This window comes from Thamnophis elegans, chromosome Z (assembly GCF_009769535.1).
Source record: "Thamnophis elegans isolate rThaEle1 chromosome Z, rThaEle1.pri, whole genome shotgun sequence".
Classification (NCBI taxonomy): Eukaryota; Metazoa; Chordata; class Lepidosauria; order Squamata; family Colubridae; genus Thamnophis; species Thamnophis elegans.
The window spans coordinates 110,435,098-110,507,186 of record NC_045558.1 but is presented as its reverse complement, the minus strand read 5'-3'; the positions used below and the strand labels follow the sequence as shown (position 1 = coordinate 110,507,186).

Genomic DNA, 72,089 nt, shown 5'->3' with positions numbered 1-72,089 from the left:
TCTTTTTTATGCTATGTTTTATAGTCACTATCCTGGGAAATACAACTGTTATATTAGTGGTCAGGTCTGAGCTTCACCTTCAAACACCCACGTTCTTCTTTCTCAGCCATTTAGCTTTTGTTGACATCTGCTATTCTTCTGTCACTGTTCCCAAAATGCTGGCAAACCTCATAAAAAAGCAAAGAACCATTTTGCATTACAGCTTTAATTCGCTATATGAAGCCAAGTTTGGAATCATTCATGGATCTAGCAAAGTGATCTTTATTCAATATAGCATTTTAACACCCATGTTACATCCAATCATATACAGCCTGAAAAACAAAGAGATCGTTCTGGTGTAAAACAACTATTTGTAAACTATAGGCCCCTTTTAGTCATTAAAAAGTATTGGCTGCCCTTGACATAAAAGCCGAACAGCTCCGATAATGAAAAGAAATAATGAGATAGCAGGAATGACTGTTGCTACTTTCCCAAGGCCTCAACATTAGAGTTATGCTCTTATATGAGGGTGTGAGGATTTCTTGTTGCACCCTACTGTAATAGAAAGGCATAATGCGAAGGAAACAAAGTAGTGTCACACAGAAGAATGTTATGCTGGATTGGGTTACCCAATTTATTCCTCTAATGTACCTTTAACTGGATCAATCCCATTTGTACAAATCTTGACAAATCATGAATCTCCATAACAATATGGAGAAGCAGACCTCATATATGAAAATGATGTTAAAGAAATTCAAGAGTAAATTTCTCAAATAGTTTGGACTTTGCATCTCTGTGTGTATTCAAGTCAGTGTTGATATTTGGTGACTGCCTAGACTGATCCTTGCAGTTTTCTTGGTATTATTTCAAAAGTTATTTGAAATTTTCTTCTTCCTACTGCTGAGAATGATTGACTGTCCCTAAGCCTCTGCATATAATGAAATTGAGAAAGATAAGAAATGATGCTGCCTAAAAAATAATCAGGCAAAATGGGTAGGACCCCACAGTCATGTAATGGTTACAAAAAGACATTAAGAACCAACCCATCTCAATGGATCAAGCAATTAAAAGTGGCAGATAGGACTTTCAGACTTTCAGCCACAAAAAAAGTCAACCTATTCTCGAAAGCACCTAAAAGCAAAACACAAAGCAATGGTACAAACTAATCAAGGAAAGAAACAACCTAGAATTAAGGAGACATTACCTAACAGTACAATTTATCAGTGGAGTGACTTGCCTCCAAAAGTTGTGCATACTCCAACACAAGAATTTTTTCTTTTTACAAATTTTATTTTAAACACATATACACATAAACAATACAAAAACTTAGATTAGCACCAGAAGTTTTTAAGAAGACATTGGACAGCCATTTGTCTGAAATGGTATAAGGTTTCCTACCTAAGTTGCTTGGGCAAGAAGACCTCTAATGTCCCTTACAAATGTTATAAAATAACAGAGTTGGAAGGGAAATCCTACATCACTTGCAAGAGACTATTAATGTAGTCTTACAATAAAGTAAAATTTATTAATAAAACTTATCCAATCATGTTTCTTATCTGGTTTACCTGGGAGTACTGAAGTTAAACTGTTTTGCTACGGAAGGTAGAACTAGAACTCATGGTTTCCTAGTTTCTAATTGGGTGCCTTAATTGAGTGCCGGTGGTAGTATGAGGGTTGAATAATATGAACCCATTCCTGACTCATGCAGGACTTACTCAAAAGTATTATCAATTTTGGTATGACTAAATTATGATTATCCTTCACTATTTTTTGTGCCTTTGCTTTTGGGGAGATTGAAAGTAATTTGGTTTAATTCAGAAATATGCTTTACTTTCATTTACCATTCTTTTTAATGTGTAGATTTTAAAACAATAACAACAACAAATCAGTTATATTTTAAATGATTTTAAATTAAAAAAGAAAAAATAGCAAAGCAAAATATCTTTGATATATCTATCCTTCGGGCATTTTACCTGGGGATGATCAATCCCCAACTGGTTTCCTCTGCCCTGAATTCTAGAACAAATAATAGTACGAACACATCCATTTTTTTATTATCTTGCTCAAAGAAAGCCTTTTGTACATTTAGATGAGGCTGTAAAAGAGAGTATTTCTCCACTGCATCAGAACAACTACTTACAAGGTAAATGCATATCTAATATGGGATGTGAATTAAGAGAAAAAGAAACTAGTTTTATGAAGAAGTCAGTTCTCTAATATAAGTTGGGTCTTCTCTTACCGCTTAGAATTAAGGACAGATGACTCAGGGAAATATGGAAAATCTTTCTCAAAATATTCTTTCAATCAAACCTAATTTGAATTGCAATATTACATTTGAGTATTTGGCTGTTGTATATAGGTCATGACTGAACACAGATTTCTTTTAGAGGATTAGTAAGATTAATTCTGTTCAATTTTAATACTCAGTGTTTTTTAAACTTTGAGTTACATGTAAATTTATTCCGATTAAAAAGGGTTAATCTTAATTGTCACACAATCTCCCCTTTTACAAAAATCAAAGATGATGTAGATAGCATATAAATTTATGTAAGAGCCGAGGTGGCACAGTGGTTAAATGCAGCACTGCAGGCTACTGCTAGATCAGCAGTTCAGCGGTTCAAATCTCACCGGCTCAGGGTTGACTCAGCCTTCCATCCTTCCGAGGTGGGTAAAATGAGGACCCAGATTGTTGGGGGCAATATGCTGACTCTCTGTAAACCGCTTAGAGAGGGCTGAAAGCCCTATGAAGCGGTATATAAGTCTACTGCTATTGCTATTGCTATTGCTATAATCTCCAAATATTAATGTTTTCTTTTTCAATTTTTCACAGCAGATAACTTCTTTATATATATAGATTCAATAGTCCAAATTCTTACTGGTGTGGGAAGTCATAAAAACAAAAAGCCAAAATATGCAGGGCAGGGAGCCAAGTCTATCAAAATGAAAACTTTAACATTTCATGTTTCAGTATCTTGAAATCCCTGCAATCTGTACAGACATTTGTAGTAATATGTATCAATCTTTTCCTTAAAACCAAGTTTTTGTTGATATAATATATTTTATCTAATAAAAAATAATTCAAACAAAACATTTATCATGCAAAGAACTTAAGTTACAACGCAGTAATCAAGAAGAATGCCTTACATTATAAAAGCACATCTGGATATGCAAATGATACTAAGAACAAGTACATATTTTAAAATAATTAATGAATTAAAATTGCAGGAAAATAGCCAAAGATGCTAGAAAAATGAAAAAACAACACTTAAGTTGGCCTGCTTATGAAAGAAAGAAAAAATAGGAAACCCAGTATAATGAATTCCCATATAGCGTTCAATGTTCAGTAAACATTTTAATTTTTTGTTTCCTTTTCTAACAGATCACATGGTTTTCAATTCAACTCAACTAGAAAATCAAACTGCAATAATAGAGTTTATTTTGTTGGGACTCTCAGATGACCCACACATAGAGCATGTTCTTCTTTTTTTGATCATGATCATATTTGTAATCACTATCCTAGGAAATATAAGTGTTATATTAGTGATCAGGTCTGAGCTTCACCTTCAGACCCCCATGTTCTTCTTTCTCAGCCATTTAGCTTTTGTTGACATCTGCTATTCCTCAGTCACTGTCCCTAAGATGCTGGTAAATTTTATTACAAACCAGAAAACCATTTCTTGGGAAGGATGCATTGCACAGATTGCCTTCTTTTTCCAAATTGCTTGCACTGAAATCTTCATCCTCTCAGCAATGGGTTATGACCGATATGTTGCTATATGTGACCCCCTGAATTACAGCAGATTCTTGACAAAAGATATATGCATTAAAATTGTGGGTGGAGTTTGGCTTCTTGGATTATTTTGTGCTATACTGAATGTACTACCCTTGCTAAATCTCCATTTTTGTGGCAACAATATAATCAGACATTATACTTGTGAGCTTCCTTCCATCTTGGCATTGTCTTGTGGAAATACTTTCACAAATTATATTATTCTACTAGCATCTGTGATGGTATTTACTTTTGGTTCATTTCTCATCACACTTGTTTCTTATATTTACATCATTTTAACTATTCTGAAAATTAAATCAGCAGAAGGCAGGCAGAAAGCTTTTTCCACATGCAGTTCCCATCTTATTGTTCTGGGCTTATTTTACATTTCAGGTTTGATTCGCTATGTGAAGCCAAGTACAGAATCATTTATGGATCTGGACAAAATAATCTCTATTCAATATAGCATTTTAACTCCTATGTTAAACCCTATCATCTACAGCCTGAAAAACAAAGAGATCAGATCTGGTCTAGAGAAACTATTTGGAAAGATTAGGCCCATTCTTTACCGAAAAAACAATATTCATAATTTTTGATTTAAAATCTTCACAATATCACCAATGAGATAAAAATAATTAATGATACAGTAAGGATGTGAGATGCTATTTCTACCAAATCTTCAACTGTAACAGTGAAATTATGCTCTGATATGAGGGGATAACAACATCATTGAGTCTTCTATAATTGTGGGAAAGAATTCAAAGTAAGCAAGGTATTCTTACTCTAGTATCCTTCTGAGCTGTGTTGGGATGGAAGTATTCCTTGATATTTGTTTCTACTTACAGTATGCCTCTTTGTCTCTTATTATCTGTAACTTTGAAGCATGTAATGTAAATGTATTTTCCAAAATAATATGCATTTCTAAAGTCATCTTATGTAATTGTATAAGAATTAAGCTACAAGGTTAAAAGTTCCAATACATTCTACACCATGGTATGATTAGTACATTTATCTGGAAAATTGGGATCTATTACTTCATATTAGAATTTAGGATAAGTAAAAGATGGCTTCAAGGTCTGACAACATGCTGTTTAGAAAACCCATCCATTTTGTATATCCCCATGGTTGTCACTGAAAACATTCTTAGCAATTATATTATGTATATTCATCATGCAGCTGTTTTTCAGCAGTTTTAATTCAATTCCATATAATTTGATTCACATGGATAGCAGTCATGTTAGTAGTTTTATGTGCTTTATAGGTTACTTTAATTTTATTAAATATATTTTAAAGGTATATTCTTTGTCATTTTTTGATAAATACAAGACTACTACACAATTTTCCAATTCTAAAAATGTAATAAAATTGTTTTTTATTGTATCCTAAAACATTAAACTGCACACATTTTTGGTGGATGAATCATGGTTAGAAATGAGGCATTATATCCAGACCAATAATCATTAAGAAATAATAGATGTACATTGTGTACATCTCTAATGAATAAATAAATTAATGATTACTTTTAAGCAATTAAATGAAATTGATCCATAACATGTACAATCACACTTTCTATATAATACTTGTGTAACAAAAAGTATGTGTCCTGGTATGTATCTTTTGGCGATAATCAGATAGTAAGTGAATTCCACTGAATATTTGACGGTGCTTGCATAAATGCAAAACACAGTAATTTTTTTTAGTAAATATCCTATCGGCAATTACATCAGTTTTCTATACCCTGAACATTAGAGAAGGGACTGTCAATAATCAATAATTAGAGAACAATGGTTGTCAAAATGATATCACCAGTTGTCTTGCCAAACGTAAGCCTTCTATTGCAGGGCATCTATGCAATCTAAACCGAAATTAATATAAATGGTTCATTGTCAGAGCCTGCTTTGTTCCCCGCCCATCTGTTCTACTGGTAAGAAGCAGAGGTGGGTTGCCAATTTCTTTACTACTGTTTCGGGCATGCTTGCTCACATTCAGAACCCCTCCATGCATGGGCAGAAGCGGGTGGAGCCTCCTGCTGCTGCTACAATTAGTTCAACCTATCCATCCTGAACTATCAGCAACCCACCTCTAGTGAGAAAATTTCATGGGACTTTTATTTGCGAAGGTTTTGTACTTTTGGATTCAAAAAGTTAGATCTTTATAAGATATCCTTTTTATAATATCCCAAGACATGATGTGATCTTTCCAATCATCTCTAAACTTGAGGTTCACATTGATAAATTTTATTCTTATTATTTTTAAGGGATACTAACATTACACTCATATATCAGATTGCTAAACATGTTATATGCAATAATATTTTGGAGTTTGTGGTCTTTGACTCTGGATGGGGTGGCATTCTGATGGCATTGCCCCAGACAGAGCCAATCCACAACTTGGAGGGCTTCCTAAACTTGTGACTCCTGCTCAAGGGACAGGTGACAGCATGACTAGGAAACCCTTTACATAACTTTGTGTTGTGCACCAGTTGTGGCCTCTCCTGGATTAGGATCCCCTGCACTCATCATTCAGTGCCTAGTCATCTCAGAGATGGACTATTTCTATGCTCTCTACGTGGGTCTACCATTGAAAATCATTTGGAGGCTATAGCTAGTGCAAAGACAGTTTTGTGGTCCCAAAAGAATGTCCCCATAACACCATTGCTCTATGGGCGGCATTGGTTGCCAGATTGCTTCTGGGTGCAATGCAAGGTGTTGGAGATCACCTTTAAAGCTCTTCACAGCATGGATCCAGGTTGCTTGAGGGACAGTCTCAGCTGGCTGGAATTAGCCTGTCTCACCCATGATGGCCAAGAAGAGCCTGTTATTCTGATTATTTCAGCTAATGGGGTCCAGGAGGAACATTGTTGTTCCTGTCCTCTGAAACATCTTTCCCCCAGATGTGAGGTTGGCCCCAATCCTCTCCCCATTTTGTAGGTGCCTAAAGTCCTTGACTCTGCAAGTTGGCTTGGGGGAACAATACAGTGGAAGTAGTTGATCAGGTAACAACAGGTCCCACCTCACCCTATTCCACCCCATCTTCCACACATGTCCTTGATTTTAATCTTGATTCTAATTTATTCTTGTTTTAATGCTAAGGATTACCTTATAAGGAGGACAGTCAATAAATATCAAAAATAAATTTATATAACTTTGCAAAAACTAAATTGTTGTATCAAACTATTTCTTTTATTTTTTTACTGTAAAAGTTGGTCAAAAACCATAACACGAGCATTTGATTTGAAAATTGTAAAAGAAAAAAAAATATTTCCAGGATTGAACTAATTCAAATGAACAAGCTTTCAATAGTTTAAATATCAATCAATAAAATAAATAACCATCACTCAATCTAAAGTTTCAATGGTGCAAGGTTTAAACATTTCATATATTTACACGTCTCCATTTTTCAAATTGCCTCCTAAGATCAGATCTCTGATTGAATAGGAGAGGTCTTACATGCTGCATTCATACAAGAAAAATAAAGGTTATTTATCAACATGTCTGATTCTTAGGGGCAGTGCTCATGTATGTTTCTTAGTTGAAGGGGCCAATGTTGCATTCAAGTAGGGTTTTTTTGTGTATTAATAATTATTGCCTTTACAATGAGCAGAAGAAAAGCTCTTTTGATTTGCCATATTTGCCAATACATTATGTTATTTTTGCCCATGTATTTTTGCCCATGTTATTAAAGTTCATCTTTACATGGGGTTGTCTTGTCTCACAATATGAAAAACAAATTAGATACTGTAGATGTTATTATGGTAGAGAAAAGGGGGGAAGCAAAATATCATTTTTACTTATTTAACAATATGTATACTTGGTTGGGGAATATGTACTCCCAGATAGTATTAATTGCATCCATGAAATTCCAGATGAAATGAAGGATCAGCTCTATTACTATCTTGTACCAAAGTGGAATCAGATACTCTTAGCATGAAAATTGAAAAGACTAATGCAAAGCATTAGTAATCCAGAAGACAACTCTTTCCTTCAAGGTAAGTGCTCATTTAAAACTTCTTATTTTTTTATAAGAAAGTACGTAATCTCATGGACAAAGTAGTTTTGTTTGTCTGTTTTGCTATCTTTTCACAAAGGTTTTTTTTTTTCAGAATTAGTGATAAGAATAATGATGAAACCAGTGGTGGGATTTACTTCCCTTCCCTACCAGTTTGCAAACGTGAACACATGGAGAAGGTCATGCATTACATCGGACTGGATGGCCAGAGCCTCCCATAGTCGCTGCTACTGGTTCACCCAAACCAGAGAGGACCGGCTAAATACTAACTCTGGATGAAACTGATTGAAAGCCTTTCTTCAAATAATGGTTCAATAAAATCTAATCTTCTTCCTTCTCCTTCTTCCTTTTGTTGAAGTTGATATCAGGTACATACAGAGAAAAATAAGAAATAGGAGTCAACATTGGTAGTCTGCTGAAAACATTTTAATCCTATCAAAATTTCTTTTATGAAGTCATCATTCAGGTTTCGAAAAAAAATTGAAATTTTGAAAGGTATTTGAAATTTTTAATTCTTCATTTTATTATAGTTTATGCCACTATCTAATCTTGCTAGTCTCAGAATCACATACCACATCATATTAGCATTTAGAGAGAGGGGAACAAAACCCAAGAACTTGGAAGTGAATGTAATAACAAAATATTCTTGAAAAAGAAAGTAATAAATCCATTCTTTACTATCACCAAAAGGAAAAAAAAAATGAACAACTATTGTGTCTATAAAGTCACATTGGATTATGGAAAGTAACCATTCTTAATTCAAGATTGTAGAAGTAAAGTACATAACAGCCATTCATATTTCACTAGCTGGCTCACAAAAATACATAAAATCATCTTTAAAATCCCAACATTTCAAAAATAATAAAACTAATTAAACATAGAACTAAAAAACAGGAAATAGAAAAATAGAAGAGAAGTAGAGCCAAATTAAACAGAAAGGATTGCCCAAATTTTAATTCCCTGTGCTTGAACTTTCTTAAATCTTTCCATTCTGACATTCTGAGGAAATTAATATATAGGATAATATATTTCAATATTTTCCTTAAGAAAAGTTTCTCTAGACATGATATATACATTTAACTCACTTAACAAATGCATAGATGAGGATACAAATAGTATTCCCAGCAAACTATTAATCATTGAATTGAAACATAGCAATCAACAAAATGCATTGTTAAAATGAGAAAGGCAATATAGGAAGAATTACATTGGGTGAAACATATGAAAAATGGAACACACAGTGTCATACATTATAATACAATTTTCAATATAGATAAAGAGAAATTTTAATCCTTAAATTAATATGTATCTCTAAGTGAAGTCTGTCTTTATCTTGGTTTACTACATAGTTAACTATGTTTGATATTTTTGACAGATTCTATGTTTTCTGAATCCTCTGGACTGGAAAATCAAACTGGAATAACAGACTTTATCCTTCTGGGACTCTCCAATAATCCACGGATACAGGATTTTCTCCTCTTTGTGTTCATGATCATTTTATTGGTGACCATCCTAGGCAATATTGCTGTTATATTAGTGATCAGTTCTGAACATCACCTTCAGAGACCCTTGTTCCTCTTTCTTAGATATTTAGCTTTTGTTGACATCTGCTTTATCTCAGTCACTGTTCAAAAGATGTTGGCAAACTTCATAACAAAGCAGAAAAACATATCCCGGGAAGGATATATTGCACACATCTTCTTTCTTTTGCAAATAGCTTGTATGGAAATATTTATTCTCTCAGCAATGGGTTACAACCGATATGTGGCTATATGTGACCCCTTGCCTTATAGCAGATACTTGACCAAAGAGATATGCAATAAAATGGTGGGTATAGCTTTGCTCCTGAGATTATTTTTTTCTATAGTGAATGTACTACCTTTGCTAAATCTCCATTTTTGCAGCAACAATATAATACAACACTATTCTTGTGAGATTCATTCTTTCTTGACCTTGTCTTGCACAGATACTCTTATGAATTACATCATTCTTCTTATATCAGTTTTGGTAGTCAGTCTTATCTCCTTTTTATCACTCTTTCTCTTACATTTATATTATTTCTACCATCCTGAAAATTAATTCAGCAGAAGGCAGGCAAAAAGCTTTCTCTACATGCAGTTCCCATCTCATTGTGCTGTGCTTATATTATTTTACAGGTTTGATTTGTTACATGAAGCCAAGTCCAAAATCCTCATTGATCTGGATAATATTATGTCTATTTAGTATAGTGTTTTAACTTCTATGTTAAACCCCATCATATATAGCCTAAAAAACAAAAAAGATCTTATCTGTTGCAGAAAAACTGTTCAGAAAGCACAGGCCCAGATTTTAACCATGAAACATTACAGTTAATGCCAAAATGCTCCTTCTCCCAAATTCCCACACTATGTGTCTTGCTCTAAGCTCCATCGGAACAGGGTTTTTAAAAAAATAAACAATAAGATATTTAAGTTTGTGGTTTCTTTCCTCTCCTTTTATTTCTCTCTTTACGTCTCTGCAGCATAGCATGAAATTTAAATTTATTATTCACTCCAAAATATTTATTTCCAAACACATTTTGATTTAGTTATATAAGAATTGAGTTACACGATTAAAACTAATAAATGTGTGAATATATTCTACACCATGATAGAATCAGGACATTTATCTTGGAAGGTGGAACATATCATTTATTATCAGAATTTGGAAAGAATACATTCTGGATAGGAAGCTCACTTTTAAATTTTTATTTTTTTATTATTATTATGTGGTTAATCTTTGGTGAGATTCACAGCCTTTGGGGCTGGTTGATAGCTTAACAGCTCGAGTTTTAACCAAGGACCTAGGAACTGTTAAGGTAGTGTTGGAGAATATAAGCTGTTCCAAGTAGGGTGGTTTTTTGTAGAATCAGAATGTTCAAGTCTGATAAATTTAAAATTTCCAAATAGCGAGATAGTCCTTTAGGTATTGCTCCAAGGGCTCCAATTAAAATTGGGACAACACTCGATTTCTTTTTCCACAGTTGCTCAACTTCAATTTCCAAGTCCCAGTACTTTGTGATTTTTTCTTGCTGTTTATCTTCAATTTGTGCATCTCCAGATACTGCAATGTCAATGAATCATACTTTTTTCTTTTCAACTGTTGTTATGTCAGGTGTGTTGTGGGCCAAGTGCCTGCAGGCTGAATTCTGAAGTCCCACAAGATTTGGACTTTCTCATTCTCTAAAACCTTCTGAACCTGATGTTCCCAGTGATTTTTGCTGTACTCAAATCCAAACATTGGGCACAATTTCCAGTGAATGGTCTTAGCAACGTGGTTATGGCATTGTAGATAGTCAGTTTGTGAAATTTTGCTGCACCCACTGTTCAAGTGGTCGACTGTCTCGTCTTTCTCATTACAGAGGCAATATTTGCTGTTGGTGATAATATGTTGAATTTTTGCTTTCGTCCAGTTTGTGGCTAAGGCTTGTTCTTGAGCTGCCAAAATAAAGTCTTCTGTTTCTTTTTTCAGTGCTCCTGATCTTAAACAGTTTCAAGTTAGTTTTTGGTCAGCTTTGCCTTCAATACTTTTCAAGTGTTGGCTATGCATAGCTTTGTTTTTCTAATTTTCAGCTAGCTTCTCAATTACTTCTTTCTTATATTCAGCTTTTGACTTAGTTGACTTTAAAAGGCCTCCTTTATTTACTTCCTTAATCATTGGTTCTTCACTTTTCTGGATGTAATCATTCAGGCTGTGTTTTTCTTCTTCCACAGTCTGTTTTACTTGTAGGAGTCCTCAACCACCCTCTGCTCTTTGATAGATATAATCGGTCAACATCACTTTTAGGGTGCAAAGCATGATTCATTGTCATCAGCTTCCTTGTTTTTCTGTCCAAATTGTCCAACTCCATCTGAGTCCAGTCAATTATTCCTGCAGAGTATCGAATCACAGGTATAGCCTATGTATTTATGGTTTTTATGATGGTTCCTCCATTTGTATGTTGCTGCTGATGCCAAAGATTTTCAAACATTTCTTGATCCAGCTATGGGGAACTGAATCAAATGCTTTCTTATAGTCTATCCAAGCCATGAACAGGTTTGTTCATCTTTTCTTTGAATTTTTTAGGATTAGCTTGTCAATCAGCAGTTAGTTTTTGTTCCTCTTGAATTTTTGAAGCATCCTTTCTGTTCTATGGGAAGCAAGTTATTTCTTTCCAAGTATCCATAACTTAGGTTTGCAATGATACCAGTAAGGAGCTTGTAAGTTGTTTGCAATCAGGTGATTGGCCTATAGTTTCCAAAATCCTTTCCTTTTTCTTTATCTTTTTGGATCAAAAATGTCCTTTCAATTGTCATCCATTTATCATTTTCAGGTGTTTTAAAGATCTGGTTCATTTGGGTTGCCAATCTTTTGTGCACACTTGTAAGTGCCTTTAACCAGAAGCCATGTAATTCATCTGATCCAGGTGCACTCCAGTTCTTCACTTTTCTTGATTGTCTTTGCACCATTTCTTTATTATTTTCACAGCTTCCATTTTATGCACTTTAATATAATCCTCAATCTGTTTGGTCCATTTTGCATTTGTGTTGTGCTTCTTGTTGTTTTCCCAGAAATTCTTCCAGAATTTCAGAGCTTTCTCTTTATCAGGCTTTTCATTTGTTGTTACTCCATCTCCACTTTCTAAGCTCTTATAAAACTGGTGCTGATTTGCTCTGAACTGTGAGTTTTCCTTGAATTGAGTTACTTGGTTTTCATATCTTTTAATCTTTTCAGCAACGGCAACAACCCTCTGCTTCAGCTCTTCAATTACTATCACAATCTCTTTATTCTCCAAATCGTATCTTGCTTCCAGGCTGCTTTTGAACTGCTTGTTCTTTAGCTGACCTGGCCTTGGGTTCTTCAAGTTGTTCAAGTCTCCACAAATTTTTTTAATCTTTAACTGAATTTTCCATTTAGGCTTCATCTTCTTGCCTCTTTGGAAACCCAATTCTCTGGTGGTTATGAAGGCTGCTGCATACATCAGCTGGTTTGTTTCAGCTAATGTGGTAGTTGAATGGTTTGCACAGCCTCATTGACCTTTTTTAGTAACTTTCTCAATTCTTTCTGGTTCACTTGTTTCAGCTTTGGCAAACGTGTTCTTTCAACATCTTCCATTTGATGCTTTATTTTCAAAGCTAATTGAGCAATATCTGTTGGTGTTTGTTCTTCAATGCTTCCTTGTTCTTTATCTTCATTCATTTCAATATCCTCTTCCTCCCTTTCTTCCTCAGTTTGCTTTTGAGTCTGCAAATCATTCTTGACGTTACTCTTCTTTGTTGGTATACTCAAACCATTAGTTGCTTTCTCTTCAATTCCTATTAATTCTGCTGTAGTGAAAAATTTGTGGCTTAGAATTACATGTCATTGGTCCATTAGCGTTTGTTCACTCATATCACAATCCATGTGGTTCACCTTCCAAATCTGATACATTCGTTTTTGAAATCCACATTTTGCTGGCTCAGACTGATGTTTTCTTCCCTAGTCCAGATTTTTCACTTTTTCACTTTTCCTTCCTGTAGCTTGTCAGTTCTATGCCCTGGTTGCCTAGCAGAGGGAACTGAGCCCTGTAGCTCATTTTGCGCAGAATGCCCAGGAGCCATAGTATCCAACGGAACCCTTGTTAATCTGGGCAACGGTTCAGCCGGCGTAAATTTCATTTTTTTCATATTCACCATATTTGTATGGGTTGTGGAACAAATTTTGTCTTTCACCTAAGACCTGTCTGATATGGTTGTACCTGTTCAGCATATCCCTTAGGATCATTAGAGCGTGCAAGCCCCTCCACTATGAAAAGATAAAGTTCCTTGGAGGGGTTGTTGTTGTTGTTGTTGTTATTTCCACATGCTATATTTTTTAAAAGATATATTTCTCATGCATTTCTTTCTATTTTTCAGTTTTTATTGCTGTGTTAATAATACTACCGATAATCCGTATAAATTCATTTAAATGAATATATTTGCACATTGAAGAATTGCAATTTCTATGTATTTTTGAGAAATTATAATTTTATTACAAATATTGTAGAGATATATTCTTTGAAATTTGTTGATAAATGAAGTCCTAGCGAACAATCACCATGTTTCTTTTCTAATAATTTCATGAAAACTGATTTGCTACCTAAAACTAAAACCTGGAAAAAAAATGCTTTAGAGACTGAATCATCATTCAAATTTAGTTATTAATATGTATCAGAATATTTGAGAGACCAGAACAAAATAATGTATTATTCTGATCTTGGTTATATGCAGGGTGTGATGACTCAAGGGTTAAGGACAGTGAACTTGTCAACTGGAGTACTGACAGCCTAGGTTTAAGATCAGAGCAGCATGCAATTGGATGAGTTCCCATCCTTGCTCCAGTTGGTGCCCACCTAGCAATTCAAAAGCATTCAAATGCAAGTAGATAAACAGTCATGTTGGTCACATGACCATGAAAGTGTTTTGGAGCAACATTGACTCCTTCAGTTAAGAAACGTACATGAGCACAGCCCCCTAGAGTAGGAAATGAATGGACATGAAAAACCTTTACCTTTCCTCTATGAAAGCACCATGTAAGACCTCTCCTTTGTACTGATTGAACTGGATATGAGGACCTGATCTTAGGATATGATTTGAAAAATGGATAGGTATAAATATATGAAATGTTCAAATCTTACACTGTTGAAACTGGGTGATGGTTGTTTACTTTATTGATTGGTACTTGAACTATAGAAATATTGTTTATTTGAATTAGCTCAATTCTTGAAACTTTTTTTTTACAATTTTCAAATTAAATAGTTGTGTTACGGTTTTTGATTAATTTTTACAGTAAAAAAGAGAAATAGTTTCATACAACAGTTTAGTTTTTTGCAAGTGACATATCTAATTAAATGTTTGTACATTTGTTTGACTTGGTAAAGATATTTATTTAATAATTTATTTATGGCATATATTGACTGCCCTTCTTACCATAAGGTAACCTTGGGTGTTAAAACAAGAGTAAATGAAAACAAGATTAAAATTAAGGATGTGGGGAAGGTAAGGCTAGACTAGGGGAAGGTTAGTCAACCAACCACCTCCACTGTACTGTTCTCTCAAGCCAACTTGCAGAGTCACTGTCTTTAGGCACCTACAAAAGAGTCAGAGGGTTGGAGCCAACAGCACATTAGGGGGAAAGATGTTTCAGAGGGCAGGAACAACAACAGAGAAGGTACTCCTCTTCTGCCCTACCAGCTGAATTAATCAGAATAACAGGATCCACTATATACCTCCTCTGCATGGGTGGAGTGAGCCAATCACAGTGGGCTGAGAGGGTCCTTTAAGCAACCTGTCATGAAGGGCTTTAAAGGTAATCTCCAACACCTTGCATTGCACCCAGAAACAGATTGGCAAACAATGCAGCTCACAGAGCAGTGGTGTTATGAGGCCATTATTTTGGGAGTCCCAAAACTGTCTGTGCTGCCACACTGTGCACCAGCTTTAGCCTCCAAATTCTCTTCAAAATTAGCCCAGTGTAGAGAGCATAGCAATAGTACAACTGTGAGATAACTAGGGACTGAATGATCTGTCAGGAATCCTAATCCAGGAAAGGCCACAACTGGTACACAACAAAAATTGTGCACAGTGTCTCCTAGTCACTGCTGCCCACTGCTCCTTGAACAGGAGTAATGAGTCCTGGAGAACCTCCAAGTTGAGGACTGGATCTGCCTGGGGCAATACCACCAGAGTTCCTCCCCATCCTGAGTCAAAGATGACAAACTCTCAGAAATCACTGCATACAGCATATTTGGCCACTTGAGTATGAGGCTAGGATCCTTAAAAAAATAATAAAATAATACAAATAAAACTTATCACTGTGTCCCTCAAATTTGCAGATGATTGCAGAAATCACAACATCTTTAGGATATCATAAAAAAAATACCCTATGAGGATTTATATCTTTGGATCCAAAAAGTCAAAGAGTCATTAGTAGACTCTTGATATCTTGATGGGATGGTATCATAGTAGACTTTGGCAAAGGGGCATTTATATTTACTAAGCTTTCATTTTTATAGATGTCCTGCAGTACAGGGTTTAATATTCAGCAATAAAATTCAGGGTCTCTGGTTTTATCAGTTTGACAATCAAAATTCCCAATTCTCTCTTTAATTTTTAATTTATTCTTCTTCATGGTTAATTTGCCTGACTTTTTAGGAGAAAGCTTGACTGCAAACTGAAAAATTCTTCTGTACAGATATCATAACACTTAATTGATAGCTATCTGACAAAAGCGCAGAACAGGTCTGTAGGGTCAGATAAGATTCTAAATCCTGAGATTAAAGTCTTTGTCCAAGGCTGAGCTGTTAATAGTTTCAAGCCTTAAAATGCATTGAGAGAGTATTTTGGGTTACCAAAGTCTTAAGGAATTTTTTGAAATTTTCAGCATTCTGTTTTCTTAGATTATTTGTATGTATTTTTCCAAGCCACTTGGTGAAATTAGAGTGAGTGTAATGAATTAAGAAATGTTTACTTTTAAACAAGATTTCTATATGTATTCTTAATGATCATCCTTTCCATAATACATGCAATAACAATATTGATTCATTCTACTTGTTTCTAATATAAAATCACTGTAAATATTATACTGTTATTATCCACAATGATCCCATTATTTAAATGTGAAGTATATATACAAAGGAAAAATTCTGATTTATTGAATTTCCAGAAGACCTTCTCACATCCTCTCCAATGGGCTCAAAAAGATAAAAAGACCAAAATAAGAGGATCACAACATCTCAATTCATCCTGTAGTTGTTTCTCACTGAAAAGTGTTTTCCCCCCAGAATCCGGACACTCTAAATAAAACTGTCTTGCTAATTCCTACCCACTTCTCTCTGTAATTTATTAATTTAGTTATTAAACAAATTTATACAAACTAACACATGATGTTTAAAGGCAGTTCAAATCATTAAAATTCAGAGAGAGAAAGGAGGAATATGTAATGAGCTCAGTGGAAGTAGTGGTAAGTGCTGCTTGCAGGAGAATATAGTACTACCTGCTTTCTAGGATGTACTTTTGTGCCCCATTCTCAAAGGGTGTTATGCCTGAACATAATTGGTTGGACCACTTTTCTCCCACTTTCCTGTGAGTAGCACTCAGCTATGAAGGACCCTGGAAGAAGTGCTTTAGCTGGCTCCTTTTTGATTTGGGTTCAGGTCAAAAAATAGCACTGAGATGACATTTCTTGTTAAGATTCCAGAAATGGTTTGCTATTTTCTTCTTCCCAAGACTGAGAAAGTGACTGCTCAAAGTCACTAGGCTGACTGTGCATAGAATTCCCATTCTCCTGGTTTCTAGCCTGTTGTGTTATCCCTGACATCAACTTGTGTGTTAGGTTGGATTTGAGGTTATTCAGAAGTGTTCTCAACTTCTCCCTAGTTTTTATTTATGTTTGTGTGTGGGCGTGCGGTGGTGTGTGTCTGTGTGTGTTATTTATGTATTGACAGGAAATATAATATAATTTGGTTTAATTCAAAATAAGCATTCCTTTCATATAAGATACAATTTTGTATGTGGATTTAAAAATAGTAGAAACAACAATTCAAATATATACTTGAAACTATGAATTTAAATGAAAAAAGATAGGAAAACCAAGGCAAAATATATTTGAGCTATTTACACTGCATGTATTTTAATCTGGGGATCATATATTCCCTATTGGTTTCTTCTGATCTGAATTCCAGACAGAATAATGGTGTCTTTTAATGATCTTGCTGGAAGCCTTCCAGTCATTAACAAAATGGTGGCAAAGATACAGAGTGTTTCTTGACTGCAGCAGAACTACTTCATAAAAGGCAATCATATGTCTCACCTGAATTAGTGGTCAGAGGAAAGAGTATTTTAAAGAGAAAGACATTTCTTTAATACAGGTTGGTTCTTATTTCATACTCTAGTACCACATTCAAGACAATGAATGAAAAGTGACTGAGGGAAACAGAGAGAAAGGCTTTCTCATAATAATCTAATTTGAATTATGATATTTCAGTTGTGTTATTTGGCATTACATATAGATTGTTATTGCAAAGAACTTTGCTTTAGGTCATCAGTAAGAATAATTCTGCTCATTCATAAAGTTCAGTGTTATTCCATTCAGTTGCATGTAACTACATTATCTATAAACTGGTATTCAGAGCAAAATTAATAGGCTGTATCTGCAGTGGTTTCTGGGGAAAGAAGTTAATTTTATTAATTTTTTAATACAACCTCCCTTACTTAAAAGAATCAAAGGTGGAGTATGTATGATATCTATTTCAAAATCTACAATTATCTAATGTTTGCTTTTTCAAATTACTCATAGCAAATACCTCCATTTAGCTATACATGGCTAAAGTTAAAAAATATATAGACATAATTCAATATTCCTAATAGATGGGAGGTCAGAAAAATTCAGGATGGGAAAAGGAATTGAAGGGAGCCAATTTTTGCCTAATTGAAAAGGACTGCTGAGGCAATGGTTCTTATTTGTTTCATGTTTGAATGGCCTGAATTCTTTGCACTCTACACAAATATAAATTTATAATTAAAATCTCTATGAGACTAATTTTTCTCGACATGAAAGCATGATTTCATGATTATCATAAAGAGTAATTTAATTCAGATGCATGTATTTTTTTATTCTTATGAAATAAACTTTAACTTCCAAGCTTGTACTTGGTGTATGTCACTTCATCAATGAACAGATATATAAATTGACTTTAAGTACAAGTATACAAATACCTTTTAGAATGATTAATGAATGCAAATGTCATGAAAACAGCTAAACAAATCATGAAAATGAAAAATAATCCTTACATTTTGACTCTGATGAAAGAAATAGGAATGAAATGTAGAACTCTCAACATAACACATTCACATGTAACTTTCAACTTTAATTTGAAGTTTCATTATTTTTGTTTCCTGTTCTGACAGATGTTATGGTTCCTAAGTCATTCGAGTGGCAAAATCAGACTATAATAAAGGAGTTTATTCTACTGGGACTCTCCAATGATCCAAAAATACAGGATTTTCTTCTTTTCTTCTTCATGATCATATTTTTAATCACTGTCTTGGGGAATATGGTCATTATATTGGTGATCAAGTCTGAGCTTCACCTTCAGACCCCCATGTTCTTCTTTCTTAGTCATTTAGCTTTTGTTGACATCTGCTATTCTTCAGTCACTGTTCCCAAGATGCTGGCAAATTTTATTACAAAGCAGAAAACCATTTCTTGGGAAGGATGCATCGCACAGATTTTCTTTTTTCTACAAACTTGTTGTACAGAAGTGTTCATCCTCTTAGCAATGAGTTACGATCGTTATGTGGCCATATGTAATCCTCTTCATTACAACAGATATTTGACAAAAGAGATATGCAATAAAATGATGGGCGGAGCATGGTTCCTGGGTTTCTTGGATGCCATAGCGAATGTCCTACCTTTGCTAAATCTCCATTTTTGTAGCAACAATATTATCAGACATTATAATTGTGAGCTTCCTTCACTTTTACCCTTGTCTTGTGCAGATACCCTCACTAATTATATTGTTCTTCTAGTATTTGTGTTGGCATTTGGGTTCAGCTCATTTCTTTTCACCTTCATCTCTTACATTCATATCATTTCCTCCATCCTCAAAATAAAATCATCAGCAGGCAGGCAGAAAGCTTTTTCCACATGCAGCTCCCATCTCATTGTTGTGGGCTTATTTTACATTACAGCTTTTGTTCGCTATATGAAGCCAAATTCAGAATCACTTAAGGATCTGGACAAAGTGATATCCATTCAATATAGCGTTTTAACTCCTATGTTAAACCCCATTATCTACAGTCTGAAAAACAAACAGATCCTATCTGGTGTGGAAAAACTCTTTGGAAAATGTAAGGTCATTCTTTTCTCATGAAACAATACTCACAACCCCTCAATATGCCTACAACTGCAACAAATATAGGGAAAAAGAGAGAGAAGCAGGAGAGAATATTGCTACTTCCCGCATGTTCTCTACATTGAGAGTGGAGTTATACTCTGCTATAAGATTATTTAAAAATTCTTCAGACTACACATTATTGAAATATGCTGTGTGTGTATGTATGTATGTATGTATGTATGTATGTATGTGTGTGTGTGTATGTATGTATGTATGTATGTGTATGTGTATGTATATGTATATGTATGTATGTGTGTATGTGTATGTGTATGTGTATGTGTATGTATATGTATGTATGTATGTATGTATGTATGTATGTATGTGTATATACATACATATATATATATTTATATATATATAAATTTTCTTCCCTAGTATACATCTCTTTTCTCTTTTTTCCTTTAATTATGCAGTGCACATGAATATTTCAAAACAATATATTTTAAAAACAATATACATTTATATAAACATTTTATATAGTTATATAGTAGCTGTAAGATTAAACAAACAGGATATGCAATATGTTCTACATCATGATACACTCATCACTTATCTGGGAAATTGGAACCTATTATTTAATATCAGAATTTAAAAATATTATAATGTATTTTGTTTAGCAAAATAATATTGGTTTTATATCTTCCTATAGTTCTACTGAAAGCAGATATGCTACATATATTTATCAGAAAGCTATTTTTCAATTGCTTTTGCTATCTTGACAGGCTTTCTAGTCAAATTCTATATAATATGATTCATATCTATAGACTTTCTGAGGAAGGATCAAATCTACGTTTTCTGTGCATTTATGTCAATTTTAAATGTACTGAAAATAGTATAAATAGATATTCTTCATCATTTTTCATAAATAAATATCTGAACAACTTTCTATTTTTATTTCTTAATAGTTTAATGTGTGTAATTTTGTTTTCAAAACTATATTCTTAAAAAAAAAACACCTCAATGAATCATACCATAAACTCCATAGGTGAAGGCAGTAGTGGGATTCAAATAATTTAATAACTGGTTCCCTGCCCTAATGTCTGGCTTTGTGGTCATGTGACTGGGATATCACGGTTGTCAAGGGCCGAAGCATACAGTTTATTGATATTGCTGTGAAGAGTCAAACAAAAAAAATCTGGGGAAAAATCATGAAATATCACAACCTGACCTTCAAAACTGCACGGTTATGGATGAAGCATGTAACAGTGATACCCATTGTAATTGGGGCATTTGGCACCATGTCCAAGAATTTTATAAGATACATCAACAAATTGCAGCTTCCTGCAATAACACCAGCAGAACTGCAACAAACTATGCTAATCAGAATATCACAGGTCTTAAGAAGGTAGTTGGTTGATACCTAGGACATTGGCAGCAACTTGTATCAACCATTAGCACCAGTCGTTGGTATTTGTGATGTTTATTGAATGTTAGTTGACTGAGTTTCATGCTTAATGAATAAAGTATATAATGCTAATAATAAAGTATATAATGCTAATGCTAATAGCATATTAAAGAAAGAGACCAAGGGATTAATTCTGGCTGCACAAAACCAAGGACAAAAGTATACAAAGCCAGAATTGATAAGACAGCAACTGACAGTAAGTGCCACATATGCAAAGAAGCTGAAGAAACAGTGGACCACCTGGTAAGCTGCTTCAAGAAGATTGCACAAACTGATTTCAAGTAGCAGCATGACAACGTAGCAATAATGGTGCATTGGAAGATTTGCAAGAAATATCATTTGCTTGTAAGCAAGAACTGGTGGGACGATAAAATAGAGAAAGTCGGAGAAAGGGGCTGATGTCATGATGGCACGATGTGCGATCTTGATGCTTCAAGATTGCAGGCAATATGTCTGCCACTGGATGGTCCATTCGGACTAAATCGTCCCACAGAGACGGTGATTGAGAAGGCCACCTCCTATTGATCTCAGGGACATCACAAAATCCCTGAAAGATCCAGGAATAGCCTTTTTTTCCGGCAACAGAAATGCAGTCAATGAAGCTGCTGAAGTTGGGACAGCCCCGGAATGGGAAGAAAGTGAAAAGAGAAAGTGTGTCAAATTGGTGAGGAAATTTTATTATTAGAAAAATAGACTACCCCCCCCCCAAAAAAAATAAGTTAAATTAAAATTGAAGCTAGAAGGCTGTCGAAATTAAACTACATTAAACTTAGTGTGCTATCCTGTTTCTATTTTTTTTCATGGATGGAATTTTTGCAAAGGCTCCCTATTTTTTAAACTGAATGGATTAATTGTTTCTTCTTTTTTCACTTTTGCTTACACTCATGGATTAAATTTTTCTTTCTTTTTATAATGCTTGATTGGATTGATTGGATTGTTTTTGATCTCCATTTAAGGGTTTTTTCTTTCTTAAGCTTGGAATATAAATGAGATAATAAGAAGGATTACAAAAGAGGGTTGTAACAACAGGAGGAAAAGCAGTTACACTGCCACTTAGAGGCTGGAGGCTGGATACATTGTTTTTTCTTCTTTCTCTTTGATCACTTGAGAGTCAAGGTTCTTTCAGTTTGTTTACTGACAGTGATAGTAGAAAGAGCACAAGTTGTTTATACATGTGCTTTTTGGGAGTTCTATCACTAGCTATTGGAGGGAAGACAACATTTGGACTTGAAAGATAATAAATGAACCTGTTTGACGTTTATTAAAACAGCCTTGAATCCTATGGTGGCAGTGCCTGCAAAATTGGAAGAATGGTGCAGCAGGAAAAAGAAACTGTAACATTGCAAATGATTATGTTTGAAATTCAAAATCTTTTAGTTATGACAGAGAGAATTGAAAAGAGATTGGAGAATATGAAATACAAAACAGAAAAATTTGATGGAAAAACTGAGGATGTTTATCAAATGAAGAATGTGGAGGACAGAGTTCAAAAAATGAAAGAAAAAAATGAGCAAAGAGATAAGAAAATTGTGGATACTGGCAAGAAAGTGACTGTGGTTGGTAATGGCAAGAGCGAAATATGGAAAGGAGAGATAGATGGATTGGAACTCTACCCCAGACTTCAAAGCACAGAAGGAGAAAAGAGAAAAGAAAAATTGACGGAGATAAGGAGAGAAATCTTGACAGAAGCACCAATGATAACCAAAGATAAGCTGATGGAAAGAGCAGATGCTGGGTTTCTAGCTTTTTATGAGATACAAAAGGAACAACATGTTGTGAAGAGAAGTCCATACAAGATTTATTAAGAAAGTAACTAGAATATTAATGCTACAAATGGCAAGAGATATAAGACTGCACTATTACTGGAAAGATACAGGTTGATGCAATGAAAATGTATAATAAAAACTAAGCTAAATTTTGTTTACTAGTAGTATATATAAAATGAAGAGACAATAGCTATAGTTAAATAATAATTAATAATGATAACAATACAAATAGATATATTAGTTTGATAATATGAAATTTTATATAAACAACACATGGAGAATATGAAAGGAGGTTTAAAAGCTTTATCTAGAATATGTTATAAAGATGTATTGCGATTGGACGATTTTAGGATGATTTAATAGAATATTATCATATAATCCTATTCTAGATTTTGAATATTATATATAAAAGGATGTAAAAAAATTATAATCAAATTAATGTTGAGATATAATCATCATGATATACATGAATATATGTGAATTTAAAATATGCAATTTGATATGAAAAGCAGGTGATGACTATGGAAGAGATGCATGGAAATACTATAACCAACTGACACACTTTCTACAATTTTTTTTTAATGTTTGTTTGTCTTTGTTCAAAAAATAAATAAAAATTGTTTAAAAAAATAGAGAAAGTCATAGAAAATGAAGAAGTTAAATTGCTCTAGGACTTCAGAATCTGGACAGACAGGCACCTGCCACATTATACCCCAGACTTAACAATTGTCAATAAGAAAGACAAAAAGGTCTGGATAGTGGATGTGGCAATGCCTGGAGATAGCAGAATAGAAGAGAAAGAACTGGAGATGATAACAAAATACAGAGACCTACAAATAGAAATAGAATTACTATGGCAAAGGCAAGCAAGGGTAGTACCAATAGTAATAGGTGCCTTGGGGTCAGTCTAAAACAAGTGGAGCACCACTTGAAGAACATAGGCATTGACAAATTTTCCATCAGTCAATTGCAGAAGGCAGGTTTACATGGAACTGCTTCCATCTCCGATGATATCTGCAACCCCATCAAACATCCAAATTAGCCTATCCCAGGTCCTTGGTAAGGACTCTAACAACAACAACAACAACCCCTCTGAGGAGCTTTATCTTGTCATGGTGGAGGGGCTTGTGTGCTCTAATGATCCTAAGGGATATGCTGAACAGGTGCAACCCTATCAGACAGGTCTCAGGTAAAGGACCAGATAAAATTTGCTCCACAAACCAAATGTGGTGAATACAACAAAAATGAAATTTATGCCAGCTGAACTGTCACCCGGATTAACTGTTGGATGTGGGCATTCTGCACAAAATGAGCTACAGGGCTCAGCTCCCTCTGCTAGGTAACCAGGGCATGGAGCTGACAAACCACTGGAAGAAAAAGCGAAAAGGTGAAAAATCTGGACTAGGGAAGAAAACATCTCTATTATCAAAGCTTACTATCAGTCTGAGACAGCAAAACGTGGATTGCAAAAACTCGTGTATCAGATTTGGAAGGTGAACCACACGAATTGTGATATCAGTGAACAACAGCTAATGGACCAATGACATGTAATTCTAAGCCACATTTTTTTCATTACAGCAGAATTAATAGGAATCGAAGAGAAAGCAACTAATGGTCTGAGTATATCAACAAAGAAGAGTAACATCAAGAATGATCTGCAAACTCAAAAACAAACTGAGGAGGAAAGGGAGGAAGAGGTGCTGAAATGGATGAAGATAAAAAACACTGAAACACTAAAGAACAAACATCAAAAGATATTGTTCAATTAGCTTTGAAAATAAAGCATCAAATGGAAGATGCCGAAAGAACACGTTTGCCAAAGCTGAACCACATGAACCAGAAAGAATTGAGAAAGGTATTTAAAAAGGTCAATGAGGCTGTGCAAACCATTCAAATCACTACATTAGCTGAAACAAACCAGCTGATGTATGCAGCAGCCTTCATAACCACCAAAGAATTGGGTTTGAAAATACAAAAGAACCAAAGAGGCAAGAAGAGGAAGCCTAAATGGAAAATTCGGTTGGAATTGAAGATTAAAAAATTTTGTGGAGATGTGAGCAACTTGAAGAACCTAAGGCAAGGTCAGCTCTCTCTCTCTCTCTCTCTCTCTCTCTCTCTCTCTCTCTCTCTCTCTCTCTCTCTCTCTCTCTCCCTCCCTCCCTCCCTCCCTCCCTCCCTCCCTCCCTCCCTCCCTCCCTCCCTCCTCCCTCCCTCCCCCTTCCCCCCTCTCTCTCTCATCTGCACAAATGTATGTTCATGAATGTGTATGCATGTATATCTTTAAATCAAACCAAAAATTCATTCATTTTGTATCTAGATTTAAAACCAATAAAAAACAGTAATTCAAATTTATTTTTAAAATATGTTTTTTTTTATGAAAAAGGGAAACATTGCAATTTCTTGGACAATATCTACCCTGGATATATTTTAACCTGGGAACAATAGATTCCCAGTTGGCTTCCTCTGACCTGAATTCCAGAAAGAATAATCAACTCATGCCTTTTTTATTATCTCATCCCAATAAAAGCTCCCAATCATTTAGATGAGAGTGGCAAAGAGACTAACTGTTTTTCTGCTGCAGCACAATTGTTTCCTAAAGGGTAAGTTCATGTCTCCCTGAAGTGTTAATTACAGGAAAGACAACATTTTTTATTAAGAAGGCAGCTCTCAAATACAGCTTGGTTCATAATTAACTAAAAGTGGCTGAGAAATTGAGGGAAAGGCTTTCTCAGTATAATCTAACTTGAACTGCAACATTTCAGTTGGGTTATTTGACTGTTACATAAAATAGTTATTGCAAAGAGATTTGTTTTAGGTCACTAGTAATGTTTGTTTGTTTTTAATTGTTAGAACAAATACATTCATTTAGCCAGATGTGGTAAAGGTAAAGGAAAACAAAAACAAAAATCAATAGTCCTACTTATTACTAGATGGGAGGTCAGAAAAACTCAGGTTAGGGAAGGGAAGAGAAGAAGCAAATTCTGTCTGAAAAGAACTGCTAGGGCTATAATTTAACATTTCATGGTTGAATATCCTGAAACCGTTGTACTCTACGCTAATGGAAATTTGTAGCTATTGTATCAATCTTTTCCATCTTTTTCTTGACATGATACATTTATATAGCATCTAATAGAGAGGATATTAATTCAAATGTGTTTTTTATTCATGTACAACAAACTTTGATTTCTAATCATTAAATTTGGAGGATCTTACTTCATAAAAGCACAGGTGGTAAATACAAAGACAGTAAATATTTGGTGAGTATCACTTCATCAATGCACAGATATATAAATTAATACTAAGTCCAAACACTTTTTAGAACAATTAATGAAATAAAATGTCAGAAAAATGCCAAACAGATCATGGGAAAAAACAACAACATTTACATTTGCTTTTTGAGGAAAGAAATTAAATGTAGAAAAATCAACATAATGTACTCTCATATAGTTTTCAACATTAATTTGAAGTTTCATTATTTTTGTTTCCTGTTCTGACAGATCTTATGGTTCCTAAGTCATTCGAGTGGCAAAATCAGACTATAACAAAGGAGTTTATTCTACTGGGACTCTCCAATGATCCAAAAATACAGGATTTTCTTCTTTTCTTCTTCATGATCATATTTTTAATCACTGTCTTGGGGAATATGGTAATTATATTGGTGATCAAGTCTGAGCTTCATCTTCAGACCCCCATGTTCTTCTTTCTTAGTCATTTAGCTTTTGTTGACATCTGCTATTCTTCAGTCACTGTTCCCAAGATGCTGGCAAATTTTATTACAAAGCAGAAAACCATTTCTTGGGAAGGATGCATCGCACAGATTTTCTTTTTTCTACAAACCTCTTGTACAGAAGTGTTCATCCTCTCAGCAATGGGTTACGATCGTTATGTGGCCATATGTAATCCTCTTCATTACAACAGATATTTGACAAAAGAGAAGTGCAATAAAATGATGGGCGGAGCATGGTTCCTGGGTTTCTTGGATGCCATAGGGAATGTCCTGCCTTTGCTAAATCTCCATTTTTGTAGCAACAATATTATCAGACATTATAATTGTGAGCTTCCTTCACTTTTACCCTTGTCTTGTGCAGATACCCTCACTAATTATATTGTTCTTCTAGTATTTGTGTTGGCATTTGGGTTCAGTTCATTTCTTTTCACCCTGATCTCTTACATTCATATTATTTCCTCCATCCTCAAAATAAAATCATCAGCAGGCAGGCAGAAAGCTTTTTCCACATGCAGCTCCCATCTCATTGTTGTGGGGTTATTTTATATTACAGCTTTTGTTCGCTATATGAAGCCAAATTCAGAATCACTTATGGATCTGGACAAAGTGATCTCCATTCAGTATAGCATTTTAACTCCTATGTTAAACCCCATTATCTACAGTCTGAAAAACAAACAGATCCTATCTGGTGTGGAAAAACTCTTTGGAAAATGTAGGGCCATTCTTTTCTCATGAAACAATACTCACAACCCCTCAATATGCCTACAACTTCCACAACTTCCACAATTAGAGAATTGTGGATTAGGCAAAGAATTAATACAGATCGTGCTGTATTACAACAATGTAATTAGTGACCATTCAAAGTTAGAATGTCACTGAAAAAAGTGACTTATAGCCATTTTTCACATTTATAACCATTGCAGCATCCCCATGACCATATGGTCAAAATTCAGATACTTAGCCACTGACTCATATTTATGACAGTTGCAATGTCCAGGGGTCATACAATTGCTTTTTATTACCCTCTGACAAATAAATTCAGTGAGGAAGCTAGATTCACTTAACAACCCTGTTACTAACTTAATAGCTGCAATGATTCACTACAACTGTGACAAGAAAGATTGTAAAATGTAACTCACTTAACAATTATTTTAGCAACAGAAATTTTGGACTCAGTTGTGGTCATAAATTGAGGACTACCTGTAACTCAGCAGGAGTGAGGGTTGCAACTTACCATATGTCCTCTGCATTGGGAGTTATGATATAATATGAGAGTATCAGAACTTCTTCTTGAGCTCTGCTATAATAGTGTGGTCTAATATAAAAGAAGAAAAGTAATCTTGCTCTAATTTTCATCTAATTTTTCTTAAAGAATCTGAATGAAAATATTCACTAATACATGTAATATTTTTAATTTGTTTTTTGCCCACAGTATACATCTCTTCTATATCTATTTGAGCTTGATGTATGTAATGTAAACACATTTTCCAAAACAATATGAATTTCTGAGTAGATTTTATGTAGTTATGTAATAACCAAGTTGCAAGAGCAAACAAACAGAAGATGCTGTATACTCCGCTCCATAATGCAATCAGCATACTTCTCTGGAAATTGGTATCTTTAATTTTATACCAGTACATATGTATGTATAATGCATTCTATCTACAAAACCCATCCATTTATATCTCCCTGTGATTGACACTGAAAACTCTCTTAGCTATGAACATTACCTATGTTCATCTCATTGCTATTTTTCAGTTGCTGCTGCTGCTTCATAACCTTTCTATACAAAATCCATATCATTTTGTTCCTATGGACAGACTTGCAGACCCAAAGATTAACTGGTCATTTCTGTGTTTTGTTGGCAATTATACATTTATTACAAATACTATAAAATGATACTCTTTCTCATTTGTTGATAAATAAAACTATTATTATGGAAAGTTTATGTGACAGCTTTATTTTGTGCTATGAAGCCAAATTCAGAGTTTCTCATTAATCTGAGCAAATGGTCTCCATTCAATACAATATGTTTATTGTCTTTTTAAACTCAATCATATATAGTCTGAACAATAAAGACATCAAGCATATCCTGGTGAAAATGTTTGGAAAAAATAATCCACATCTATTTATATTATATTCATATAGCTATAAATATGGGAGCTCACTACCAAAGGGTTTAATAATACAGTAGGAATGAAAGGTACTGGCACTCTCTTCCCCAAAGCATCTCACATCCGAAATGGAATCTTCTTCCAATGTAAGGATATTTCAGTCTCAAACTATCCTTCTTCAGACACTTCATGCAACAATATAGCTCTCTAGGGAAGATTATAATTCTGTAAAACTTGGAGGGAAAGAATTAATGAGGACAACCAGCAGTTAGATGGATTGACTCCCTTACACTGGCCATGGGTTCACAATTTGAAGATCTAAAGGTGGCCATGGCTGATTGGTCATAGGACTGGGTGGGCATGGCCAACTCGACATCCCTTATGTATACACATACACACACACATACACAGAGAGAGGGGAAGGTGGAGAGAGAGAGAGAGAGAGAGAGAGAGAGAGAGAGAGAGAGAGAGAGACAGAGAGAGAGAGAGAGAGAGAGAGAGAGAGAGAGAGAGAGAGAGAGAGAGAGAGAGATCTTATAAAACTATATACATTCAACCTCACTTACTGCATTTTGGAAAACATACCCAGAGTCCACTTTCTGCCACACATTTAACTATAACTTCTGTACATTAGAACATTATATACACCTTCAGATGTTCTTCCCTAGCTTGGACATGACTGTTAGAGCCAGGAGATGTCATGGATTGAGTAAAGTGTGGTGAAACTCATTTAACAACACTCTTGCTTAGCAACCAATGACTACTTGTGGTCCTATGTCAAGGACTATCACTGCCTTTCTCTGCATGGCAGCTTTGTTCTAGTAAACTCCTTTGCCTTTCTGGCAATTTTCCTCTCTGTTAGAGGCACGAAAATAATCCAGATGATATAACAATCTCCTGCTGGAGCAGGGAGTTGGAGTAGATGGCCTCCAAGTTCCCTTCTAACCCTGCTTTTCTATGATTCGGTAAAGATCCCCTGCTGGAGCAAGGGTTGGACTAGATTACCTACAAGATCCCTTCCAGCCCTGGATTGCTGTGCTGTTTCAAAATGTCTTCTGAAGTCATATCTAGGGCTGAGTTTGTGGTCCTTCATTCCCTTCTCATTCTCTCTCTCTCTCTCTGTCTCTCCCTCTCTCCCCTTCCTTCCCCTTCCTTCCCCTTCCTTCCCCTTTCTTCCTCTTTCTTTCTTTCTTTCTTTCTTTCTTTTTTGTCTTTCTCCCTTCCTTCCTCTTTCTTTCTTTTCCTTTTCTTTCTTTCCTTTTCTTTCTTTCCTTCCTTCTTTTTTTCTTTCTTTCTTTTTTTCTTATCTCTCTCTCTTTTCTTTTTCTTTCTTTCTCCCACTTCCATCCCTTCCTTCCTTCCATCCATCCTTCCTTCCTTTCTCTCTTTCTTTTTCCTAGTTTCTTCAGGGTGACTTTGGCCCTATAGGGTCTTCTGGCAAGTAGATATTGGCTAGGTTTTGTGGTGCTCATGGAACTCCACTATCCCATAACCATCCTGCTGCAACGCCAACTAGTCTACCTATTTCTTTAGTTTTTAAATTGGCAAGTTCTTCTAGTGTTTGAGTGAGGTGTGGGTGAGTGACAATTTAGCATTCCATTTTGTTGATTTTAGAAAACTTAAAACTTGTTATTAAAAAAACTACTTATGCAAAAACAATATTAATGTATGATTGATATGAATTTTTCTAAGCCACCTATCTAAACAAATGATTAATGAATTTAAATGTAAATAAACAAATAAATATTTTTGTATTTAACATATTCATTCATCCTTTCAATCATACTCAAGATAGTAACACTGATTCATCCCACAGATTTCTTGCAAAAAGAATTAAATTAGAAAATATTTGATTTCTTTTGAAAATTTGGATATGATTTGAATAAATGTGAAAAAGCTTAAATTATTTGTGTCTCTATCTTCTCTACAATTGTCTCCCTTCTTTAACCAACAAAACTAAACTAAACTAAACATTAACTAAAACTATAAAAAGGATTTTATTTATACATGATTTTCTGAAGACATTGTAGATTGAGGAGTAAAGCCAAAAAAACTATTGATAGTTGGTGTTTCTTTTTGAAGGCATCAACAAATGTAATGATTTCAGCATTACTATTACAGTAAAGTCACTATGTTATACTGTTACTTTAAATGAAATAAAAGATTGGAAAAGCAAAGCAAAATATTTTTATCATAGCCACTGTTTATATATTTTAATTTGTGAGCAATATATTCCCAATTGGTTTCATGTGCCCTGGATTCCAGAAGGAATATTGGATGACCTCATGCCTTTTTTATTATCTTGTTCCAAGAAAAGCTCCCAGGTATTTAGACAAGGAGGCAACGATACAGAGTATTTCTCTGTTGCAAAAGAACTACTTCCTGCAAGGTAAATGCATGTCTAGTGTGGATACTGGTGTATAGAAGAAGAAAGTGGTTGGGTTTTACAGGTTGAGTCTTTTTCACATTTTAGTGCAACACTCAGCAAAATTACTAATAAAATGATTGAAAAACAAATGGAAGTTAAAACTAAAATACTCCTTTAATCAAATCTAATTTGAATTGCAATACTTCAATTGGGCTACATATAGATCATTATTGCTGACAACTATGTTTCATGGGATTAGCAGGGCTAATTCTGTCCATTCTTAGGTTTCAGTACATTTTTTTGCTTGAGTTACACGTCAATAAATTTTGTATAAGCAAATCTTCAGAGTGAAAATAGAGGGCTGAATCAACAGTACTTACAGAAGAAAAGAGTAATCTTATCAAAAGCAATGGACATTTTTCCACTTTTAAAAGAAACAATAATGTATATATCACACCTATTTAGATATTTTCCAAAATATTCAAGCTGCTTTTTCCAATTTTTCACAGTAGCCACCTTCATATGTCATTTGGTGACATATGAATTAAGGTAAAGAAAATATTAGCAGGATTAATAGTTACCAGTTGTCACTTGGGTCAGAAGGAAGGAAAGGGAAAGGAAGGGAAAGGAAGGGAAAGGAGCCAGTCCTGCCAAAATATTGCTAGAACTATAATTTAACATAGTTAGGTTTGAAGGTCTGAAAATCTGTGCATTATGAACATTTGAAATATGTAGTTATTTATAGTTATCTTTTCCTTATGACTATTTTTTTACACAATGCCTTTCTAGCAGATAAAGAGGACTTTATTTCAAATACAATGTCTTATTCATGTGTAATAGCCTTTATTTTTATGCGGTAAAATTGGAGCACATCACACTTCATAAATGCACACATTGATGTCCAAATAAAATTAAGAAAAACTATATTTTGGAATAATTAATGAATTAAAATGTAATGAAAATATCTAAGCTCATCATGAAATTGAAAGAGCAACCCTTAAATTCAGTCAGCATAATACATTTTAATTTAATTTTCAACATTATTTCAACAATGTTTGAAGGTTCATAATTTTTTCCTTTCTTTTCTCATAGATCCTATGATTCTTAAAACATCTGATCTAAAAAATCAATCTATGATAACAGATTTTATTCTGTTGGGTCTCTCCAATGATCCACTGGTACAGAATGTTCTTCTTCTCTTGTTCATGATCATTTATTTATTCACAATTTTGGGCAATATGGTTATTATACTGCTTATTTTTACGTTTTGACGGAGGAACGACGCGCAGCCAGGTTTCAACTAACAGAACTATTTATTCAGGTTGACGGCGATTCAAAGAACGAAAACTCGCGCCCAGGTATTTATACTCTTTTTAAACCAATCACTGGCCGGGGACGAGACAGCAACTGCTGACGTCAGTCCCTCGGCCAATCAACAGTAACGTTAAGCCGGCAACACCCTCTAGAGCTCTCAGCCAATCAGAGAGCTAGAGGGTGTTACTGGCAGCAAGAATATTTACTAATATCTAACACCCCTTTCCCCCAGTTCTGCGCATGCCCGTAACGGAGCATGCGTAGTCCTTAAGGTACGTTGGGCGGCGCCGGACCCGCCCAGATCTTCTCAGTTCAGGGGAAGTCGTCGGCGGAGGAGGACCTCCTCGTGGTAGCTCCTCCCCGAAGGGAGTGCAGCTCCGAGGCACGCCTTTTCGGGAAGGCCCAGAAGGCGGGCTCAACGGTAACTGTAAGTATAGCCGTGGGGGCGCGTCACTGGTCGTAGGAGGGACCCTCTGGGTAACGTCCTCGGATTGAGTTGTCAGGCCGGCGTCTCTGTGGTTGACACTTGGGTAAGCAGGGCCTGGTGTGGCGAAGGCCCTTGTTTGCGGTCTTCCTGTTTGAGAATGTTGTGGTTGATACAGGAGGGGGCCTGGTGTGGCGAAGGCCCTTAGTTGCGGTCTCTCGGATTGAGGACTTTGTGATTGTGGCAGGTTGAGGCCTGGAGTGGCGAAGGCTTCACATTGCAACCCCGGTGCTGCGGTGTTGTCACTCAGGGGTTCGCGGCCACCGGCCTGCGACGGGAGACGCCTCCTCAATTGATCCAGGTGGCGTCTCCATTGGGATCCATCGGCCAATTGGATCCTAAAAGAACATGGGCCGGTCAGGGCAACGATAGAGCCAGGCACCCATTTTGGTTCCCCCGCAAAGGACCGAGCCCACACCAGATCCCCTAGCTTAAAGGACCGGGGAGGGAGAACCCCCAGATTGCTCGGCTGATCCCCTGAATAGAGCGGGTGAAGCCTATCCAGGGAAGTCCGCAGGCGCCGGCCCATCAAGAGCTCCGCGGGGCTTTTGTTGGTCGTTGGACAGGGGGTGGAATGTTGGCTTAGCAGGTAAGCCGCCACCCTTGCCTGCCAGTCGCCCCGGTCCATACGGCTCAGCGCCTCCTTTGCTGAGCGGACCGCCCGTTCTGCCCGGCCATTGCTGGCCGGGTGGTACGGGGCTATGGGCGCATGCCGGATCCCTTGCTCGGCCAAGAACTCCTGGAAAGCGGTGGATGTGAACTGGGGCCCATTGTCCAAGACCACCACGTCCGGCAACCCATGGGTCGCGAACAGTCTCCGTAGGGCCCTGACCGTACTCTCGGCTGTGGTAGAGCCCATGAGGACTAGCTCCACCCACCGAGAGTAGGCATCCACCACAACCAGGAAATTCTGGCCGTGGAAGGGACCAGCGAAATCGATGTGGAGGCGCGACCATGGGCCTCTCGGAGCCTCCCACTCACGAGCAGGCCCGGCTGGGGGGTTGGGCCTGGATAATTGACAGGTCGTGCAGCGGCCTACATGGGCCGCTATCTCTGTGTCCAGCAAGGGCCACCAGACATAGCTACGGGCCAATGCCTTCATTCGTGCTATGCCCGGGTGGTCTTTGTGGAGCAGATCCAGAACTAGTGGCCGGAGCGCGGTGGGGATCAGCACCCGATCCCCCCAGATGAGACACCCCCCGTGGAGGGAGATCTCGGCCTGGCGATTTTTAAAGGGCTGGAAGCCCTCTGCCACTTTGTCTGCTGGCCATCCTCGTAACACCCAGGAAGAGACCTGGGACAGGACCGGATCGGCCTTCGTGTGGGCCGCCACGTCCGCGGCAGAGAGTGGGAAACCGGAGGCGGCAATGGAGAGGACAGAGAGAGAGGGGACGGGGGCGGTGTCCGTCTCCGGTAGTGGGCAACGGCTGAGGGCATCTGCATGCCCTAGCTGTTTGCCCGGACGGTAAAGCAACGTATAAGAATACGCTGCGAGGAACTCCGTCCAGCGAGTCATGCGGGGGGATAGAATGGAGGGAGTCGGCTTGTCCCCCGCCAAAAGCCCAAGGAGTGGCTTATGGTCGGTGACAAGGGTAAAGTGCCGACCGTAGAGGTAATCGTGGAACCTCTTAATCCCGGACACTGCAGCCAGAGCCTCCTTGTCGATCTGACTGTAGTTGCGCTCCGCCGAGGAGAGTGTCCGGGAATAAAAGGCCACAGGGGCTTCTGAGCCATTAGGGAGGATATGGCTCAGAACCGCCCCTACACCAAATGGGGAGGCGTCACACGCCAACGTCAGAGGCATCCCATCATTATATTGAATGAGAACTGCCGATGACGTCAGTGTGTCTTTGACAGCCGCGAACGCATGCGCTTCGCGGCTGCCCCAGCGCCAGGCCGCGGATCGGTCGAGCAACCGATGCAGCGGCTCGGCTAGTGACGCCTTGTGAGGTATGAAGGGGGCGTAAAAATTGAGCAGCCCTAAGAACGCCTGTAGCTCCGCCCTGGAGGTGGGAGCAGGGGCGTTCTTAATGGCGGCAATTTTAGATGGTGTAGGATGAATGCCTTGGGCATCTATTAAGAAGCCCAAGAATTCTACCCTAGGGACAGCAAATGAGCATTTGCTGCTTTTCAATTTTAATCCCGCGCCCCTGAAACGACAGAGGACCTTCCTTAATATTTCGATGAGTTCTGAGCGGCTCGTTGCAGCGATCAGAACATCATCGAAATATGGAACTACCCCCGGAAGTCCGTGGAGCAAACGCTCCATGAGACTTTGGAAGATCCCCGGGGCCACGGACACACCGAATTGTAGGCGGCGACAACGAAAAGCCCCACGATGGGTGACGATGGTCTGGGCAGCCGCCGCATCGTCATCCACCGGGAGCTGTTGATAGGCTTGCGCCATATCCAGTTTGGCAAATATGCAACCCTGCCCCAAGGAATGGAGCAGGTGTTGCACAACAGGGACTGGATAGGGGTTTGCCTGAAGGGCCAAGTTGATCGTCGACTTGTAGTCGGCGCAGATTCTCACCGAGCCATCCGGTTTGATCGGGAGGACTATGGGTGTCTCCCATGGAGCATGATCAACTGGCTCGATGACCCCCTGAGCCAATAATTTGTCAAGTTCGGCGTCAACCTTGGCCCTTAAGGCAAAAGGCACCCTGCGGGCTTTCAGCCTAATAGGAGCAATCTGAGGATCCAAACTAAGGGAGATGGGGGTTCCTTTGTAACACCCTAGCTGTCCATCAAACACATCAGAGAACTCCTGTAGGACGTCCTCAATAGTAGAAGCATTTACCCGGTGCACCCCCCCCGATGGACAGTCCCAGTGCCGGAAACCAGTCAAGGCCAAGAAGGGCCGGCAAGTTATTCCTTACAATTATAATTGGCAGCTCTCCCTCAAATTTGCCATACTTAACATGAATAGGAAAGGATCCCAGAACAGGAATCAACTTTCCTTGGTAGTCCCTTAAGAGTACCCGGGATGGGGCTAACTTAGTTTGGGAGACGGTCGGGCAAAGGTGTGAGAACATGTCCCATGACAATAAGGACCGGGAGGAACCAGAGTCCACCTCCATTTGGCAAGGCTGACCTGCCAGGTGGACATTGGCTGTGATTTTGCGATTTCCCGAGGAGGCCTGATTGATGGAACTTTCAGCTTCCTGCGGCTCGGACACGTTGTGGCAGTCGTCCCCTCTGCGAGTTGGTCTCGGTGGCTGGCGGCGCTGCTGCGGCTTGGGTTTCTCGTTAGCCCGGAAGAAAACAGGAGCTGGCAAAGAGGCTCGGCAGACTTGGGCGATGTGTCCTTGCCTCTGACAGCGGCGGCAGATTGCGTTTTTAAATTGACAAGTTTGGCGGTCGTGGCGGCCTCCGCAACTAAGGCAAGGCACCTTGGGGTTTTGCGGTGTGGCTGTGGATGGTGCAGGTTGCTTCCGCCGCGGTTGGGCACGGACTTGGCCGACGTTGTCGGGCTCCAGGTCCTCAGTAAGTGAAAAATCATCATAGTCAATTTCATGTACTTGTGAGGCCATTGGAGGGAAGGAGGCTTGCCCTGTCGTTTGAGATGACAGCTGCAGCCGCTCCAAATCAGCTGTTGATTGCTCAGAGAGCTCAGCTGCTCTGGCGATCTCTACTGCCTGGAGAAGTGTAATGTCGTGATGGCGGAACATGCGGCTTCTTAAATGCACATCCCGCACTCCGCACACGAACTGCTCGACTAAATTTTCTTCGAGGTTCGAAAAATCGCACTGGGCCGCCACAGTGCGTAGGGCTTCCAAAAATTGACTGATCGTCTCCCCCGGCTTCTGTACTCGTCTCCTGAACGCGAAGCTGCGGGCAATTTTGGACGGCGTTGGGGCATAGTGCCCCTTCAATTTCGCCATCAAGTTGTCCCAGCCTAATTTGTATGCGGGTCTGGGAGCAGCCATAGCTCTGGCTGAGGCAAACATTGAGGGTTCGCAGCATGATAAGAAAAAGCTGCACTTCTCCTCATCTGTTTGAGCCTGGTTTTTTGTAGCGATCAAATAAGTTTCAAAACGCTCCATGAATCCTTCCCAGGATTCGCCGGCGGAGCCGAAAGGAGCGAAAGGCGGCAATGAATTCATTTTAAATCAGAGTTCAGTAGGCTGACGTGTGAGGAGCGGAGTGACGGAGGTCGTGACAGGAAAATTTTTCCTCAGCGTTCGGTGCCGGCGCGGATAGCGACTTACAGCAGCTAGCTGAAATAACCTCTCTGTACTCTAACCTAGGCTTGCGTGGAATCGCCGGATCCCATCCTCGTCGCCAGTTTTACGTTTTGACGGAGGAACGACGCGCAGCCAGGTTTCAACTAACAGAACTATTTATTCAGGTTGACGGCGATTCAAAGAACGAAAACTCGCGCCCAGGTATTTATACTCTTTTTAAACCAATCACTGGCCGGGGACGAGACAGCAACTGCTGACGTCAGTCCCTCGGCCAATCAACAGTAACGTTAAGCCGGCAACACCCTCTAGAGCTCTCAGCCAATCAGAGAGCTAGAGGGTGTTACTGGCAGCAAGAATATTTACTAATATCTAACACTTATCAAGTCTGATCTTCATCTTCAGGCCCCCATGTTCTTCTTTATCAGCCATTTAGCTTTTGTTGACATCTGCTATTCTTCAGTCATTGTTCCCAAGATGCTGGCAAACTTTCTAGTGAAGCAGAAAACAATTTCCTGGGAAGGATGCATTGCACAGATTTCTTTATTTTTCCAAATTGCTTGTGCAGAAGTATGTATCCTCGCAGCAATGGGTTATGACCGATATGTAGCTATATGCGACCCCCTGCATTACAGCAGATATTTGACAAGAGAGATATGTAATAAAATTGTGGGCGTAGCTTGGCTCTTGGGTTCCTTTTATTCTATGGTGAATGTAGTACCATTGCAAAATCTTCGTTTTTGTGGCAACAATATAATCAGACACTATACTTGTGAACTTCCTACACTTTTGGCCTTGTCATGTGCAAACACCTTTACTAATTACATTATTCTTTTTATATCTGTGTTGCTGTTTGGTTTCAGTTCATTTCTTACAACACTTGTCTCTTATATTTACATCATTTTAACAATCCTGAAAATTAAATCAGCAAGAGGCAGGAAGAAAGCTTTTTCCACATGCAGCTCCCATCTCATTGTTCTGGGTTTATTTTACAGTTCTGGTTTGATTCGCTATATGAAGCCCAGTTCAGAATCACTTGTAGAACTGGACAAAGTGATCTCTATTCAGTATAGGATTTTAACTCCAATGTTAAACCCAATTGTATACAGCCTGAAGAACAAAGAGATCAGATCTGTTCTATTTAAAATGTTTGGAAAATGTAGGCCTAATCCATGAACTTGCAGCAATATGCAAAGCTGTTAATATTTATGCAAATCCACCACTGAGTAAGAAAAAAAAAGATTAACATTATAGCAGGTCAGAATGCATTGGCCTGATAGTTAAGAAACTGGGCTTGTTGACTGGAAGATCAACAATTTGAGACCCAAGTGATAGAATGAGTATCCATCCCCTGACAATCTAATAATTCTAAAGCATTCAAATGCAAATAAATAAATAGGTACCACTTCACTTGGAAGTTAACAGCATTCCATGAACTTCAGTATATACTCATCCTAGCCACATCACTACAGAAGCATCCTTGAATAAAACTGGCTCCTGCAGCTAGGAAATCGAGATTAGCACTGCCCTGTAGAGTAAAACACAATTGGACAGGTATAATCTTTACCTTTACCAGGTATAGTCTCCCAGTATTGTATTGTTGAATTAATGTGCAATGATCCAATCAAAACAAAGTAGGCATTTGTGTGTGTGTGTTTGTGTGTGTGTGTGTGTGTGTGTACACGTGCATTTTATTTATCAGTGAAAAATGCTATTAAAGCATATATTCCTAATAAAATATCATTTAAAAAACTCATATATCTCAAAATATATTTATGCTATAGCATATATTTTAAATGTTATTCAAAATATTTATTCATAAGCAGCTGCTAGTGTGTTTATACAAACTGCTGCATATTTAAAGTAAATAAGAATGCAATATATTCTGCACCATATTATGATATGATTTTTTAACATTGAAAACCATCATTTTGTATCGAAAGTTAAAAGTATACCTGATATTTGTGAATGTATATTTAAAGGTGATGATTAAAAGTGATTCAATGAACAGTGTATCTTTTGTTATTGTTGCCATTTAAAGTTTTTGAAGATAAGATGGAAAGCTGAAGAGATATACCTGAACATTTTAATGATTCAGATTTAAATAAAATGCTATACATATTCTTCATACTGCCATTTTTAATTTCTTCTGTTGTTTTACTGGATTTCTAGCCGTAAACCATGTAATTTGGTTCAAATGAAGTGACTTTGTGGATTTTAAAGGATATGTTATGAACCAACAAAGTGATATTCCTTCTCATATGATAAAACAGACCCAATTAAGAAAGTATTTTTTTTAAAAAAGAAATGACAGTGAGACTAGACGAATGGATGTATAACGAGATAATGCATTTTAGCCAAGATGAGCTTAATCTCAAATTAAAAGAAGAACTGGAATCAGAAGGACGTCCTTGCCATTGGTTTGCCTAAGGAAAAATATAATTTAAACAAGAAAAATGATGGGTTTGAATTTGTAAAAAAAATTATTATGATGTACTAATTGTTGTTATGATGTACTAATGATTAATATATTATTGCTAAGGATCATAAAATTTTGTTGAAATTAAATTTGAAAAATAAATATGTTAACTGTGTATGATTCACTGCGCAGCGAATTTTGGATAGCATATAATGCTTGAGTAATGGGAAAATATGGGGATGAATGGTTTAAAATTTACATTGAAATACAGGTTGACAGGTTGCTTATATATAAAATCATTTGTGCTTAACATCTGATAAATTGTATTGGTTGAATAAAGATTTCTCAAATGTATGTTGGAGGTATAATTTTTAGAAGTTAATATATCTACTTAATATTCAAGTTAATATATCTACCTAACATGAAAGGGACATGATGACTCAGTGGCTAAGATGCTGAGCTTATCAAAGAGAAAGTCGGCAGCTCAGCGGTTTGAATCCCTAGCACTGCCTAACAGAGTGAGTTCCCTTTACTTGTCCCAGCTTCTGCCAACCTAGCAGTTCGAAAGCACACAAAAATGCAAGTAGAAAAATAGGGGCCACCTTTGGTGGGAAGGTAACAGTGTTTCATGCAACTTTACCATTTAGTTATGCCAGCCACATGACCGGCTGGCTCTCCGGCTTTGAAATGAAGATGAGCACTGCACCCTAGAGTCGGGAATAACTAGGACATATGTGTGAGGGGAACCTTTAACTTTAAAGTATGTAAGTAGCCTAACTGTAATAACAATGTTTATTCTATTGGGACTCTCCAATAACCCACACATACAGGATTTCTTTCTTTTCTTGTTCTTGATCATTTTTTGGTCACCATCATAGGAAATATTTTAATTACATAACACTTCCACAGTGCCACAGGCTGATAGCTTCCATGTCACACTACATTGAGGCAGTAATTGCTGCAAAACGGGCCCAAACCAAGTACTGAGTACATATGCATGCTTATACTTTTCAGAGGTCCGATATTGTTCTATGTCCAATCCGTGTTTTATTGATTGCATGTAATATTCTAATTTTCTGAGATTGTGGATTTGGGGTTTTCATGAGCTGTAAGCCATAATCATCACAATTATGACAAATCACGGCTTGAACTATCTTGCTTTCCATGTAATGAGTCTATCTCATATATTACTTTCATTTTTTTTAAGTTGCATTACTGAAATAAATGATATTTGCATGATATTCTAATTTTTTGAGTTTCACTTGTATAATGAATTCTGTTCAGAAGTGCCATCAGTTTTATACCTCACCATGATGTCCCTGAAAACATTATTAGAGAATATTTATATATATTCATCACACAGGTATTATTTAGTTTTTTCTGCTATCTTGTTACCTTTTCTAGTCAATTTCAATTATAATTTGATTCATGGGGATAGACTTGCAGAGAAAAGAATTTATTGACCAATTCTACATGTTTTATGGGCAATTTTAGATTTATTACAAATTATATAAAAACCCATACTTTGTCATTTGTTGATAAATAAAGAGCTACGGAACAACATTCCAAGTAAAATGTCTTTTCTCTGTATTTATATATGAAGAAGCCAGTTCTTCACAATAAACCATTTTGTTGTCTTTTCACATTTAGCCCTTCACATTCATGACAAGAATGATGAGATAGCTAATGGAAAACCTTTCTTAAAATAACATTACAGGAAAAACTAAGTAGAGTATCCTTATCTTTGTCCTTGTCTTTGTCCTTCCCCTTCTCCTTCTCCTTCTGGTTTAATTCCATACCAGGTATATGTTAAAAAGAATTAAGAGTAATAATATAGGATTCAAAGCTGAGAATGTAACATTTTTTAAAAAACTTATCACATTTGCCTTTATGAAAGGTATCGATTTAGGTTTTTTCCAGGGGGCGGGGGCATGGAAAGAAGTCATTTAATATTTGAATTTCCCCCCTCCAATTTATCAAAGTATATGCCACTATTTAGCTTTACTTAGCTAATCTTAAAAAGCATCACACATTGCATCTATTTAGCATTGGGGTGGGGGAACACAAATTTAAAAACCCAATAGTCTCAAAGCTGAAAACCTGAAAAGAAAGAAACAAAAATAATTGAGGAAGAATGTAGCAAATCACTTTTGTATTTTGCTTGGGACAGGGGAGAGAAATCAGCATTTTTGTGTCTCTATAATCACATTAAACCTGACTAGTATGTTTCTTATTTGGAAATGTGGAAAGGGGTCAAAAATATGAGAAAAGCATATGGAAGACAGAAAGAGCAAACCAGTGAATTCTTATAGAAAGAGGATAAGGGCAGCTGAAAAGAATGGATGTCCCAACTGGTAAATTTCATGTGCTCCAACTTCTTGAAATGTTTCCATTTGGACATTTTGAAGAAACAGATGACTCAAGTAGTATCGATCAATATTTTCCTTAGGAACAATTTTTCTTGATGTATGACTTGATGTATGATTTTAACTCACTTCACAAATGTATACATGAGGAAGCAAATAATATTCACAGCAAATATATGTTACAATAGCAAATGAATTGAAACTAATGTATGTATGTATGTATGTATGTATGTATGTATGTATGTAGAGAGAGAGAGAGAGAGAGAGAGAGAGAGAGAGAGAGAGAGAGAGAGGGAGAGAGAGAGAGAGAGATATTTACGGGTGTGTAAGATTGAGATTGTCTTGGCAATGTTTTGGCAATGTTTCGATATATATATATATAAATACCATACATATATGTTGTGACTCAGCAGATGTCTGCTGTGAGTTTTTTCGGGATCAAGATTCAGTATGCAGCTGGGGCTTGTGGGAGGAAGTTTGGAGATAAAAGGACGGAAGCTGCCACGCCCTAGTCGCTGGAGTCATACGTTACTTCGTGCGTGCCTTGGTTTGTACAACATTGCTTGTTACACTTGGATAAGTGCTTTGGTGTTTCATGTAAACCTGATTCGTGGAGACGGTGGAAGAAGTGCATTGCTTGTAAGAGTTTTTGTTTTGCATTCTTGTCGGAGACTTGTATTTATGTTATTTTTGGGCTCGAAGCCAGTTTGAACTGAGAACTGATAAAGAAAGACTTCCTTTCAAGTTTATCTGCCTGCGTTTGTTAAGAGCCGTGAAGGGGGGGTTAGAATACATATATATCATACACAAACACCCACTCAGATAGATAGATAGATAGATAGATAGATAGATAGATAGATAGATAGATAGATAGATAGATAGATATAATGTAATTCTCTATAGTGATCCAACTGTGTTCTTCAATTTGTCTATTGAATGGAATCCCAATTTCATATTGGCATATATTATTTACTGTGTTTTATTTTTTTGACAGATGTTTCCTGAATCTTCTAAATTGGAAAATCAAACTTTAATAACAATGTTTATTCTATTGAGACTCTCCAACAACCCACACATACAGGATGTCTTTCTTTTCTTGTTCTTGATCATTTTTTTGGTCACCATCATAGGAAATATTTTAATTATATCAGTTATCAAGTCTGAGCTTCACCTTCAGACCCCTATGTTCTTTTTTTCTCAGTCATTTAGCTTTTGTTGACATCTCCTATTCTTCGGTCACAGTTCCCAAGATGCTAGCAAACTTCCTAACAAAGCAGAAAACTATTTCTTGGGAAGGATGCATTGGACAGATATATTTCACTTTCCAAACAGGTTGCACAGAAATTTTTATCCTCTCAGCAATGGTTATGACCAATATGTGGCTATATGTGACCCCCTGCATTATAGCCAATACTTGACAAGAGAGATATGTTGTAAAATGATTGGTGGAGCTTGGATCCTGGGATTCTTTCATTCTATGGTGAATGCACTTCCTTTGCTAAATCTTCACTTTTGCAGCAACAATATAATCAGGCACTATGCTTTTGAGCTTCCTTCACTCTTGGCCTTGTCTTGTAAAGATACTCTGCCTAATTACATCATTCTCCATATATCACTGTCAGCAGCTAATCTTAGCTCATTTCTAATCACACTTGTTTCTTACATTTACATTATTGTTGCTGTTCTGAAAATTAATTCAGTAGAAGGCAGGCAGAAAACATTTTCTACATGTAGTTCCCATCTCATTGTGGGTGTGTTTATATTTTTTTTTGGGGGGGGGGTTGTTACATGAAGACTAAGGTGACCAGATTTTCAGATTGGTAAAGAGGGACACCATTGACCGGGGGGGGAGGGGCTTGATTAAAAATTTTATATTTTGTCAAAAGGTCACACAAGGCGATTATATGACCCCAGGACACTGAAAGCATCATAAATATGAATCTGTTGCCAAACATCAAAATTTTGATCACGTGACCATGAGGATGCTTCAACGGTCGCTAAGTGTGAAAAATGGTCGCTAAGTGTGAAAAATGGTCATCAGGCACTTTTTCAATGCCGTTGTAACCTTGGTCACTAAATGAACTGTTTGAAAGCTAAAGCTAGCTTGCATTATGCTAGCTTACATTTTCAAGAGAGAGAAACTAAATTCCTTATTAGAATTGAAATAGAAATGAGTAGAGTAGACTAGAGTAGGGTAGAGTAGAATAGTTTATTAGCCAAGTGTGAGGACCTAAACCCCATTGAGGGAGTGTGTGAGGATGGGGGATTTCCTAAACCCCATCGAATTCAGAGGAGGGAAGAGAGAGTGAAAGAGGGAGTGTGTGAGGATGCGGGATTTCCTAAACCCCATTGAATCCAGAGGAGGGAAGAGAGAGAGAAAGAGGGAATGTGTGAGGATGGGGGATTTCCTAAATCCCATTGAATCCAGAGGAGGGAAGAGAGAGAGAAAGAGGGAGTGTGTGAGGATGGCGGATTTCCTAAACTTTAGGAAATCCCCCATCCTCACACACTCCTTCAGCCTCTTTCTCCCTTCTTTCTGGATTTGCTCTGTATACATTTCAGATTTTATGAGGATGTTATCAATGATTCCACAAAATCTCTACTGTCAGGAAAGGCATTGTACAATCTTTATATCAGATTCTTTATGCCAACTTAAATCTCAAACTTACAGTCATGCCAGAACCCACAAACCGGGGACTCCATCTTCTTCAATATATATATTCTTCAAAGAACAAACACTTTCAAGCCAAAATCTTCATGCCAACCTATGTGTTATCTTTAAAATCTGATAGGGCGCATCTCTCTTCTGCCAAAACTTCAAATGGAAGAGAGCAAATCTTCCAATGTGTCCTCTGTATTGAAAGGTAATGCATTCTTCCTCTGAGAAAATTCTGCAAATTCTTTTAATAGTGAAAGGCAGAAATCTATTCTAACAAATAACCATATTAAATAAAACTGTTTACCCAGTGACGTGCAGTGAGGTTTATGGCTGGTGAGGCATTGACACAGGTGTTTCGAATTTTTTTAGACTTGTGGACTTCAACTTCCAGAATTCCACAGCCAGGCATGTTCAGTTCCGATTTAAAGTGACAGCATTTTTTCTCATTTGTGAAATAAGTTTTCCTTCATTCTTTTTCTTCTCCCTCCCCCTCCTTCCTCCCTCTCCCCCTCCTTCCCTCCCCCCTCTCTCAAACAGACACATGCACACAGAGAAGTTGGATCCCTCTCTCACTCATTCTGAAACAAACACAAAAACAGAAGTTGGATTGGATATATTTTCCAATGGCTTGAAAGCAGTTCCTCTGCCATACCCTACCCTCATTCCCCTGCTGCCTTCAGCCTTTGATTGCAGGTGGAGCCACATTGATTTTTCAAACTTGTAATCAGTGAAGCTGAGCTTATATACTTTGCCTTGTCTTGCACTGAGACCACAGCAAGTAAAATAATGTTCTATGTTACTAGTGCCATAGTTGGGATGTTCACATTCTCACTTACTCTAGTTTCCTATGTCAATATTTTCATCACAATCCTAAAGATGAAATCAGCAGAAGCTAGGAGGAAAACCTTTTCCACCTGCAGTTCTCATCTCATTGTGGTGGCTTTATTCTATGTTACTGGCTACTTTTGGTATCTGAGACCCAATTCAATCTCTTCAGTTGTTATGAATGAACTCTTCTCTGTGCAATATAGCATTTCTACCCCCCATGTTAAACCCAATTATCTACAGTCTTCAGACTAAAGAAGTAAGGGAGGCTATTAAACAGCTGTTAAATTTTAAACAAATAAACCAATGAATATCTATTTCAAGCTTTGTTTTCTTTATCTGAAACTGTTTATATATTTCTTAATACATTCATTTCAGTTTAGATTACAAACATTGAGTTTTCCTTTAAAAGCTTCCTTTCCTCCCCTCCCTTCCCCTCTCTTCCCGTCCTTTCTCTTCTCTTCTCTTCTCTTCTCTTCTCTTCTCTCATTTTTCTTTCCTTGCCTTGCCCTTTTCTTCCCTTCTATTATTTTGTGGCTTATATCTAGAAATTTGCCCCTAAAATGTGCACATACTTATACCTCCAGCATTCAAGATAATAGTTGGGAAGCAACTTGTGGAAGTTATATAGACTGTTTTCCAAACCCACATCCACTGGTAAATTTCTCAATCAGATTCTTCATTACACTTTAATTAGTTGCTGGTTCTGTATATTTAAGGAAAAATAAATAAATATTTTTTAATAAATACATGAAAAAATCTAGAGAGCCAGATCAACTGGAAAGATAGCAGAAAAATTGCTGGTTTGACAGTGGTTCATATAGAGGGAAACCACGAGAGAGACTGTGGTCTCATTAACTGCTTATTTATCTCTAAATAGAAAGGGAATATACAGTATGAATTATATGAATAGTTCTATACATACACTTATATATATACAAATATACATACATACACATTACAGTGAAATTTTGTGGGAAATTATTTATTCATTTATTTATTTGTTGTGGAATATTGTTGTGAGCCATTTAGTATTATAAGATAGGCAGCCATACAAGTGTGGGTGTGAGTGTGTAACATATCTGATATACTTATATAAAAGGTTGAAAGGAGCCTGGGTGGGAGGAAGGAATTGGTTTGTTTCAATGATACATTAAATACTGCCTAAATAGCTTTCGGAACCTGAATGCTTTCATTCAAGGAAAGCAAAACTATTTTTTTAAAAAAATATTTAGGTAATAAAAGTAAGAGGAAAAGAAAAATGAAAAAAAAAAGAAGTCATCTTGTGTCATCTGACTTGGATAAGGTCATGTGAAATTTTGAAACCCACATGACCATCCATTACACTAATCACAGAGATCTCTAATGACACTTTTCTGCATTTTGTTGTTACAAACTGTAATTCCCAAACATCTTGTCAAAGTAAGTTTCCATATATAATCCACCTCTGTGGATCTAATCTGATTGTGTGTACACTCATAGATAGTAGCGTACTCATTTGAATTCATACTATTGGCTCCCACAATTAGCTACCATCCCCATAATCACTTTAATCAACATTGTATGATTATCACCTATGTTAGAATCTTAAAACAGTTAAGGAGGTAATCCTTTTAAACAGCGTAGCAAAATGCTACTACTAAACTGAGCTTCACCCATTCCAGTAGATTCCTCTTGCTTTTCTCTGGATGGAGGATTTTCCTTAGTTTCTGAATGATCTTTTTTTTTTAAAGTCCTTTGAGAAATGACAAACTAGGGAAATTTCAAGGGAAAAATTACACAAGATACATCCTTGTTACTCAGCTTAAAAGGAATCTGAACAGAACTGATTTTATAAGAAGTTTATTATGGGATCAATTCACAAAGATTCTGAAAGTAGGCTGGAAAAGAGCTAGGTTGGGAAACAACAGTATTGTTTTAAAACAAATTGGCTGATGATCACCCCAAGCATACAGGTGAGTCAAAGGATTTTTAAAAAGTGTGTTCGAATAATATATGTCTATGTATAATATGAAGTAAAAATCTTTTAAAACTAATAGTAGTTTCAATTTTCTTAATTCTTTTTCATTGATTTGGATTTTCAGTATATATACACACAAACTTTCTCTCTCTCTCTCACACACACACACACGCGCGAGCACATGTGTGTCAATTTTTTTGAAGTTTTCTACTTTTGAGAGCAGACTCCAAATTCTCAGTGAGAACTATTTTTTAAAGCATTAATCATTTCCAAAGCACAGCATTGGGACAAGTTAGGACAGTGTGCAATGGGAGTCACAGAGTCTACTAATTGTAGTTTGTGTCAAGCTAATATAGGAAATTCAACTTATTCTGAAAATGTACTAACCTTAAAGAGAAGTCATAATTTTTAAACAACTTGTAACCTCAAAACTGCTAATATAATGCTTTGAGTTATTAGTAAAAAATGTGCATAATTAAGCAGCAGGCTTCAAGTGAAATATTTCTATTATTTAAAAAAGTCAAAAAGTCAGTGTTTCACAGCAGAACACTGTAAAAATAAATAATAAAATTTAAATAAATAATATATAATAATTTCAACATATTTTATAACAGTAGAAATATGTATTCATGTTTTAAAATGTTTGAACTCTTAATTTCATATTTTTTCACATTTACAGACCTTACTGATATTGGCTAATTGTCAATGGAAAATCAAACCATGATTACTGAATTTATACTATTGGGACTTTCAAGTAATCCTGAAATACAGATGATTCTTTTCTTTATATTTTTAATTATATACACAATAACAATATTAGGAAACGTTTTGATCATATTGATAATCAGGATTGATCATCATCTCCATACACCCATGTTCTTCCTTCTCAGTCATCTAGCCTTCATTGACATTTGCTACTCAACAGTCACTGTCCCAAAGATGCTGACAAATTATATAGCAAGCCAAAAAACAATCTCTCTAATAGGATGCATTGTACAAATCTTTTCCATTATTGATTTTGCTTGTGTAGATTTCTCACTGCTTTCAGTAATGGCATATGATCGCTATGTTGCAATATGCAACCCATTACATTATTCAACAATTATGAGAAAGCAAACATGCAGACAGCTGGTGGGAGGATCCTGGATAATGGGCTTCTTAGATGCGTTGATCAATACTTTACCTTTGAAACATTTGAGATTTTGTTGGATGCCTTCAATCAATCATTACACTTGTGAACTTCCCGTGATCTTGAGCTTGTCATGTAGCCAGACTTTTAATAATTATATGTTGTTGATTGCCACAAGCATTATTTTTGTTTTTACACCCTTGTTTCTTATTGTTTTGTCTTATATTTATATTATTTCTTCTATTTTTCATATTAACTCAGCAAAAGGCAGGAGCAAAGCGTTTTCCACATGCAGCTCCCATCTCTCTTTTTTTTTAAAAAAATATATTTTATTCATTTTCACATTCCATTTTGCAATCACTTATATACAGGGTATTTGCTATAAGAAAAGAAAAAAGAAGAAATAAAACAAAATAAAAAAGAAAACACAACTCATCATTCACAACCCCACCTAACACTTCCATCCTCCATACACCCCATCTACCCCCTCCAACTTTCCTTTCTCCCTCTAACACTCCCCTCCTACTTCCCTTTCCCCTCAAACCTTCTTTCTCCCCTTACTCCCCACACGCCCTCCTTACATTCCCCTTACTCCTTCCTTACTCCTCCCTCTTCTTTCCCTCTACCTCCCTCCTTGGTGTATGCCTTTATTCGAGTGTTGTTTAATCTGATAAAAAGTAAAATAAACCAAGGAAAAAAAAATATATAAAGAAAGAAAAAAGAAAGAAAAGGAAAAAAAAACCACCGTATATAAATACATTCTTGTTCTTATTGAGACTATGTTAACACCCACCCACCCACCCCCCATAAATCCCCATCCCTAATCCTCCCGACTTCCCAGGGCCCACACCTGGCACTACCTTCTGTCTAAAGTATCTTGTGTACGTATGGATTAAAAATAAAAGTAATATATCAAAAGAAAGAAAAACAAGAAAAAAGAAAGAAAAGAAAAGAGAAAAAAAAACCCACTCTTTGTGTTGAGCTCAGCCCCCCATCTTTATCTATATTTAAATAGTATAAGTCATTCTATCTATATTTTATTCTCGTCTCTTACTTCTTTGTTATTTACCCCAACTTTCTATAGACTCTCCCGTTCCTCTTCCTAAACCTTATATTCAGATAAACATTTATACAAATTTGTGTAGGCATCAATATACAATCTAACCAAAAATGATCCCTTCCGATAAAATTTAAGCAACGTGGTTCATGCCACATATTCAAATATTACTTTACAGAAGAATAATCAAACTCTCCCTTCTAATAAAATTTAAACAGCGTAAATAATCTTTCTTAACCTCCTTTTCAAACAATAATTCAAAATAATCTAACCAAGCTTCCCCTTCTTAGAAAAATTTAAGCAGCGTAGATCAAGTATTACCTTACACAAAAATCAGTTTACATTCTATCTTACGATAATCCCAACCGACTTTCTCTTCTAATAGGATTTAAATAACGTAAATCATTCCACATGCATTTTACCCTCATCCCTTGCTTGTCTGATATTTACCACTATCAAATTTATGCAGACATTTGTTTAAGATCTAGCTCAAAGTAATTTCAACCAACTTTCCCTTCTAATAAGAATTAAATAGCATGGATCATTCCACATATTCAAATAATACTTTCAACAAAAGTCAGTTAACCTTCTGTTTTAAAGTAGTCCCTTCTAACAAAATTTAAACAACATAATTCATTCCGCATTCATTTTACATCTATCTTAAGATAATCCCAACCGGCTTTCTCTTCTAATAAGCTTTAAACAATGTAAATCATTCCGCATATATTTTACCCTCATCCCTTGCTTGTCTAATGTTTACCACTATCAAATTTATGCAGACATTAGTTTAAGATCTAGCTCAAAGTAATTTCACCCAACTTTCCCTTCTAATAAGAATTAATCCGCTTTTTCTACCGGAGAGAGGTCGCAAACCCCCATTCGGTCCACAACTTTGGCATTTTAAAATGTCTAAATTCTCGATCTCCGCTTTTCTGCTTCTCCGAGGGAGGAAAGGCTACCCCCTCCATCTTGCAGCCACGCGGCCTGCCGCTTGCCTTCTCCTTCCGCTTGTCTCTCCTCTCTTCCAAGTGAGTCAGGAAGTCCCGCCTTCAAAGTCCTACAATAGAAATCTCAGGCCTCCGAAACAGAGTTAAGACGAAATCTTTGATTCTCAAATGTGACCGTAATGCCGGCAGGGGCCTCCCATCTGTATCGAATCTGTTGATTCCTAAGCTCTTTAGTTAAAAAGGCGTATTCTCTTCTTGCTCTCAACATCTGGAAAGGTATTTCTTTGAAGACAATCAGGTCCTGGTCATCAACTCGGAGACTGTTATTATGAAACTTTTGCACGATCGCGTTTCTGGATTCTTTTGTGGAGAAATATATAATTATGTCCCTCGGGAGCTGTCGCTGTTCCGCTACCAATGAGTTCTGATGATAAATTTTCCGAATCTGCCAATCAAAGTTAAGTCCCGGTCTTCCCACCGCCTGGCTGAAGGCTTCAGCAAAGGTCTGTTTCAAATTCTCTTGCTCCTTTTCACGGAGTCCTCTAACTCTTATTGCAAATGCCTTCCTATTAAAATTTATCATCACGAGCTGTTCTTCAGTGTCTCTAATTTTTTTTTGTAATATTTGAATATTAGTAGTCAAATTAAAATTAGCCTTCTCCAAGCTTTCCAATTTATTCTCTATTTCAGCAGAATAATCTGACAGGGCAGACACAGCTGCGAACGTATTCGCCTTCATTTGGTTAATTTTAGACTTTAAATCATCATATAGTTCCAATACAAATTCCTTGATTTCTTGTTTAAAATCATTAAAGATTTGAAAGAAAAATTCCTGTGTTAAAAATTCTCCAGTAGAGGGCATAGGAGACAAAGGCTGTGGTTCCAGTATAAATTCTTTAGATTCTTTAGGCACATTTGTAGCAAGACGCTTCTTTGACCTGGGTGCCATAATAAATAAACAAATAAGCAGTGCTTTCGCTCCCCTCTGTTTCCAAAGAAAAAGAGTTTATTTTGTTAAGGAGCGGTCTGCAGGAAGGTAAAACCGGCTAAGTACATCCCCTATCAATCACCAACGGAGAGAAATCGCCATTTTGGAGTCCGTTTAGACAAAGAAGTCTCTAAGACAAATGGTGCTGGTATTTAAGATAGTAATAAAAGCATAAATCTCACAGGAGTGGGACCCGCCCGTATTAATCCTAGCTTGAAAAAACTTTGCTTTGTCCTGGGGGGGGGCTAGCCTGTCTGGGGCTGCCAAAAAAGGCAGCTGAGAAGAACTAGCTGGAGATGAAAGCTCCGCTCCCGCTGGATCTAATCTCTGTCCACAGCCAAAAAAAAAGAGAGAGGCTGTGGATTACGAATAGACCCTAACACACAGAGCTACTCCCTGCCCCTTTCTTAGCCAAAAAGGGGTGATATCTATGATCTTATTTAGATATACAGACCAGATCTCTGAGAGGAGCTCGGTTGAGCCCTCCTCGGCAACAGGCCACACCCCCAGGAAGCTCCCATCTCATTGTGGTTTGCATGTTTTGTTTTCAGTTGTTTTCCGATACCTGAAACCAAATTTTAAATCTCCCACAGATCTGGAAAAAGTGATCTCTATCCAATACACTGTATTAACACCTATGTTGAACCCAATTATATACAGCCTCAAAAACAAAGAAATTAAAGTAATAATTGGAAACAGTTTAAGAAACATAGGCAAAATTTCCATTTAGTTTACTGCTCAGAAATCTCAAACTAGTTCCATCCTCCACAGTTATATTTATAACTTTATATAGTACCCTTATTAAATATTTTGTAATATAGTTTAAAACAAGTACAAATGTCTATCCAAATGTTTGCTTTCTGCTAATGAAAAAATTCTTTTTTTGATTCTCTGAATTCAAATTGAAAGTTGAGCCTAAGGGAATAGCAAGGTTAGTCTATCTGGAGGCTGTAAAAGGTAAAACAATCTGTATAATGCACTTCTTCACCCAGCTTTCTAACTAAGATTGGCAGAAAAGGGATACTGCGTCCAACACATGCATTGGAATGCTACAGTGCTACAAAATAATTTTGCAATTGTATTCCATTTGTGGTTCATACAAGAAGATTAATAATCAAATATGGCAAAATATAACAAATGTAAATTTTTTCTTTTGTTTGCTGTCTTGTTTGCTGTCTTGTCTTTATACATTATTTTATTTTTTCCCCTCACAGCTAATAGGGAAGTATATTATATGTATTAACTTTGAAGGATAAGGAGGAAAGGAATGAAATCAATGTTATCTATAGTAATAAATATTCATATGGGTGTTTATATGCATGTAGTTATAATTATTGTTATTTTCTGTTTAGTAACACTGACTAAAGTGTTACTAAAGCTTAGCTTGTTGAATAAGACAAAAACACGCTAAATTTAATGTAAGTAATATTTTATTCTAATGTTACTATGTCCACATGTGATTGAATCTGAACAGGATAGGCAGCAAGGATGAAACTTATAGAACTCATTCACTTATATGTAAACAAATGCTAGACATAACTACCAAAATAAATTTCTAGAAGAAACATGTTTGTGCATATTTCTAACCAGATTTTTCCTTTTTTTAAAGGTTAAAATGAATAAATATTTTTTCTTCTTCAAATCTGTGGATCTGATTATATAAAATATGATTGGAATAAAATAAGAGATTGAAAATAGGATGACTGGTTTTTTTTTAACTTCTTGCAATATGCATTTCTATACATTAAAAAGCTCTGAATAAAATTGTTTGGGAACTCATTGAGTTTATTTTGGAATTTGCAAAAACAAATGTTGGAAGTATCATGTTTGACCCATGAAATAAGCACTTGGCCTTATTTTGGGGAAGGTCTTACTATTTTGGGGGTGCAGGAGGTGGCGAGCATGGTCACCTCCTGGCTGCTGCTGTGTTGCAATATTTTCGGAAGGCTTATTATCAGGGGAGGGCTGATTTTAGCCCATGGTCTCAAAAGCCCAATTAGACTAATTATCTGGGGAGGTCTTATTTTTGGGAAAACAGGGTACAAGTGTTCATGAATCCTGAAATATTGGTTGAAATAATTCAAAAATTATTATCTCAATCTGTCTAAATGGAGAAGCCAAATGGGGTTTGGGCTGAGTTTGAATGGTTTGGTTAGAAGAAACAAAAAGACCAGAATATATTTTCTCCTGAAGATAATGTCCAGATAAGCAGGGATTAACAAGTAATTAACAGGCAAATAATTTTATTCTTTTCTTTTTCATCTGTTTTTGGAATGGTAAACTTTCCTGGATGGCTAATTGATATTAAATAACAACATTTTTCTTTAAACACAGATAATGTCTGCATCGAAATGAATGATACAGTTCAACACCAAAGGATAATACCCTTGTTCATAATGCATACTGTATATTCACAGTAACAATGTTAAACTATCTTCCTAGAAGAATCTCTGGACAGTCAAATATTTCTATGCCAATGAAAATAGATTTGGTTTGCAATATTGGATTTATTGATTCAATACTTGGCACAAATTACAACAAATCAATATAATTGATCTTAACACTAGGCAAGGCTTCCCAACAGTATGCAAAATCTCATTTCCTCAGCTTGAGCATAAATTTTAATGTCAGTGTGATGAAACTATCCTGTACTTGTCAGAGTAAATACCATTAATCTTGTGCTGTGGGGGAAATGAAAGGAAGTTATAGAAGAACATGGCAAAACTACAAATTTTTTTTACAAATATTATTGTCCATTAATTTTTGAGAACTCCTCTGAGATCCATTTGAGAACTCCTCTGAGGATCCAAAAATATGAATCCTTTTCTGTTAAATTTAATTGAAAGTCCATGACTAATTGGGACAAGAATTTATTGCACTTGAGCACAATAAACATGATGAACACCCATACCTGGGCCTTCCACAAGCAAATGGACATGTATAAAAGTAACGAACACCACCTTCACACTAGCTTTAAATTTTCCCTTCTATTCTAGACTTTTCTGATGTTGAGGAGAACCCATGAGACTCTCCGCCTGCAGTTTATAAATGTTCTTTCTGTAGCTGGTCACTGATTCAAATGCTGAACAGTCAAAGCCTGTTATCTGGACAGCACCAAGCCCTAAGTCAGGGGTCTCAAACTCAAGGCCCACAGGCCAGATCGGCCTGCAATGTGGTCAGATTCGGTTACTTAGCTGTCCTGGAAATGGTAAGATGCCAGCCTGCAATTTCTTTGGCCCAGTGAATCCCATCCTGGCAGGTGTGTGTGCTCATAGAAGCAGGTAGGCATATGTGTGCATACCAGGATGGGCTGGGCCAGGCCAAAGTGATTGGGCCAGTCCCCTACCATTTCTAGGATGACAGTGCTTACCAACCTTTCAAGTGTGTGTGTACAGGGGGAAGGTTTATGGTAGTAGTGGTTCCGCAGCTGGCCATCCAAGGTGCAGGCACAGTGGCAGCACCAATGGCAGACAGAGTCAGGAGGGATGGCAAGTGATTCAGACCACTGAATGTGCTTGCTCCATGTGACTGGGACAGGCCAGGAGGCTTCCTGGTACATCCAGCTGGCCGGACCACATATCTCTCCACTGACCTCTGCCTTTGGCTGCTGCTGAGAGCCAAGACAAGGTAAGGAGGGTGTGGGGTGTTTGCTGCCATACACAATTGCCCCACCTATTCTGTCCAATATATTTTTGCTTGTAGTTGTACAGCAGGTCACCATTGGTCATCTCTTCAACCCCCTCAGAAGTCTGGGCTCATGCATGGAGCACATTCCCCTCATGCACCCAATGCACCTCAGCATCACTGTGGGTTACTGCCACTAACGAGGCTACCAGCAGCTCACACAGGTCTATTAGGCTGCTGTCATCACTGCCTGGATCACCAAGCATGAATGAGGTGAAGCAGCCAGTTAGAAAGGCCAAGTAGAGATGGTAGATCACACCTAGGCCAAGCAGTCAAAAGACGGCTATTGCGAGTGAGGAAATCCTCCCCATCTCTGCTGGACTTGGGTGGCCAGGTCCGGTGATCTGGCTTTCTCGCTCATGGACTTTCTACCTGGCCACTTCACCTCCTTTGGGCTGGGTGGGTTTGATGAGCTATGGCAGCAGCAGCCCATGGCAGGCCCGTGATGCATCAGGTGCATGAAGAGAACATGCTCCTCATGCAGGCCAAGGGCAAGACCTCCGAAGTGGCTGAGAAGCTGACCATTGGTGACCTGGTCTTCAGTCACTAACCAAAATAAACAGTGGGATGGGAAAATGCAGGAACTAATCCAGGAGTCAAAACTGATTTGAAGGTGCACAAAGCATATGCTGGCCTGGAACAAAACAAAGCATGACTGTGCCTGTTTTAATAGTAGGAAAGCATTCAGCTCACTTCTGCACATAAACTCCCTGCTTGGTTGCATACAGGGATCTCATTGCTTGCTTGCTAAGTTGGGGATAAAACCAATGCGATGAATTCAGATTGAATGCCAACTGCATCTCCTAAACTGGCACTTTCTCCATTTCCATACTTGTCCATCCCCCACCCCCTGGGATCTCAGAAATCATGTTAGCGTAATGCTAGAGCTATGAGGAGATGACCTTCCTTTTTCCTCTGCCTTCCTTCCCTTGAAAGATCTCTATAGTCTGAATGCCCATGCATGCTGGAGAAAGGGGAGTGGCTCCCATCACAGGGTGTTTTCCTTTGTATTTGTTCTCTGTAGATGTGAGTAAAGTGGGTAGGATGTTGTGGAAAAATGAAGTCAAAACAGACAGTGCGACAAGGTGGCACATCCAGCTTTCTGCATCATGTGTCCCCCGCCTCTGCCTGCTGCTGATGTCACTATTCTGCATACTATTGGGATGGTGAGCCCAGTGAAGCAGTCTCCGGAGCCATCATGTGTCAGATGAGGGGCTGGAAAACATCAGCCCTGCACACAAAGGCTGGCGAGCGAGAATGGCTGACATTTTCTAGCATCAGCCACTCCAGTCCTTGCATCACCTTACAGCAGCAGCACCTATTCTCCACCCCCTGCATCACCCCTATGGGATGAGCCTTCTGCCCACTGTCCCACCAGCTGGAGACCCCTAGATTCCCTCCCCAACACTGGCCTGCCCCCAGAAGTGATGTCAAGCTGGCCATGCCCCTCAGGCCACACCCAATCAGCCATGACCACCCAAGCCATGCCCCTGACCCGGGCCCCCAAGGACAACCACAATGTCAATGTGGTCTGCAATCCAATCGAGTTTACACCTGAGTCATACTGTGAACTAAGCAATGGTGCTAAGCATGGGAAAGCAGTGGAGCTAACTGTGGTTGTTTCAGAGGCAAGGTATTAAATTCTGTAATTATGAATGACCAGGAATGTTGGTTATGTAAAGCATGTTCCTAATCTCTTCCTTTGGTTGGAAACCACTCTCTTGCTTCCCAAGACACGTTCCTGTCATATCCTATTCTAAATTCATGCTGTATCTTGTATGTCATGGATTTATTCAGCTTTACTTTGGACCAACTTTAGTGTAGTCAACCCAAAATACAGACACTCCATTTTTCTCAGAACAGATAATGTGTTACCTACACATGATAGCACCCAAGGTGTGATAATGGCAATTATTTTCCATTATAGCCTATAGATATTTTTTCCTCTGATCTCAAATTGGCATTAAAATTCAGATCCAACCTCAAATTGAATCATTTTTTCTCTGAATCTAAAACTTCCAGTTCAAAGTTTACTTGGTATATATGGCTTTTTTTTTTAACAAATGAATCTCCTTTGAGAATTCACAAAGCTAAAGAAATTTCAAGGGAAAATTTACACAAGACAATTCTTTGTTTCCCACTTCAAAAATAAATTGAGCACAATCTGATTTTTTAAAAAGGCTAATGAGGTCAGTTTATAAAGGTTTTAATGGTGGCTGAATAAATTTATATATGAAGGAAACAGATTACTAAGGTAGTGAGATTGGGAAACAATCAGATAATTTTGAAATTAATTTGTTACTTAGCTCATTAAGATTACAGGTGAGTCAAAGGATTATTTTTTAAAGTTACTTTTAAGCATAGTGTCAATTCACTAGCTCATTTAAATGATTATTTTGATTATGGAAAATTACTTTTCTTTCATCTAAGGAACTTTTCATGTTCTAGCTAGGATATGACTATTTTGAGCCATTCATATTACTGTCATTACAAACTAATAAGTAGCACTAAACATCTGTAGCTAAAATTACAAAAAATAATAATTTGTCTTCAACTTTGATGGGAAAATGGATTGGATTTGGTCTCTTCTCTGACAAACTGTTAAAAAGCAAATTATATTGTTTATGATACAGCAACTTAGAATATGTAGAGAAAAATTTAAATTAAAAAAATAAACATGAAAAATTAGCAATAATTTCAGTTTTGTGGTCACTATAACATTATAGTTCCATTTTTTTTAAAAAAAGTATTTTAATTGAAATATAAAAAGGCAATCTTTTGGAAAGGACAAAAATATTTACAATCATAATTAGAGATTAAAAGTATGCTTAATCACTATGAAAACTGTCATTTTAAAATAAAAGTTATTTTAATGTATTTTTTAAAGAATAAATGAGCTGGAAGGGATCTTGGAAGTCTTCTAGTCCAGCCCCTTACTCAAGCAGGAGAACCTATACTATTTCAGATAAGTGTCTGTCCAGTCCAGGGGTATCAAATTTGCATTATCACGGCAGCATCACATGGTGTATTGGGACATTTTTCCCTTTCCCTAAACTGGGTGTGGGTGTGGCCAGCTTGTAATGCATCCAGTCCGCAGGCCATGAATTTGATAGCCCTGGTATAGATTCTTCTTAAAAATATCCAGTGATGGAACTCCCATATTTCTGGAGGCAAGTTGTTCCACTGGTTAATTTGATAGCCCTGGTCTAGATTCTTCTTAAAAATATCCAGTGATGGAACTCCCATGATTTCTGAAGGCAAGTTGTTCCACTGGTTAATTGTCCTCACTGTTAGGACATTTATACTTAATTCCAGATTGTTTCTCACTTTGATTAGTTTCCAACCATTGTTTCTTGTCCTGCCCTCTTGTGCTTTGTAAAATAATTTGACCCCCTCTTCTTTTTGGCAGCCATCCATACCGAAATGTGGTTATCATGTCACTCCTGACTCTTCTTTTCTTTAGACTAGCCAAACCCAAATCCTGCAATATTAGGCACTCATTTTTTTCAAGCATTCTTTTTTAAAAGATTATCTTCCCAAAACTTTAAAATATATAAGAAATTTCAATCTAATATTTGGTATTTTATATTGGTATAGTTTGAAACAATGTACAATATTGTCACAATAATAAACAGAATCTGTGTAATGCTCCTATTGAAATCTCAACCTATATCTAATATGGATTTCATTTTACCAAGAAGCTACAATTTCTTTAAGTAATCTGTAACCAGGAATTATATGAAATGTCACAATTTGTTAAACAAATGTATTGATGTCTACATAACTTGTATATTAACCATCAAGGTCTAACTAAAAGTCAATATTCTTCATAAATACAGTATATAGCTAAATATTTATTTTCATCAAATATATTCTAATCATAATTACTTTAATAGATAGTACACCAACAGCAAATATATAGTTTATCTAGTAAATATTCATATATATTTTTCTCCTCAGACAGACTATATTGATGCTTGTCAATTCTCAATGGAAAATCAAACCATAACTACAGAATTTATACTCTTGGGACTTTCAAGAAATCCAGAAATTCAGATGATTCTATTCTTTGTGATTCTAACTATATACACAATAACAGTATTAGGAAACCTTTTGATCATACTGATAATTAGGACCGAACATGGCCTTCACACTCCTATGTTCTACTTTCTCAGTCATCTAGCCTTCATTGACATTTGCTACTCAACAGTCACTGTCCCAAAGATGCTGGGAAATTATATTACACATAAAAAAACAGTTTCTTTGGTAGGATGCATTGTACAAATCTTTTCTTTTACCCATTTTGCTTGTGTGGATTTCTTTCTACTTTCAATAATGGCATTTGATCGCTACATTGCAATTTGTAACCCACTGCATTATTCATTAATTATGAAAAAACAAATGTGCAGGCAGTTGGTGGGAGGATCCTGGATAATGGGATTCTTGGATGCATTGATCAACTCTCTGCCTTTGAAATATTTGAAATTTTGTTGGGTTCCTTTAGTCAATCACTATACATGTGAACTTCCTCTGCTTTTGAACTTATCATGCAGCAAAACGTTTACGAATTATATGTTCTTACTTGGCTCAGTTATTATTTTTGCTATTACACCCTTCTTTCTTATTGTTGTATCTTACATTTATATTATTTCTTCTATCTTAAAAATTCATTCAGCAAAAGGCAGGAGCAAAGCCTTTTCCACATGCAGCTCGCATCTCATTGTGGTTTGCATGTTTTTATTTTCAGCTTTTTCCAGGTACCTGAATCCAAGTTCTCAATCTCCTACAGATCTGGAGAAAGTGATCTCTATCCAATACACTGTGTTAACACCCATGTTGAATCCAATAATATACAGCCTAAAAAATAAAGATATAAAAATGGTAGTTAAGAAAAAATGGCAAACCCTGCGTAAAATAATAATGTTGTTGGTTGTTCTGAAGGACAAAGACAAGAACTACTTTAGAAATTAAAGAAGAAGAAGAAGAAAAATCTTCCCAATAAAAAAAAACCTTTTCCAGTATTATGCTTTGGCATATGCCCAAACCGATCCTCAAAAAGAAACTCATTTCTTATGCTCTGAATTTATCTATGAAATTAGATGGATAATTCTCAGCGATCCTCACTGTTTCTAAGGACCACAGCAATTGTGGCAATGGAGAGGGAATGGTTTGGCAGGTGCAACCTAATGCCACGCTTGCACAAATGCAGCTTCACATGCTTACTTGCTGCTTGCATGGCCTGATGGTTAATGGGCTACAGACCAGTAACAGTCATGGACCAGGGGGTTGTGGACCCGTGATGTTCAATATCACTGATTATAAGAATAACAGAGCATCATTCTTTACTTATTTCATCAGCTTTTCCTACTTGTAATGGAGTATTCACAATTTAAGTTGCAATGAATAGTATTTCAATTCTCCAATTTTTATTTTATTGTGAATATGCCACTATTAATCTTGGGAAGGAAAAAGTGGTTTCCATAGTGTTTACAGGAAGATTTCTTTAATTTTATGTTGAAATAACATCATGATTTTGCTTTTCATAATATTGTCAAATAAAACATTAACATTTTCATTTCTTGCAAATTCTGCATGACAGTCAACATAGAATCAGGTAAAAATAATAATAATTGCAATGATAAAATACTTTCTACCTTCTGCAACATTACTTTTTGTATCAGTGTTTTCCATTTTCTGTTCTAGTTTTGTATTTTTTTAAAAAATAATAATACTTTAACTTAATTTTTTTCTTTTAAAAATGAAATATGTTTATGTTGGTTACACATATTTTTGGTATAATATCTAATATTCAGTTCAGCTAAGGATAATAACAAGTTGTATTTACAATAATGACAATTTCTTTTTCATATTCTAATTTTATTCCAGTAATACTCAATTACTGCCTCTTCTTACCAGAATCACAAAACTCTTCTTCCATTTTTCTGAAACATATGGATAAAAATAATCTGAATTATTATCATTTGATTTTTTTTTTTTACATTTTTTGCTTGGAATCCCACTGGAGTAGAAGGGGAGAAAATCCAGATATCTTACAGATTCTGAAATTATGATCAAAATACGCAATGGCAGCATCTCCTCTGACATTCTTAGAAGGCAGCAATGATTTTGGACTTTGAGATGGGAGAAGGGATCTGATTCATTGTTTTAAATCCTATGTTAAACCTAGTTATATGCAGACTTAAAAAGAAATAAATTAAAAAAAATATTTGAAAATAGTTGCAAATATATTCCTAGAGATACAAAACTATTTATATAAACATGCAAATGCACAACAAAAAGTTGTTGGTTTATATTTCACATTGTTATGTTACAATATTGATGTAGAGCAAATAGTCATTCTGAGCGTAACATGTAGAAAGTACTAGAAGTGTAATAAAATAAATAATAAGAAACATTTTATTGATCAAGTGACTTCACTTAGAATTGCATACCATAATAAGATTAATGTATTATTTTTCAAAGGGAAAATTCAAAAAATGAAATGAATGCTTATAAAGTATAAAAGTTATTGTTAATTAGATTCATTCTATTGTTAAAAAAAGACAAATAGAATGACTTAAATATTTCTTTATTGGTAAGTTTATTTAATAATAAATACACTTGCAGAATAAGAAACAATTAAAATTAAAAAGGGTTCTTATTTAAGTAGATAAGGGGTTGTTGATTTGAATTGGCTTAGGAAATTTTATGGTTATTTGCAGTGACGTGTGGTGAGTTTTATGGCTGGTGAGGCAGCAATTTTTTTAGACTTGTGGACTTCAACTCCCAGAATTCCACAGCCAGGCATGCTCAGTTCCGATTTAAAGCAACAGCATTTGTTTTGCTCCTTTGCTAAATAACTTTCCTTCTTTCTTTTTCTTTTTCTTCTCCCATCCCCTCCTTCCTACCTCTCTCCCTCCCTCCCCCTCTCTCAAACACACACACGCACATGCACGCACACACACACACACACACACACACACATACACACAAAGTTCCACCAGGATTCAGAAAAATTAGGTTTTCCTCCTCATCCCATGTTAGCAATAACACTAGCAGCATATTGGCTGGCAGGTGTAAGTAGAAGTGGAAATTCATTCTACTGAAAACATTGTTTTTGCTTATGATTGGATAATTAAAATTTCAGAAGACCCAAAGGCATAGTATTAAAGTGTTACATAGTGTGTAAACTAAAGAACTGTCTCAATATGCTCCCTACCCCTCTCTCAAAACACACACACACACACACACACACACACACACACACACACAAAGTTGCACCAGGAGAATGAAGTTTGAATTCCTCCCCCTCCCTCCGACCCACATGTACCTTTTCCAGTTGTTTCAGAGAGGATTTCAACTCTGCTCTTGCCTGCCATCATGAAAAGAAAAAAAAATGTAAAAGGAAAAAGGCAAGAGTTGAGGTCAGGCTGAGCTAGTTGCTGCCAGAGTCACCGTGTGGATGACTCTGCTTAACTGTTTAAAAAAGCCTCTAAAAAAACGCCCTCTACAGGAGGCAGGAAAACAACGTGCCTCATCTACGTCAGAAATTTTTCGGCTTTTAACCCTTGCTTAGCTCTGCTCGAGTGATCATAAAGTCAGACTAGATGAGGCACCTTGTTCTCCTGCCACCTCCTGTAGAGGGCATTTTTAGAGGCTTTTTTTAAACAGTTAAGCATTAAGCAGAGTCATCCACTGTGACTCTGGCAGCAACTAGCTCAGCCTGACCTCAGCTCTTGCCTTTTTCCTTTTACACTTTTTTTCTTTTCATGATGACAGTGGTGAGGTTCTGCCTCCCTGCCTCCCCAGACTGCATGCCCCTGTTATTTGTGATTTTTATTTATTGTCTCAATGTTTGCCATCGTATTTATGTCAAGTAAAGATATATGATAATTGGCTTGTGGTCCTACTTGTTTGATAGAATATTTATATTTCTCTTTCCCTTCATCCTCATCTTCACTTGGGATATAAAGTTAGAAAGGGGGAAACCATTTCTAGTCCCTCCTTAGCCAAGAAAGCCATCTGGGTGACTTTGAGCCATTCATTCTCTCTCAGTGCAACACATCACACAAAATTATAGTTGTGGGAAAAATAGGAAGAGGAAGCTGTATTGGATATGTTCACTGCCTTGAGTTATTTGTAAAAATAATAAAGACAGAATATAAGTAAACTAAATAAAAATAAAATTAATAATATAATCATGAGGATCAATAGCTAATGGTGGACATGATATAACATTATCCTCTTGTAAAACTGGGGGAAAGTAGCAATTATTTTCAGAAGTCATGGAACAGATTAGTGAAATATATCATCTCTGGGAAAGCAACAAATAATGATTACCTGCAGATAACATCCATAAAATCTTATACTCTATACACAGAAAATCTACCAGCCATGCCTAAAATGAAGAGCCTAACCACACATCAAGGCTGGAAATTAAATATATAAATACAGAATTTATAAATCTAAGTAAAACAAAAAAAATAGTAGACATCAAAACAATTCTGACACATCCTCCCAGTGCTCATAGTAATATAAAATTTCAGCACCAACTTAATACATCTGCCCAATTCAGGTTCTCACTCTCAGCACATTTCTGAATCTCAAAAAATATTTATTTTTCACCAAAAGACCTAAATGTACAATACTTAACTTTTTCACAAACAGTGAAAGTGACACAAATAGTGACTCTTCTTACAACTCCATACCATCAATATTCAAGAGAGCATGCAATTCCAAGTAGTTGGCATCAATAATAAACCACCTTGCCTACTAAATAAGTCAACACATTCTCAGAAACCCATTCTGGAGGTATACCTTCATCTGCTTCCAAATATGAGAGCCTCTCCAGAACCTGACTCACAAAAGAAAGTTTCCTTCATCTTTTCTTTCCCAGGATAAGCCAAATAATATTATTCCTGCTAAAGAATTGGAATCTCTGCTTGCCAGCAATCTACGTTATGCTTTCCATTCTGCATTGATTCTGCCCATCTGTTTGTCAGAATACAAATCTCTCCTGATTTCTCATGAGAAAAAAAAACTTGATAAATGGATAGTTCAGAAGGGAGAGAAAAAACTTGCTGTACCCAAAGGCAGATTACAATTACAACTGGAAATTCAAAGACTAGTTGAAACAAGAAAACATATTTGCAGATTTGTCATGTGTAAGCAACCAGAAGCATTCATGAATAGTCTCAGACTAATTGTTTGTGATCTATGCTGACTGGATTGACTGGATTCCTTTAGGAATAGTCAGATATTTCAGGGATTCAGAGAGAGGACAAGCCTATGTCATTTTCTGCAGTGCAAGGACTTTAAGCTTGGCCCTATTCTAACAATTTCCTCCAGTCTAGTTGAAGAGCTTCAGGGAAGAACAATTCACAATTGATCAATGACTAGTGATCATCTCATTGAAAAATATTCCTTCCATAAAACAATTTCCCCTTATTCGACATCTTCATAAACTTTGCAGCAGCATTTGATTCTATACTCCAAGTTACATTGTGAAAGAAATTGAGGCTTCCTCAATTGACCAACATCTTTGGCATTTTTTTTATACATTTGTAAATTTTTTATTTGATTTTTATATTTATATGTATGGGGAGTGTATGGTATGACTGTGATTGACTGAATGTCCCACTTTTATTATTATATTGCTGTTTTTGTTTTTAACTTGTATTGTGGGGATTGACCGGTTGTATGCATGGGTGTGTTTGGTGGGCCGGGAGTTTAGCTGGGACCTCCTGCACTGAGTGCTTTGGCAGAAGTGCTAGGGGGCCCCGGCCCTGGTCCCGGCCCTTGGTTGTGTGTGTCGAAGGGCATGCTGATGAACCCAGTAGCTGGGGGAGAGGGTGAAGGGACCACAGATGCGGGAGTGGGCCAGAACATTGGAGTCATAATGGGGAGGGGCAGATATGGCGGGAACTTCAGGGCAAGCCATTACCGGGGAAGGAGGGTTCCCTATATTTGAGGGATCCCCCCTTCCGGCCCTGTGAGTTCCACTCCAAGGCCAGATGGTGTGAGTAATCAGGACCCTGGTCTCAGGTTGCTGTTGCTAAATGCCAGATCTGTGGTTCATAAGCTCCTCTCGTCCAGGACCTAATTACAGACGAGGGGGCAGATCTGGCATGTATTACTGAAACCTGGCTGGGCCCGGAGGGAGGAGTCCCCCTCACAGAAATGTGCCCGGAGGGTTTTCAGGTGCTTCATCAACCATGACCTCAGGGAAGGGGCGGAGGAGTGGCCATTGTTATCCGACAGTCTTTAGTTCCTCGTAGGATCCCTGCTCCGGAGCTTGTCGGGTGTGAGTCCTTGCTGGTGAAGTTGGACCTTGCAGGTCAAGTGGGCTTGTTGTTGATGTACCTGCCTCCCAACAGCGTGACAACAGCCCTCCCCTTGCTCCTCAAGTCAGTAGCCGAGCTGGCAGTTGAGTTCCCCAGACTTATGATACTGGGGGACTTTAACTTGCCTTTGCTCGGCGAACACTCTGATGGAGCACAGGACTTCACGGCTTCCATGACAGCCATGGGCTTGACCCAAGTAATCCAGGGCCAGACCCACTCAGCGGGTCACACACTCGACCTCGTATTTCTCTCAGAGCAGTGGAGTTGTGATCTTGGTTTGAGGGGTAGTGAGATCTTGCCCCTGTAATGGTCAGACCACTTCCTACTGAGGCTTGACTTTCGGAGACCAATCCCCCGCTGTAGGGAGGAGGAACCGATTAGGTGGTTCCACCCCAGGTGCCTTATAGATCCTCAGGGTTTCCAGACGGTGCTTGGCGTTATGCCTGATACTCTCATCCGCAGTTCGGTGGAGACCTTAGTTGCTACTTGGAACTCGGTAGCATCTGAGGCTCTCCACAGAATTGCGCCTTTATGGCCGATCTGCAGCAGTGGATCCAATAGCAATTATAGCAATAGCAGTAGACTTATATACCGCTTCATAGGCCTTTCAGGCCTCTCTAAGCGGTTTACAGAGAGTCAGCATATTGCCCCCAACAATCCGGGTCCTCATTTTACCCACCTCGGGAGGATGGAAGGCTGAGTCAACCCTGAGCCGGTGAGATTTGAACCGCTGACCTGCTGATCTAGCAGTAGCCTGCAGTGCTGCATTTAACCACTGCGCCACCTTGGATCCAGGAGGGCTCCTTGGTTTACTGAGGACCTCCGGGAGATGAAGTGCCAAAAGAGACACCTAGAGCGCCGCTGGAGGGCCAGTAAATCCGAGTCAGACCGAGCACTCCTGAAAACCTGCATCGAAGCATATCTATCGGCAATACGGACAGCTAAGAACAATCACATTGCCACTCTGATAGCGTCTGCTGAGTCTCGCCCTGCCGCCTTGTTTAGGGTGACCTGCTCCCTCCTAAATACGAGGGTTGCGGATAACCCTTTACAAGGTAGAGCAGAGGAATATGTCCAGTTCCTCGCGGACAAAGTTGCTCGTCTTCGGATGGACCTGGACTCCAATTGCGCAGAACCAGCCGGGGTACCGGGGGAAGGTCTTGAACACCACCTCTGGACTGACTTTCAACCTGTTGCTCCTTATGAAGTGGACAAGGCCATGGGAGCGGTGAGTGCTATCACATGTGTACTGGACCTGTGCCCCTTTTGGCTGGTCGCGAACAGCAAGGAGGTGATGCGGAGCTGGCTCCAGGCGATGATGGATGCTTCTCTTCGGGAGGGCTTCTTCCCACCGGCATTGAAGATAGCGGTGGTGAGACCCCTCCTGAAGAAGCCATCGTTGGACCCAGCTAGTTTGAACAACTACCGTCCAGTCTCCAACCTTCCCTTCATTGGGAAGGTTGTTGAGAAAGTGGTAGCCTCTCAACTCCGACAGTCCTGGGATGAAGCCAATTATCTGGATGCCTTTCAGTCTGGATTCAGGCCTGGCTACAGCACGGAAACTGCTTTGGTCGCACTGACCGATGATCTCTGGAGAGCCAGGGATGGAGGTCATTCCTCCATCCTGGTGCTCCGTGACCTCTCAGCGGCCTTCGATACCATCGACCATGGTATCCTTCTGTGACGGTTACGAGAGGTGGGAGTGGGCGGCACCGTTTTCTGGTGGTTCTCCTCCTACCTCTCGGACAGGTCGCAGTTGGTGTTAGTTGGGGGAGAGAGGTCGACCCCTAGGCCCCTGAAATATGGGGTTCCTCAGGGTTTGGTCCTATCCCCCCTTCTGTTTAATATCTACATGAAGCCACTGGGTGAGATCATTCGACGGCACGGGATCAAATACCATCAATATGCGGACGATACTCAGCTATATCTGTCCGCCCCGTGCCAACTCAGTGAGGTGGTTGACATGATGTGCCAGTGCCTGGAGGCTGTCAGGGTCTGGTTGGGGGTTAACAAGCTTGTACTCAGTCTAGACAAGACCGAGTGGCTGTTGTGTTTTCCTCCCAAGAATTTGGCTATTATTCCATCACTCAGGCTGGGGGGTGAAAATTTACACCCCTCAGACAGGGCGTGCAACTTGGGAGTCCTCCTGGATCCACAGCTGACTTTAGAACATCACCTGTCGGCTGTGACCAGGGGGACATTTGCCCAGGTTCGCCTGGTGCACCAGTTGCGCCCCTACCTGAACCGGGAGGCACTCGCAACAGTCACTCACGCCCTCGTGACCTCAAGACTGGACTACTGCAATGCGCTCTACATGGGGCAGCCTTTGAAGAGTATTTGGAGACTTCAACTCGTCCAGAATGCAGCCGTGTGAGCGATTGTTACACCTATCCTCCGTGAGCTGCCGATCGGTCTCCAGATACGCTTCAAAGTGCTAGTCGTAACTTATAAAGCCCTTCATGGTATTGGACCTGGGTACTTGAGAGACCGTCTGCTGCCAATTACCTCCCAAAGACCCGTCAGATCACCCAGGGTCGGCCTCCTCCGGGTTCCGTCCACCAGCCAATGCCATCTGGCTACTACCCGGGGGAGGGCCTTCTCTGTAGCAGCTCCGGCCCTTTGGAATGAACTCCCTGCGGAGATCCGGACCCTCACCTCTCTCCAGGCCTTCCGGAAAGCCGTCAAAACCTGGCTGTGCCGGCAGGCCTGGGGTTGATGAGTTCCCCTCCCCTCTCGACTGGTATGGCTGTGTGATTTTCGTGTATTTTAATTATGTGTACTGTTGTTTATGTTCCCTTTCCCTTTTGAGTTGTTCACCGCCCTGAGTCCCTCCTGGAGAAGGGCGGCATACAAATAAGCCAAAACTGAAAAACTGAAATATACTATGTATCCTACATTAAGGAAACTCACTCAAAGTAAGATATAATTCCCAGGATCATCTCAACAGTGGCATCTCTGTTCTACTTTATTCAAATGATGTAGCAATATTTTTAAGAGCCCTCATTGACCTTAAAAGACTACTGAAAACAGTTAATTCAGGCAAAAATGATTGAAGTCTAGGAAAAGGGCCTCTTATCAATCAACAGGAGTGCTGATTTTCTTATCAGGTACTTATGAGACAGGACTTGGCAGCATAAGAAACAAAGCCATCAACATCCGAATCAACAACTAAAAAGCCACACACAATCAGGCACCACTATTGTGTAGTGCGCTTCAGTCCGCAAGAACCAGACTAGCGTAGTTACAACAGCATTTATTAACTCAAACTGGAACTGAGGAATAGCAGGCAAATGCCTGTAATTTATACTCTGGGCCCACAGGGTCTTAACCAATCATAATGCTTGAAAACTGACCCAAATATGAATGTTCTAAGTTTCCCTCAAAAAAAGATGGAGTTTTAGTTGACCCTAACTGTTAGTTTCACTTTAGCAGGGCTTAACAAAACTATAAATATTCAATACATAACAACCACACAAATACTATTCATAGAATGTATTCTACTGAGAGAGGAGTTCCCTGAGTCTGAAAGCATGAGTCTGAAAAAGGCTAAATCCCTGGTCCCAGTAACCAAACCAGATTGGATCCTGCAATATTATCCTGGGACATGTATATTTGCCTTCATTCCTATTAGACTGCTGTGCTGAGGGTGTGTACAATCCAAAAAGAAAGATCCTCCCAAGATATGGAGTATGAAGGGTTCTAGAATTTTCCCTTATTTTGAGGAGATTCTTTGATGGAGTGAGTGAGAATCTAATTTATGAGTTAGGATTGTATGTCTATTCTGAGACTTTCTAGCAGTTCAGAGGGCTACTAAGGGGGAAGGAGGGGGAGATCAGAGGCCTTTTAATTTCAAACACTATCCTCATGTCACCATTACTGCATAAATATCCACAGTTCATATGAGAGTTCTATGCCTCCCTGCTACTTTCAGATACCAATAATGTTACAACATATGTTGCCAGATTCTGTACAACAACACTTAAAACTCATCAGATGATGAACTATGCCATAAACTGAACTTAATGAGCCTCTACCTCACCTTACTACAGCACTCTGTAATACATAACATTCCAGATATTTACTTTCATGTTCCCCTACACCCATTTAAGGCTCCTCTTATATTGTTTTAGATTAAGATGACCAGACCTTAATCTAAAGGCATGCCTGTCCTGCATTTGGCGGGACAGGCATGCCTTCTTATAATTTTTCCCACGTCGCGGGCCATTCCCAAAAGACCCCGCTTAATTTTGGCGCCTTCTTCGACTCGCTTCCCCGCCCATCCGCTGCTGCTCGCATGGGCAGGGTAGCCTAGTGAGTGAGCTGGCGGATGGGCGGGGGAGCAAGCTCGCCTTTCCAGCCCCACTTCTGGACAAGCTGTGGGAAAGCCTCCGCGAAAAGAGCCACCTGGGGCCGCTGCTTCTTCTCTGAACTCAGAGTAAGTGACGGGCGGGACGAGTGAGTGGGCAGATGGTGGTGGGATCACCGCCCGCTGCACTGCAGCTGACTAGCCCCAGGCCGGGCGGGCTGGGAGGCTTTGGGCGTCCAGGCGGGAAGAGCATGGAGGAAGGCAGACCGGCGCTCGATGCGACTCTGCTACTTCTGCTGGAGGACCCCCTAGATAGGGAAGGCAGGTGGCAGGCCGGGGCAACGGAGCGCAAGTGGTGGATCCCAGGCTCATATGCAGATGGAGCTCTCCAGGCACAGGAGCACTGGAAAAGTGCTCCGCTCATGCACCCACCAGGATGAAGCACGCTCACTCGCTCCAGCCCTGCCTGCCAGCACGCTAAAATGCCAGCATGACTTTGAAGTGCTGGTTTGCCGCTTGCTTTCCACATCGGCCTGCGCGAAACATGTGTCACTGAATGGCGGCCGAGTCCTGCTGGCAGCCTTCTGGGCCGGCCGGCCATTCAGTGCTCGCACCAGCGCTCGCACGGCCACAGGACAGCGCCAGGGAGGAGAGGAACTGCGTGGGTCCCGCCGCTCATGGTACGGGCGAGGTATGGCCGGCTGAGGGTGGGGGTGGCTGCTGCAAAGGCCTCCAGCCTTGCAATCCTGGGCGGGGAAGGCAAAGGTTCGCTCCGGAGCTGCGGAAGACCGTTGAACCAGGAGGCCTCCACCCCAGGGATCCCCCACTCCACCCATTCAGAATACCCCCAAACCCAAAGGAGCCTGGGCACAGGGGTGCAGGCCAGGGAAGATGGGGTTTGGGGGCTCGGAGGAGGAAGGGGCGATCTCCCCCTCCATTCATCTGTCCCGCTGCAGAGCTCCTCCTGGGGAAGGTGGAGGTGGCGAGTGCGATGATCCCTGTTTGCAAGACCCTGCCTCCACCTTCTTGTCCCGTTGGGAAGGGGGTGGGTGGGAGACAAGAAGGGGGCAGGCTTTATGCGGCCAGCGTGGAGGTGGCATTCAGCTCCGTCTGAACTTGGGTGCCATTGTTGGCTTGAGAACCTCTCTCTTCGGTTCGCAAGGATGCGCTGGTTTCGTCTATTTCGGCAAATGCGGTGATGCTAACTGCGCTGACAGAAGCTACTGGTTGGTGTGGGAGGACCTGGCTGTCTTGCCTCTACGGCTTTCATTGACGCTGCCACTACTGGTGCTGCTTGTGCAAGGGAGGGATTCGGGACAGGACAAGGAGCAGCTGAACGCATCTCTTAACCTGCTTTTGAGTGCTGCCTGGGCAGAAAAGACGTGAGAGGTCTCCCCAACCGCTCCAAATTGGCTGGAAGAGGAGGAGGTGGTGGTGGCTGATCTGCTGATGCTCAGATCTATTCCATTGTATTTGTATCCCCCGTAAGAGCCAGCGTGCATGTTGCCTGGATCTCTATAGGATCCATCCATGGATCTGCCGGCCCCATAATTTAACAGCTGATAGTCTGGGGCATTAGGATAGCGTCCTGAGAACGAATGTACAAAGTAATAACTCATGTTGGTTTGTATCTTGGAGGGCTTGATTTGTGGGGTTTGTGGTAGTTATAGCCCCGGTGCTTGAGAATTTATGATGTATTAATGAGTTATAGCGGCGGTGCCTCCCCCTCCCCCTCTTCCACTAGAAACACCTCAGCTGGGCAGGCAGGGATGCTGGGCTTTGCCGGCTTCAGCTCAGCCGCAGCGTCGGTCAGTAAATTTTAAGAAGAGGCACTGGACAGCCGCTTGTCTAAAATGGATAGGATCTCCTGCTTGAGGGGGGGAAGGACTAGAAGACCTCCAAGGTCCCCTCCAACTCAATTCTGATTTGACCAGAGCCCTGGTCAACAGTTGCAACACCAACATTGTGGAATGAGGGTTGCAATGGCCATTGCAAGCCACTAAATGGACTTTCCAGCCCCTGTTGTCTTTCTTAGAGAAGAATGCAGAATACTGGAGCTGGAGGTCATCTAGTCCAACCCCCTGCTCAAGCAGGAGACCTGATACCATTTCAGGCAAACTGTTGTACATTATCTTTTTCAAAACCTCCTGTGATGGATCACCCACAACTTCTGAAGGGAAGCCGTTCCACTGGTTAATTGTCCTCACTGTCAGGAAATTTCTCCTTAGTTCTAGGTTGCTTCTCTCCCTGGTTAGTTTCCATCAATTGCTTCTTGTCCTTCAGGGGCTTTGGAGAATAGGTTGACCCCTTCTTCTTTGGGGCAGCCCCTCAAATATTGGAAGACTGCCATCATGTCACTCCTAGATCTTCTTTTCTA

At 38.4% G+C, this 72,089-nt stretch overlaps 5 protein-coding genes and 2 pseudogenes across 5 annotated transcripts in view; all 7 read left to right on the top strand.

Moving 5' to 3' along the window:
* Positions 1-4,344, top strand: part of LOC116521404 (olfactory receptor 5AR1-like) — a 10,446-nt gene extending 6,102 nt beyond the window's left edge. Inside the window, exons 2-3 of the mRNA XM_032236080.1 lie at positions 1-64; positions 3,528-4,344. The exon at positions 1-64 is cut by the window's left edge and continues 102 nt beyond it. Coding sequence (XP_032091971.1) covers positions 1-64; positions 3,528-4,344 — 881 coding nt within the window. The remainder of the gene's footprint in view (positions 65-3,527) is intronic.
* Positions 4,345-9,502: 5,158 nt separating this feature from the next.
* On the top strand, positions 9,503-10,108 carry LOC116521403 (annotated as a pseudogene).
* An 8,575-nt stretch (positions 10,109-18,683) lies between these two features.
* Positions 18,684-19,643, top strand: LOC116521402 (olfactory receptor 8S1-like). The gene has a single exon (XM_032236079.1). The coding sequence runs from the start codon at positions 18,684-18,686 to the stop codon at positions 19,641-19,643; it is 960 nt and encodes a 319-aa protein (XP_032091970.1).
* A 5,737-nt stretch (positions 19,644-25,380) lies between these two features.
* Positions 25,381-27,300, top strand: LOC116521401 (olfactory receptor 5A1-like). The gene is made up of 2 exons (XM_032236078.1): positions 25,381-25,438; positions 26,336-27,300. The coding sequence occupies exons 1-2, from the start codon at positions 25,381-25,383 to the stop codon at positions 27,298-27,300; spliced, it is 1,023 nt and encodes a 340-aa protein (XP_032091969.1).
* An 8,362-nt stretch (positions 27,301-35,662) lies between these two features.
* LOC116521400 (olfactory receptor 1440-like) lies at positions 35,663-38,205 on the top strand. The gene is made up of 2 exons (XM_032236077.1): positions 35,663-35,745; positions 37,425-38,205. Exons 1-2 carry the CDS (start codon positions 35,663-35,665, stop codon positions 38,203-38,205), a joined length of 864 nt encoding a protein of 287 aa, XP_032091968.1.
* Positions 38,206-39,375: 1,170 nt separating this feature from the next.
* On the top strand, positions 39,376-45,553 carry LOC116521399 (annotated as a pseudogene).
* Positions 45,554-47,963: 2,410 nt separating this feature from the next.
* Positions 47,964-53,734, top strand: LOC116521398 (olfactory receptor 5V1-like). Its single transcript, XM_032236075.1, has 3 exons — positions 47,964-48,759; positions 51,931-52,061; positions 53,714-53,734. Exons 1-3 carry the CDS (start codon positions 47,964-47,966, stop codon positions 53,732-53,734), a joined length of 948 nt encoding a protein of 315 aa, XP_032091966.1.
* Positions 53,735-72,089: the final 18,355 nt, after the last annotated feature.

What these genes read in the sequence shown, in the direction of transcription:
- LOC116521402 (XM_032236079.1), top strand. Translation starts at nt 18,684, where the DNA reads ATGGTTCCTAAGTCATTCGAGTGGCAAAATCAGACTATAATAAAGGAG.
- LOC116521401 (XM_032236078.1), top strand. Translation starts at nt 25,381, where the DNA reads ATGAGAGTGGCAAAGAGACTAACTGTTTTTCTGCTGCAGCACAATTGT. An exon ending in GCACAATTGTTTCCTAAAGG is followed by an intron (nt 25,439 to 26,335) that starts GTAAGTTCATGT and finishes CTGTTCTGACAG; the next exon opens with ATCTTATGGTTCCTAAGTCA.
- LOC116521400 (XM_032236077.1), top strand. Translation starts at nt 35,663, where the DNA reads ATGGACAGTCCCAGTGCCGGAAACCAGTCAAGGCCAAGAAGGGCCGGC. An exon ending in ATTATAATTGGCAGCTCTCC is followed by an intron (nt 35,746 to 37,424) that starts CTCAAATTTGCC and finishes CAAGTCTGATCT; the next exon opens with TCATCTTCAGGCCCCCATGT.
- LOC116521398 (XM_032236075.1), top strand. Translation starts at nt 47,964, where the DNA reads ATGGAAAATCAAACCATGATTACTGAATTTATACTATTGGGACTTTCA. An exon ending in TGCAATCACTTATATACAGG is followed by an intron (nt 48,760 to 51,930) that starts GTATTTGCTATA and finishes TTTTGTTTTCAG; the next exon opens with TTGTTTTCCGATACCTGAAA. An exon ending in TCAAAAACAAAGAAATTAAA is followed by an intron (nt 52,062 to 53,713) that starts GTAATAATTGGA and finishes CTTTAAACACAG; the next exon opens with ATAATGTCTGCATCGAAATG.